Here is a 72,089-nt window from a genome sequence, read left to right as displayed (position 1 = left end):
TTTTGAAAATCAAATTAATAGTAAGCTTGCTTGGATTGAGATGTATGAGAATACTGCCCTAAGAATTTAGATTGGCAATTTATAACCCAACCCATCAAGTCAACCTGCGAACGATCTACTTTAAGCAGGTTTGGATTTGACATAAACAAGTTTGGATCATAAATAGGCCAACCCATCTAGATAATAGGTTGGGTTCAAGTTTAACCTATTTTGACCCATTTAACCTATTTTGACCTGTTTAATAATTGGATCGGGCCATAATCCAATTTGTTTAACTCATTTAAAACCTGTTTAACTTATTTGAGACCTGTTTAACTCATTTCTAACCTGTTTGACCTGACCCACTTAACATGTTTAACCTATTGAAATCTGTTTAACCCGTTAAAAATCCGTATAACCGGTTTAACTCATTTAACTTGACTTGACCTATTTAATAAATGGGTTATATGGGTTGAGTCAGCTTACCTGTTTAATAAATAAGAAGGATTCAACTTTAAAATTTTAACTTGTTTAATAAATAAGTTAGATTTGGATTAATGAATTTTTAACCCAACCCATTTCCAACCCGACCTGTATATAATCTAATCCAGCCCAATTGCCACCCCTATTAAGAATGTGATTTGCCCCTTATATGTAAATCTATGGCAATCTCGTACACAAAGTATAATAACCCGGCTTAGTCTAATCTTTTTCTAGGTGAGCACGACCGCTGGGAGACAAGACTTGATCGACTTATTTAGTTGCCTAGAATGAAAGACTGTGAAAAAAAGGAAAACAATAATTGGAGAAAAGAGAGAGGAAATCTATCTCAAAGTAGAAAAATTTTCCAACATGAAAACTACATACTCTGATACTATGTAGAGTATATTATTTAGGGCCCGTTTGGTTCGCGGAAAAAGAAGGGAGAAAGTGTGGTCAACGGAAAAATAATGAGATGCCTCTTATTTGGTTGGAGTTTTCAAAGGAGAGAGACGGAAAAGTTGTATTTTCATAGGAATATGATTTCCACATTTCATGGGCAAGTCTTTTCTATGAAAAACATGGTAAAGTTACTTTTCCATGAGGCAGGAATTACTTTATTTTTACTTTTTTCCAAAAAGACCCTTCAGCATTAAAGAAGCATTAAAAAGGCATTAAAGACCTAATTTTTATTAAGGGCATAATAGGAATTATACATAACTTTTTCAGGAAAGTAGATGGCCAACCAAACATAAGCACTTTAGAAATTTGTTACTTTTCCATGGTCAATCAAACATGCCAAAAGTACTTTCCTAGGCATCCTCTTTCTGGGAATTTGTTTCCCAGGAATCATATTCCTAGGAAGAAAAATGCTTCTCACGAATCAAACAAGCCCTTAGTTCTTCAACCATGTCAAGCCGTTGATGCATAGACCAGTAATCTCAAAGCCTATAACTCTAATATAATACAGAATGACATGATCCTCGATGCAGATAAAATTTGCAATCCAAAAGCAAGACACAAGCACCAAAATAGCACATGAAACAATGAGCGAGAGAAATTAGAGAGAGAATAAGTTATATTATAAAAATTATAAATTTAAAAAAGGTTCTCGACTACTCTTATAAGGACATCTCAAAGCTGAGAACTCTCTATCCAAAAGGCTCGCCCGTATATAAAACAAAACTTTTTTTTAAACATAAAACAAAACTTTTTTTAAAACATAAAACAAAACTTCTCAAACCTACAATAATTTCACTGTCCAAACCAGCTCCCTTATGTCACTCCAAGATAAATTCTGACACTAGTTATTATAACAAGGTGTGAAAGAGCATGGCCCTGCAAGCAAACTCAAAACCAAACACTCATAAAGAGACAAAACCCTGTTCTACTAGAGATAATATTGGGATAAACAAGTAGGACAGCCCTAAAATGATAACTGAAAATAAAATCCTAATATAACAGGAGCAATGATTTCCAATACACTTATGCCTCCCACAGGCTGGGTAATTTGAATGTCAATCTCAACACTATCATTGTTCAGACCAGCAGATCAAGTATGGTTCTGAATTGAGATCCATGCTTCAACTATTTTGAGTGTAGATCTTGTAAAATTTGATTTGGCATGTCCAACGGTCAAGTGTATGGTCATCTCCTGTTTGACTTTATAGATACAAGGTTAGTTCAGCTTGACTATAAGTTAGGGTGAGATTGTCCCAAGTTGATCCGGATCCAATCCGAACCCAAACCTTCTAAGATATCATGAGTAGGATGTCAATCCCAAACATGTAATGTTGTTGGATTTAGATCTCCTAAAGTTGGACTTGACTTGGTCAAATCATCCAAACCAAATAAATCTTATTTAATTGACTGTAAAACTCTAGGTTTGTCCTTACAAACTTGCATCTATTGTGACCCATTTGCAGCCTTATACGATGAAAATAGAAATAAACTGGATATCAACTGAGTCACCATGACTTTTTTCTTAGGAACAATTCCTATCATCGCATAGCTTTACATGCTGCTTTAGCGAGATAAAGGCATATATGTGAGACATAATGGTGCAGTAGCGGCATCGAAGCATTTCTCCGAAAATAGAGCAGAAATCATGATGGAAGACTTGTAATGAACATCATGAGCATTGGTGGCATTATATGCTCCATCCGAGATCTCAGTGATAGTTTGGTAGCAGTGGATGCACCTACATTTACCCAAACGGGGCTGGTTTCCAGCATGAACGAAAAAGAGTAGATGGTAAATAAGCTGAAATTATAATCTAATTCTTGGTTCAAGCAAACGACGAAGGATTTATTTGATCATGCTTAAATAGGTCAGGAAGGCTTCTCAGCGATAGTTCGTGTTACATTTGTTTCTTTTTCTTCTTTTTTGATGAGATGTGTTTTTGTTTCTTCACACAAACTAGTAAGACACATGTTATAATCAACATAATAATCTTGAACCGGGTCATAAGAGCAGATTCTCTTGATCATGAAGTTACTAAAATTTGGATGAGTCGCCTGGGCTTCTCACTTTCACATGATTAAATGTCACAATAGATTTTAGTGGACCCTGTATTTTTTTTCGAAAAGACAAAGCCACTAAGACTAGCAGTCATCATAATGGCCTAATCCATGGCATCTATTTGTAAAAGGAGTTCAATCTAAAGCTTATACAAATATGAGCAATTTTCCACAGGTAGACCTTAACCATTCCACTACGTAAACCGCATGCAACTCAACTGAAACTATTAGATAGCATGAAAACAAGCTAGTTAAACGCCTAAACCGGCAGGTATCATGCCACATGACCCAAGCCTAACCCTCTCTCTCACTATTCAACACTATTTAAGCAACCAAACCCATTATGCAACATCTATTCTATTATTGAATCTAACCTCAAAAGTGCAACTCCAGCCATGCATCTCAGGAGTCGTTTGTCTCCATTTCCATGCAAATTGCACTCCCTTCCCCTTTCTTTCTTTTTTCCCCTCCTTTCAAGCCTTCAACCTCTCTTTCATTGAACTATGGACCATGGATCACAACCACCAGCGACGACGTGGTCATTCGATATTATTTGAGTAAATTGAGGGCCCCTGATAGTTTGAACCTTACATAACTGGAGCGATACATACGTACTTGTGATGCATCTTTTGTACCTAATTGGAGAGCCTGCATTGCCTGGATTGAAGCTGCAAAATAATGATGGTTCATGCAAATTGATAGTTAAGTTACATATCATCATGAAATATGTAACGACGTAGGATCTTATCCTAAAAAGCGAATTGATATGAGACTAAACACATGCCCATATAGTCTTCACATCCTCCTATTTAAGCCTCAGCGTCCTCTTTAGACTAAAGATGTAGATGCATTTAAATCCAATCTTAAATACCATAGATCCAATCATAACTACCACGATTAGCCTGTGGTCATGGGTCATGAGTCAGATTCGCTCTGGCACCACTTATAATAATATATCTAAAAAGACTAACCGAAAGGTACTATTTAAATTCCTTAGCCCTGTATAAGTATTTCAAATCTGCCTAATGCATAGATTATATACAGTTAAATACACATGTGCATGAATCCTCATAAAATATATTTCCCTTTTTCTTTTCTTTTTTTTCTGTAGGCAGTGTTTTATGGAGGGATATAGAAGTATTCAATAAGAATAGAATTATGAGATCCGGTTTAAGTTTCATCGAGAAAAAAAAACAAAAATTGAATCTCATCATTGAGTTGTCACTATCATTGCCATCCATTAGCTTTATTCTTCTTTCTGAATGAGCCACATAACACAGCTGCATAAGCAAAATAAGTGGCGTTTTAAATGCGTAGAGGAACCCTAAAGCACCTACGTGGATTGGACCATAGCCTTGTTGGTCGATTGGATTATGCCCTTCTTTATTCCGTTAATGAATCTGGTTCCTAAGCATTTATTTGACAATGGTAAATCTCGAAATAGTACCTTCATTTTTTTAGAGAAAATATTTGAACTGGTTGATTATGTTACGCCCCAGATCTGGAGCATAACACGACCTTACTAGTGAGGGATACAACCCACAATAACGCAAAGTCAACATTACATTTAGCTTTCAAATCCATCTTAAATAAAATATAATAAAAGTATGTCCAATTTCATCATTCATTAAATGAAACCAATACTGGTTCAGAGTATCTAAATCCAAACATAAATACTAACCCATAATTCTTGATATTCAAAAAATCATTAACTGCAAATTTATAGTCAATTTAAAACACTAAAAATTTTTTACAAAATCGACCAACTTGTTAGCACGAACACCAAGCCTGGATCATCCTTTATTCCTATCGACTCTATTCATCTAGAGAGAGAAAAATAAAAATAAAGATATGTGAGCGACACAGCCGAGTAAGTAAATCTTTCACTTCCTTACCAGATCAAGCATAAGTTTTTTTTGCATGAATCGACGCATCATAAAGTAAAAATAATAATTATTGCAAGATAGAACATTTTGTAGCATCATATAATAAAATAAGTCATAAAGTCAATCGTCCATGCAATATCATCAATATGTAGAAAACATTGGTTTCAGGTGTATAGCATAAAATCATAAATCATTTACCATTAAACTATATCATTGATCAACTTACTAGTCTCAGACTAAATGCTAAGGTTATTATTATATCCGTGACAAGGCCATAACCGACAAAATATATTGGTAGGGTCGTACGCTAACTACTATTATCTACTGATAGGGTCGTATGTCAACTACTATTATCTGCTGGTAGGATCGTATGTATGCCAACTACTATTATCCACTGGCAGGATCGTACGCCAACTACTATTATCCGCTGGTAGAATCATATGGAACTAGATGTTGATCTACTTTACTTTCCGAGGCCATACATAGCTATGTGAGAGCTTTTTTGTCATAGTTCTTAAAATAATTTTTTTCTTAAGTCACATTTTCTTAAATCATATGCAAATAAAACACTAAATGGATTTATAGAGTTCGTAGTCTATATAAATAAGCTTTTAACAGTAGATTAATAATGAAATTATTCTTTTTATAATAAAAATACAAATTTTGTAAATATATGGAGTTCATATTTCATAAACAAGTAATTAATCTTAAAAATATGAAGGGAACCATTATTTTGCAATAAATCATGTGTTTCATAATATCGTATACTTGATTCTTAATTTTAAAAAATCATGATATCATCAACATTTAATACTATTTTCGTATTTATAATACGAGAAAATAAGTAGAAATTTGAAAACTAATAAGGAGTGTTAGGGTTACCTCTTCCGTCTTAGCCTTTCAAACTTTACTGGGCGAACCTGCCAAACTTATTTAAAAATATTACGAGTAAAATTAATTCCCATTCGATAATTTTAATAGTATTGAAATAACAAGACAGAAAATGGTTGATTGGATGACGGAGGCCCGGTTAGGTCAAGTCTAAACAACTCGATCAATGAATCATGGGGCACGGACTAGATTAGGGCCAAAGCCATTTGATAGGGTTTATCAATACAGGGTTTTATAGACACTTAACAGGGTTGGGGTGATCGGTCTGGCAGGCTACTCAGGCATCAGGATATATCAAGGCCCTTTATAGGGTTCAACTCAAGTCCATAGGATAGGGAGATAAGACTCTGTTCATGGATCCATGGGTCTTCTTAGAGACAGAAATAGAGAGATGAAAGAGAAGGAAGAGATAGAAAATAAGAGAAAGAAACAAGAGAGGGATGGCTCTCTCTCTCTCCTCCTCTTCTTCTTCTCTTCTTTCTTTCTTCTTCTTTCTTTATTCTTCTTTCTTTATTTTTCTTCTTGGAAGCAAGTGGGTGGTTCAAGGTGGCTATCGTGGTCGAGGTTCGGCGGGTGGTAGCCAGCAGTGGAGACATGAGGCAGAGGACAGCCTGCAGTGGTGGTCGGCCATTCAAAATCAACAAAAATCGGGGTTCTAACCCCTTAAACTATGCAACCAATGCATCACAGTGACCGGAATCAGTCCATAATTTGGGACCGGAGGTAGACCCCGGTGACGAGCACTGACAGCGGGAACAACCGAAATCAAACAAAAACAAGGCTCAGCCAGTCAAAACATGGGAAACAAATCTCCTTCATGGCCAAAATCCAGGAATCACCGGCCGGCATTGGAGCTCCTAACGACTCTGCAAGGAAGAGGGGAGGAGTAGCTCGAGGGGGTGGGTCCTTACCTAGTTTTCCGACGAGGAATGATTGCGGCAATGGTGCAGGCGGCGATCGATGCTTGGAGAGAAAAATCAAGGAAAACGCCGGCGGTGATCTTCGATCGAGCTGTTTCTCCAGTGGGGTGGAAGAGAGAATGGGAAGAGCTCTAAATAGTGTTCGTCTGTGACCGAATTCTGACCTGAAGTCGGATTCTGTCTGGAGAGATCAGGAGTCCTCTTCTCTTCAGGCACGTAAGCGGCATGTGTCGATTTTTCTTTCTTTTGTCTTTTTGTTTTGGGCCCAAATTCAATTGGATCGGTCAAATGGACCAAGCCCAATTCACTTAAAAGGCCGAGTAGCACATTCTTCCCTCCTTTAAAAAAAAATCATCCTTGAAAATTACATATTTAAGCTTTTAAACATCTTAATCTACTACTCCACCATGCTTTCACTGCGCAACTCTAATAGAAATTAACTCTTCTATAACTCAAAACTTTAGACTGGTTTGTATTAATCCTAGCCTCCTCATCTGAGTGATGCATTTTTTTTTAAAACACAACATCAGCAAGAACAAATTCTTTAGAAGGAGTGGCAACATAGTGGTTCATTCAATTCTTTAAATATGCAATCCAAAGAGATAGCAAGTCGGAATATGCAAAGGGGTTAGAGGATTCACAATCAAATAGCACATGAACATTATGGAGTTGTCTAGAATAATACTTGCCACTACTTGATCACTTGCGCGAGCATTGTGTTTGGTCAAAGCGAATACCTGTGCATTCTCTTTCTATTTTTGATTAGTAGGTTTGGTAGGCTTAGAGTCATTCTTTTTGTTAAGACAATCCAGTACCAGATGTCCCTTCTTGCCGCACTCAAAGCATGCTCCAAATTTCTTGAAACAAGGCCCACCATGATTCCTACTGCAATATCCACAAGTCTGAGCTCTGGTCTTTTTGTCATAGTTATTCTCTGTATTTTCTCTCTCGTCATTCTGAGTTCTCACCGATCTAGGCCTCTCTTATCTCTTTCCTGTTCATATCTCTTTATATCTGTTTAAACTTTCAAAGCCCGTTCTAGCATATCTATATAGTTATTAAAAAGATGAGAAGACAAACGAGTTCGAATCCCATATCTTAAACCTTGTTCAAATTTGTTTGCCTTGTTTCTTTCGAACTCCATGAGCTGGGGCAGAATCGGCCTAACTCGCTAAATTTGTTTGCATACTTCAATACTGTCATGTCATCCTACTGCCTCAAGGCTAAAAATTCTTTCTTCTTTGCTAATTTTATTGGCTCGAGAAAGTATTGATTATAAAATATTTTCTTAAACTCCTCCCACGTCAATTGGTCATCCTCATTTCCATTAGTAGCTTGTATGGCAATCCACCAAAACTCAGCATTTTCCCTCAACATCGTATGGCCATCCTAACCTTTACGTCCTCGAAATACTGTAGTACATCAAACATCTTCTCCATCTCTATAATCTAGATCTCTGTAGTCAGAGGATCAACTTCACCCTCAAACATCGGCGGGTTGAGCTTTCTTAAACTCTCGTAATAGGACTCCAGAGATAGTGCAGGTCAAGGAATGGCCTGCATCTGCCGTTGCTACTGAAGGAGCTGAGCTACCATTTGGCATATTCCAGCAATGTTTGCTCGAGTGACTAACACATTTGGAGCTTGCTCAACTGGCTGGTTGGCATCTCCTCCTGTAGTCACTCTTGCTCCTATCCTCCTGGAGGCAAAATTTACCAAGATTTCATCCTCTCTATTACTCATTGTCACCTATCAAAATACTAATATTGATCAATTTCCATGGCTAAGCGACAGTAAAGTTTAAAAAATCTATCTACTCTTATTCAACTAAATAGAACCTAACTAAATGAGACCTAACTACCCATTGCTAGACTTTAGGTATTTCCCATGATCAAACCTATTACTCCAATAAAATAAAATGTCAGAGCCCAATTCACTTAAAGGGTCGGATATCACAAATTATATGTAGTATCTATTAGAATTGTGAATAATTACCATCCTATGGAGAACATGTGTCTATACTTTCCACTGCAGGATTGGTATAACACAGTAGGATTATCAAAATGATTATGATGTCTTACTCCATCATTATATTATGTTCGTCATGAAGAAAAGATATTAAGCATGTCCAAAAAACTAAGAATATATCCAAAGACTGTTACTATGATTTCCATATGAATGGGGGAGGAGAGTGTTGGACTAAGACATTAAACATAGCCAAAATCCATAATTAAGAGGTCATGCACTTAGGTACCAACACCTATCACACTTGGATAACCACGTCATGGGACCACTAGTACACAACCCATTAGCCTCTTGGACAGGGTTTGTTATCTTTCGTGCGAATCACCATTGGATTGCACAATGGCTGCTTCAAGATCGATGCAAACAGATGAATGAAACATTCGGTGTGCTTTGAGATCTGTGTAGGGTGCGATCTAATGATCGACGTCGTGAAAGAAGGTCAATTATTCTTTCGTGCAAAAAATACAACCCGAACCCTTAGCCTCTGGACCATGTCCGGCACACACCAACCATCCCAGTGGCTCAGTACCAGTTAGTTGGTGAATCCAAAAGAAACTGCCACCCTTAACCCTAAGAGCAAGTAATCTTCTGGCAAGCATCCTCTGGCTACCACCATGACCATGGCTATTACGAACGGTCATATAAGGGAAATGGTGGTTGGAATTTGGTGATTCACAAGCACTGCCCCATATTTGCAGTCCATGTGGATCAAAGATCTGAGGTACAAAGGTGGTGGGCCTGGTCTCCATCATCACCTTACTCTGAGCCCCTAGAGGGACCCAAGGACTTCTGATGCCCAATAAAAACACCTTCCTTCCCATCTCAGCTTTGGGACAAAGAACAAAGTCAGGGAGTTGGGAACAAACAGCCCATGTTGCCCACCAACTGACCTTAATTGGCATCTGAACTTTTTATGATGATGCTCACATGGTCTTAACACCATCATTAGCCCTTCTTTTGACAGACCATGGTGCTCTCAGCGGGTCCCATCGATGCTGCAATCATAAAGAGAACAAGTATGATTAGTTTTGAAGGTTAAGCTGCAGCGGGACCATCACAATCCAAAATCATGCTCCCAAACCATCCACTGGGATCCATGTGGGGATACCGTCCCGCGGTGTATCACCATAATTTTGATTGCTGGATTGTAGGAATGAGATTGTTTCTCTGTATTAAAAATGGAGTAGGGTGAAGGATTAGTCTGATATTTATAGGTTAAAGATGTCGCACATTGGGGAATAGTTTGAAGACATTTTGAGGGATAATTAACCATTGACAAACTACTTTCATTTGATGGAAACTATATGAAACAAAGAACTCAACAACAATGGTGAAGTTTACACGAATAAAACAAAGAACTCCTTTATTTTATATGTTAAAATACAAAATATGCTGAAGAAACCGATAAAACATCCAATGCCCCTATATGAATTATTCAAAATGTTCACACAAGTATAATGTAGCCCAAAGCTTCGCATATGCTTCCCAATTCTTCGAGAAATCTCATTGTTACTTTAGCATATATGTGCCCCCTCGTTTCCCAACATGCTACAAGAAGATGCACATCTAACATCTATAAGGGAAAGAAAGTCATATTACCGAACCAAGATGTGATCTATCTCATTCTGACGGTTGGTCTGCTCAAGGCCTCTTTTTTTTTTTTTAATTTCAAATGGGTTGGCTTGAGGCCTCCCTTTGTAAAAACCTTTGTACCGCACTTCATTTCTTCTAGCCGGTGGCTGATAATTGAATCAATGTTTCCCATTATTTTACCATCCATAATAGCATGAAAAAAAAGCAAGCAACATTGATCACAATTTGACATTTTGAAGTTGACTTAATGCTTACAGAGCTATTTTTAGGTTGGTTTATACCCTCTGTTGAAGGGTAAATATTCCATATCCTTGCTAACCAGCTCACTCTTCACCTTCTAGGTTCTAGCTTTATAACACAAATCTAAACCCCTCTTCTTATTGGCCCCTTTTTTGCTGCACATGATCTGGCTATCTCAAATAGCTCCCCATCACTTCAATATGTGTTGATACCCACACCAGTGCTTTCTCTGATGTTATCATTTCATGTTTGCTTCTTTAGTAATACCACACATCCACCTTGACACATGCCGGAATCATGGTTTATCGAATCTAACCTAATCTATCAGAAACAATGGCATCAATTACATTACTAGTAGTTTCTTTCAAAAATAGGCCTAACCAATGCATGACATGTTTCTAATTCCTTACCTTCACAAAAGTCTTCCCAAGTCCCTTCATAGCCCATCTTCACAGCACCTGAATCTTTTCCATGATTAAAAAAAGCTATAAACACCAGGAAACAAACAGATCCTCGAGCATCTTGGTTTTTTTGAGGCACGCAACATGCCAACTTTAAGAAAAAACTGTTTTATGTAGTTTGACATAAAGCTGATGTAAATTTGATGAACACAAACTCATTGTATTACTACATCCATGGTTCAATAGACTTTCAATTAATCTACTACACCATAAATGAGTAGTTAAACCAAAAGCAAGATTGCTTGTTGTATTTGGTTAGTTGATGCCTTTAAGCTGCTGGAAGAAAATGGCAACTCATCATGTCCAGCAGAGTCTTCGCCTTCCACTACCATGCAGTCCATCCTTGGTCCCTGAACAGTAAAATCAAAAATCAAAATCTCTATACAAGCACAGATTCATGCACATACATCCTGGAAGAGGCAGCTCAAGATTAACAGATTCTGCCTCTTTGCACAGGGGAACCTACCAAGCAGGGTTCGTTCAGACTGTATCAGCTCCAGAGACCACCTGAAGCTAGAGCTTACCAAGTGAACATTACACTTGCTCCAGCAAGATTGCAAAAATGGAGACTGTAACCTGAGAACCATATTGATTGAATTTAATTAGCAGGCTGAATCAAACCTGGCATGTTTCCACATCAATGTTTTATATCATGCTGCCTTGCGGGACATGATGAAACAAATAAGAGATCAATAGTTTTAATTAATGTGCATGTAAAAGAGAATAAAGGAAAAGGAAACCATATGCTGGTCCAAGCAAGCAATTCAGATTATCACCTTCTGTTAGAGAGTTTTCTGGGTAAGAGTTATAATTCAAGATTATTGTAGGAAAAAAAGAATATGTAGGAAAGAAAATATTGTGAAGAACTTTTTCTACATACCTCGTGAGGTAATCATCATGTACATTTATAGTTGAGAATGTACAAGAGATTACAACTAGGATGATATAAAGATAGAAAGAAATAATAAATGGAACTCTAGAATCAATCCTAAATTTATACCATTTTGAAATTCAAAATTCATAATTCCTAGAATCATACCAATATCCCCCCGCAAGTTAAGGTGGGTACCACTGAGAACTTGGAATGCAACTATTGAAAGCGTTGGGAGGCAAGTCCTTTGGTGAATATATCAGCGAGTTGGTCGTTGGAGAAGATGATTTGGACATGAAACTGACGAGCCACTCGCTCTCGAACAAAATGAAAATCAATTTCAATATGCTTGGCCTGAGCATGAAACACAGGATTTGCAATAAGATATATGGCAGATAAACTATCACACCAAAGTATAGGAGCTTGAGAAAGTGAAATATCCAATTTCTGTAGTAGAGATTGAATCCAAATTAATTCAGCAGTAGTATTGGCAAGCCCTTTGTATTCGGATTTAGTACTTGAACGTACCATAATGCATTGCTTTTTAGCATTCCAGGATATAAGATTACGACCAAAAAAATATTGAATCCACTTACAGAATGCTGGTCATCGGGATCACCGGCCCAATCGGTGTCGAAAAAGACATGAAGAGAAGAAGATGGGCCTTTGGTTAAATAAATACCATAGTCGATAGTATGCTTTAAGTAGCGAAGAATACGCTTGACTACAAGTCAGTGCATAGAAGTGGGCATATTCATAAACTAACATACTTGGTTGACAGCAAAGGCAATGTCAGGGTGTGTAAGAGTAAGGTACTGAAGCGCACCCATTGGATCAAAAAGTGGCAAACCATCAGAATGATAAAGTTGGGACCCAATAGATATAGGTGTCGAGACAAGCGTAGAACTATCCATGTTAGTTTTGAGAAGAAGATCAGAAATCTACTTTGATTGAGTCAGATGAAGTCCAGAACTAGTAGTCTTACCCTTAATGCCCAAAAAGTAGTGAAGAGGGTCTAGATCCTTCATGGTGAATTCAGTTTGTAAAGAAGCAATAAGGTTATCCAATGGAGCAGTAAGAGTGCGAGTAAGAATAATATCAATATAAACTAGAAGAACTGCCACATAATATTTGGTGCGCTTGATGAAAAGTGAGACATCAGCCTTAGACCCATAAAAGCCAAGAGTATGTAAGTGAGAGCTCAACATCTAAAACCAAGCACGTGGCTCCTGTTTAAGACTATAAAATGAATGTTGTAGCTTGCAAACATAACTAGGATGGTCCGGATCAGTGAAACTAGGAGGTTGTTTCATATAAACATCCTCGATGAGATGTCCATTGAGGAATGCATTTTTGACATTCAATTGCTGAATAGGCCTACGTTCGAAAACTGCATGAGAGAACGGTGCTAATTGTGATAGGCTTAATAACTGGGCTGAACATCTCATCATAATCAACACCTTCTTATTGATTGAAGCATTTAGTAACCAGGCGGGCTTTATAGCACTCGATAGAGCCATTAGATCGCATTTTGATTTTGAACACTCATTTATAACCAATAACATGTTGTGAAGGAGAGGGTAGAACTAAAAGCCAGGTACCATTAAAGAGCAAGGCATTGTACTCATTTGCCATCACTTCACGCTATTGAGGATCACGTTGAGCTGGAGTGAAGCTAGTGGGCTCGGCAGGGATAGTGGAAGCCACAAATGCCAAGGGATATTTTGTGCTAAAGCAACTGGCTTGAGAGTGTCATCCTTTGAGCATGTGACCATATGATGACCACCAATGTGAGAAGATGAAGTCATCGGTTCAGGAGCAACAAGTTCAGCAGTGGCTATAGAATGTTGGTCACATATCATAGTTGGATCATTGTTATGTGTTTGTAAAGAACTGAGCGGAGTTTGAGGACTTGGGACTGAAGATACGAGTGGAGCAATGTGAGTTAATGTTAATGGATCATTAGGCTCAGATATAAGCCATGGTAAAGAAGAGGCAATAGGAGGGCTACTGGTTGATTTGGGAGTGTTACTAAAAGAGTTCTGTGCATAAGAAAACTGTCTCATCAAATATAACATCACGAGATATGAAAATGCACCCAAAAGAAGGATGATAGCACTGGTGGAGGTCTTAAGTCAGCCCTTTTGGTAGTAAGATCCTTGTCGAGAAAAAATAGATGCTCCATCATTAGAGAAATTACGCATTGGCTGCTAGGGTCATTGTGGTGGACCTCATTGGCTGCCTTTTTGCACATAATTTGCAATAGGTGGAATCCCCATGGAAGTTTGGAGTCTCAGTCGAAAATCATGTTGGAGAAGAATGCCATGTAGTTCTTCAAAAGTAGCGGCAATCCTCATGGTACAGGGTGTAGAGACAAGGTGTTTGTAATCTAGACTAAGGCCAAGCATATTAATCTAGTCTATTAACGGCAGCCAAGTTGTCACATATCCTCTTTACCTCTTGCAGATAATCCTCTATAGAGACCAAGCCCTTGTTAAGAAACATGAAAATCCATCATAAGAGTACTATAACATGCTTCACTCCAAATGGCATAAAGCCATTCAAGAGCAAGCCAAACATCTTGCGCACGTGGTAATCCGACAACATGAACCATCATCACATCGGATATGTTGTTGAGGAGCCATACTAAAGCGATTTAATCACGGAGAAGCCATGACTCAGGCCAAATTAGAGATTGGCTTCTCTATTCTTTCATCATCTGAAGTTATGACAATCGTTAGAGATCGAGGCGAGGTCGTGCCATCTAGAAGATCCCATAGTCAGTTGGCTGTTAAGAGAGGTTAGATACGTGCCTTCCAAGTAATAAAATTATCTCCCTTAAGTTGAACAGCAAATGAAGGCAGAGTAGTAGGTGTAGGCATGGAGTTAGAGGAGGATGTCATGGAGATAGCAAAGGTTGAAGGCCTTGATACCGTGTAGCAAAATAAGAATATATAAGAAAGAAAATATTTTGAAGAACTTTTTCTACCTAACTCATGAGGCAGTCATCATATATATTTATAATTGAGAATGTACAAGAGATTACAACTAGGATGATACAAAGATAGAAAGAAATAATAAATGGATCCCTAGGATCAATCCCAAATTTATGCTATTTGAAATTCAAAATGCAGAATTCAGAATTCAAAATTCAGAATTCAAAATTCCTAGAATCATGGATCCTTGATATGTGGCTTAATATGAGGCTAAGATGAAGATACTGCCAGTAATTATCATAACATATTGTTAACATGTTGGCAAAACATAAAAGAGAAAATCAACCAGTGAAACCCTTTTTCCATCAAAATCTAGTCAGCAGTAATGCCAAACTACCGATGTCCTAGATAAATCTCCAATCAACTATAACCTGAAGTTGGCATTTTTCAAAATAGTACTAAATTTTTAATAACTTTATGAAAAAGCCTAGAAGGCTCACCGACAGCTAACTATACCTATCATGGTGATAATATGCACTAAGCTCATGGAACTAAAGTGTAAGCCTCCATGGTTTTCCAAAACTTTGAAAGAACCAAGAACAAAAAAAAGACCAATATAAGGCAACGCTTAATATGGAGAACCACATTCACCATTGAGATACAAAATCCAAGTTGCCAAAGTGAAACTCAGTCCTATGCTAGCAAAAGCAAATGTGGCAAAATCAGGTGAGTATTGGGTTTCCTTTGGTCTTATATACTTATGTTAAAAAATAATAATAATAAAAAAACTAAAACACAAGATCTCTCTATTTCTTGCATTGTTTGCTTACTAATGTAGTTCATTTTAACAAGTTGGCTCCACATGAAAGTTGGAAGGTATGTATTGGCCATATCTTACTGAAGTTTGTACACCTTTCTTCCTTCTTCTTGAGTATATTTAATTTACTTTCATAAACAGCGTCAGCTCATATATATATATATATATTAAAACACATCACATACAAGTAAAGATTAAATAAAAAGGAACATTAAATAAACTATGATAAAAAACTGCAAGATAAATATTTTAATTTGTAGATCAAATGGAAGTAAACTCATGGCATCCATAGATAATGAATGCATGTGTTTTATGTTTGTTTGTCGCATGTTAGGTGGCAAGCTATTGGCTTTTGAATATTTGGCAGCACCCATGTTCTGGGAAAAGAAGAAAGTCTTAAGAACATAGAACAAAACAATGCTAAGAGAAAGAGAGCAAGAGCTATCTCCTGAAAGTCTATATAATACAAAGTTTCTGGACTGGGCATTATCTGGTCTGACCAGAAAAACTAGATATCTTATTTAGAAAACGAAAATGTAATCAGCCACGTGCTAGAATGCAAGCCAAAAAAGGAGTAACTTATGCATCGTTAATTAGAACTTGGAAATGCAAACATAATCCAGGTGGGCATTCATATGAATCTCATAGAACACAAAATGTAACATCCAAATTCCAAACAGTGCCTGAAAGGAAGAAACCCAAGATTTATCATAAGTGAACAATTGGACATGACTAGCAATGAAACTTTCAACATTATAGACTTAATAGAACCGAGATGCTGGCTGAAATTGGTTTAAATAAGGAAAAACTGAACTTGCAGTGAAAGATTTCATGTTACAGCTTTCAAAGATAGACTGGATGTGCTATAGCTTCGAATAGCCACTTAATCAATCAGCAAGAAATTAGTTTCAAGCCTAAAACCTGTGATTAAGATCTGTTTATTTACAATTAATTTAAGCACATTCAAGCCTAAAATCAAGCTAAACACTTCATCTGTGAACAGAGCTTGAATCAGTTGATAGCCCTAAAATTAGAACATTCCAATTGTTGGTTATATCTTACCTACAAAGTTTCTACTCTTGCATCATGTGATTAACCGTAAGATCTGATCTATATGCCTCTTCCATCTAACTGCACCTCGGCAGTATAGACCACTTTCTTTCGATCCAAGATGAAAATGTCACGCAATATCTAGGTTGATCATGATTAGAACTTCAAACTAATTCATAATCCACACTGCTGACCAAAATTATAACTTTAGTCCATCAAACAATCCTGGCATGACAATTTTCAGAACAGTAATTTAGACTTCTCAACAGAAGCAAATTTGCCATTTATGATCTAGATAGTGCAAATTGGCAGAAATGGAAAATGTTTTATAGCAACCAGCATATAAACTACTGCATGTTGCTAACATCTTGACAACTAATGGTAGGTTCAACAATCATACATCCTTCTCCTCCAATGACATATCATTGTAGTTATCCTTTACATTTGCTTGTTCATCATCCATCCATATCAAGGATTAAATCCTCTACTGAAGACAGCTTTTCAGTTTTTCCAAATCCCTCATTGATGCTTTGATCCAGGTATTTACAGAAAAGCAAATTTTTTGTGCAGAAAAGCAAACACATATATATCAGAGCAACAAAACACAGCACAATTAAAAAGAAGAAACCTAGAACATGCTGTTCATTTAACTCTAACATCACTTCAAGCTATAGCCTGTGCCTCTTGATCATAGGTAGTTAGGTATCTGCGATGGCAACAGGATCTAACTTCCACTGATATTTTTCAGGCCATTGTACACTGAGGAATGAAAATGGACATAATCACCATGCAACTAGGGACACTGGAGACCCCCAGTAAAGAAGTTGAACATCACTTTTTTAAGCAATAACAGCTTGAAAGACCTAGAATATATTCTGGCTATTTTAATAATTTCAACTAACCCTGTGCAAACCAAAGGTGCGTCCAAGTGTTGCAATATGGCTTGACATATAGAATCGTCTGGAATGTGAACACTGACATGCTCCCTCAGTGCATATTTAGCTACATCCCAGGATTTATGCATTGTTTTGGCAGTTCTTTCTTGCAGTTAGAATAAAAGTATACTGTGTAAGTGAAAAACTCTCATCAACGTTCATGCTGTCTATATGGAAGGTCCATATTTATGTTCGCCAAGTAAAAACAATCCATCCTTACAGGCCCAGGTAAACAAGACTTTACAGCTCGAAAGATACTTGTTTTACCTCGAGCATTACCACAAGCGAAGCCCATTGTACGAGTATCTATATCTTGAAACAAGTGGCATAAAATGCTGAGGGGTTGCATATATACGTCTTGATCAACTAGTACAAGTTCAACAGCATAGATAAATAGCACTACCTTATGAGGGTCCATATCATCAACATATATAAAGACAAAATTATAAACTAATATCCTGTTTGAGAGTAGTTTACTCTCATAAAATGCTCCTATGCGCTAAAATATTAAATCGAAAGCAGTAACCTCTCTTGCTTTTGAGTCCTCTTCTTCGATACTGCAAATAGAAAACCATAAAAGATCAGTTAAAAAAGCTTCCATGACATTTTAGTAGAAGAGTTACCAAGAATCAATATTCAACAATGAACAGAAAGATATAGGTTCAAATATTTGGTGTAAGAAAAGAAAGCTGTACCTGCGACGGCATTCAATGGGGGAATGACTTTTCAGATCACAAGTAATAGTATACCTACAGTCAAAACATACATCTGATTAATACTCAAGGTTTTAATACAATATTGTTAAGTCAAGTTGAAATTCAAGCCTAACAAAGCATGGTGAAAGTAAATGACAAGAAAAATACATATATGAGAACCCTAAGGGCATTGAGAAGATCTGCTCTTATATATCAGCAACCAGTATTTTATGAATTCATTAGAATGCTTGCTTAGAAGAAAATTTGACTTTCCATGGTTCATGACTAGTTAAAAAGTAACAGCACTTCCTTTCCATGAACTAATTTTTGCCACAGATTCCAGTAAGGAAATGGAGCTCTGCATTCCCGTGGAAAGTATGATTATTTTGGTTTATCTAATGAAAATATATAGTAGTAAAGGTCACCATCTTAGTGTTGTCAGAATCCTCCATGGATAATTGGAAGTAAAAAAAGATGAATTTGCATAAGTGGAGATATATACCTGTAGAAAGATGTCGATTAATTTGTTCACCATTCACCACCTTACGAGCTCTTGGTGAAGAGCAATTAAAATATAGAGTTCTTCAATATAGCAACTCTAAATTACATTTGTCAGCCCATATAGAAACTGTTTCCTGATTGCTAATTTATTGAATCTTACAGGTAGCAAATCTGAAAAGGATCATTATACTCTTTTTATCGTATGGTTCATTTTTAAAGCCCAGGTGTTTCCTACAACCTAGGCCCAAACATGGATGATGAGGACGAAATTCACAACCATCCATTGCATATTTTCACCCATGTGTCTTACTAGTTAGCACATAAATTTTTCATCATATGTTTCATCAAGAAGTCAGAATGACCTTCAATTCTGAAACACCGCCTAAAAAATGGGCAGACCTGTTTGGTGAAGGGGCAGCGAGATAGAAGCTGATTGACAGTTTCCTCTGAGTCTTGACAGAAGGGGTATCGCGCACTAATTGACCAGACTTTTTCCCAAATTATTTCCCCAGTGTGTGCTTTTTTTTCAGAGCTAGCGCCATAAAGATTTTGATCTTCTCCAAAGCTGCAGTTTCCCAAAGAGTTGAGTAAAAGGGACAGATAACTCAAGCTCATTCGATGAAATGATAGAAAAACTTAAGAGGAAAGGTGACTTAAGAATCCCAGAGCAAATATAGGTTTATCACTATCCAACGATGGAGGAGAGAGCAGATAACTTCCAGCATAGATGATAACTCCTGATTTTATTCTAGTTCTAAGGGTCCACTTCCTAAACTTCCATTTTTTTCTAATTTAGTTTTACTAAATCAATTAAACAGGATGGTATAATGATAGGACCAAAGGAGAGGCCAAAAGAAATCCCAAAATTGTGAGCAAAGGCTTGAGGAAGCTTGGCTTACAAGGACATGCCACATAACAGGAATAGATGGTGAGAAGGTTTTCCAATCCCAAGTTTATTTAATTAAACTTGTATATGATGATAAAGAAATTCCTGACCATTGCAACAGACCATCCAACAAAATATGGATCAAAATGGGTCCATGAGAATTTCTTTACAACTTTCTAGCAACACACAAATGTCTATATGACTGCATAGTAGGATACATGTAATAATCTTGACACACAAATTCTCACACTTGAACTTGACCTTAACCATGAAGGCTCATCCCAAGTATGATTTCTCAAGGTTTGAGAACTTTGTATGCTAGGCTGCCAACATAATATCAACCATCTGCAAATTGGTGCTCTTTTCTTGTCCAAGGCAAAAATGGAAAGACAGTCTAGGAAGGGCTTCCCAAATCCTGGAAAAACAGTAAACAAGAACCAAAACCTAGTTGTGAGCTCATTCACCAGGAGTTTTTAAAGTAAGTTCTCACTAGTAACAGATAAGCTGCACCGTATGTATACAACTTGACAATTAACTGATTAGAGAAGTGTCAAAGCCTTTATAAAGGCCTTAGTTTATATTTTACTGATTAGAATTCTTGGACCACTAGAAATTCTGCAAACCTGATGCTAACAGTGAAGCCCTTAGCTTGCGAACATAAATAGCATGAAGACTGCATGAGCACACACACTCACTGACAAATAAGGCTGGCATTTTTCTAGCCATTTAAGTCATAAGTCATTAGTTTAGCTAACGATTCAAGTTTCGTTATGGTTTCTATATATTCCAGTTATCATCGCTTACATAATTAAAGATAAAGCCATATGCAAGAGATCAGTAATGATTTAGCAAAATGTCAGACAACTCTTGGGTTTCCCTCTTTTTTCATGTATGGCAAAATGCATATCAGTTTACCTTTTTTCTTGGTCTTTTTCTGAAGATATAATCTGAAATCTTTTCAAAACTATAAAGAAATGAACCTTTCAAAGCCCTGCCCTTGATTCTTATCCATAATGATGAATTTTGGTTTTGGCGGGAACCTTGAACGTTTCTCCATTCCATCTAGGTGCTTGTCTGGGACAGGTACAGTTGGAAGGGTTTTACACGCCTGACCAAACCTAGAAACCTAATCATCAGCCAATTGCATGCATTGTTTATGCATGAACTCAATAGAAAGAGCTTCTCATAAGAGCCTAACGATGGTGCAAACTTCGAGTTATGCTGCACTCCTTGTGATCTATCGGATGAAGGTCCATTCCCTTCATCACAAGCTTCATCCATCGACCACCCAGATTTCAACACAAAACTATTTGTAGATCATCCATCGCAATGATCCTTGTAAGTATTACACACATTCTCTTATGAAGTACATGGAAATGCAATGCAGATGTGTTGTTAAACATGGTACTGATTTCATAGCCTCTTGAGAGCAAACATAAAGCATGAAACTAACATCCAAGTAAAGATCTTCCTTCAGTTCACACACTCATAACAACTTCTTACAATTCCCCCCAGATACTTATTTGCACAAATAAATTATCTCTAGTGGTGCCTGACATATATATTCTCCTAACAAGAGAAAATCTAAGAATTATTAATCACTACTCAGTCCAGACTGGTAATATAAAAGGTTTTTTCATATTTTTCAAGGAAAAAAGAAAGGAGAAGATGAGGAGTGTTTGGACAGAGAGGATACACTGTATCGGTAGGGATTGCACCGAGGCCGCCTCCTTCGACAAGCTTGATGACGGGTTCCAGCTTGCAACTATCGGCTCCCGAAGGGTCCATCTCCACGTATACCATCCTCACCCCATTATGATCGGCGGTGGCGGAGCGGCGGCGCCGGGAGGCGGAGACTCACAAGGGGGCGGCGGAAGGAGAGGGATGGGGGCGGCCAGCACTGCCGAGGCGGCGCAACCGCCTGCGATCGCGTCGGACGGCACAACTATCGACTTCAGACGGCACTCTGGTTTGCTTTGTTGTTGCGCCTCGCGATTCGTGGAACCGCCGTGAATCAATTGGTCGTGCTGGGACAGGCTAGGCCGTCTCGAGTTTTGATGGAATCCGATTTCAGCCGACGAATCCTGTTAAGCCGGGTCGGACCGGGCCGATTAGATCAAACCGAGTTGCTTACACCAGTGAGGGTGTTAATGAGACGAGGGCTTGATCAAGCTTTGGACTAAAATTAATTTTGAGCTTAAAAATTGAAATTAAGCTTTATCTGTTTACTGCTATTTCAAGCTCAATTCGAATTTAATTTCAACCGAGCCACACTCATGTTTAATTGATTAGCTTGAGAATCCTAAAAAAAAACTCTCATAGTCAAAGGAGCTGCAGAGGCCAACCCTAATGCATCCAATAAAAGAAGATTAGCTATCTCAATCAAAACTCTTTGATCACGAGCAAAGAAAGAATATTGCACCAAAGATCAAAATATTATTTGGAACCCGTAGTGTATCATGACCTAATCTGCCAACATAATTTGTAACTAACCTACTTTATGCAGATTTATGTTTGGCATTAATAGATCCAGATCATAAAGAATCAACCTATCCGGATCTTTTTATTAAATGGTATGGGTTCAATCTACAAACTCTGACTCATCTAACCTATTTTGACCTATTTAGTAGTTGGGTCGAAACCCACTTAACCCATTCAAAACCTATTTAACTCATTTAACACCTATTTTAATCCATTCAAGACTCGTTTAACTCATGTTAAACCTATTTAACCTATTAAGACCAGCTTAACTATTTAACCTAATTCCATATATTTATCAAATAGATTATGCAAGTTGGGTCGTGTTACTTGATAGTAAAAAAATTGGTCAGGTTAAGATTTTTGACATATTTAATAAAAAGGCTCGGTTGGGTTTGAGATATTTTTGATCCGAACCAAATCCAAACCGATCTGTGTCCGGTGATACTTGATTGGCACCGGTAGGTGTATGGCTATCACCTGGTCAATCTAGGTAACGATGTGAGCAAGGCAGCTAATAATGACCTGTGAAGCATTGGAAGCCCCTGGTGAAGTTGGTAATTAGGATCCTACAAAGCTCTAGGCATAAAGCTTCAAAGCCTCCTTCAGGGATCTGAATGATTGGCTCTGGCCAGTTGCTGTCAAAACTATGCTATGATTTCCGAAGCATTGTGCAATGCCATAGCCTACAGGCTGGCCCGATCAATACCTTTAGATCATTTCTTCCTTTTCATTAGCTCAACCAAACTGGGATGACTCTCGCCCCTTTTCTTGAAGGAAGAAAAAATACCGCTAAATCAAGCTTTAGCTTGGGATGGAGCCTATTCTTCTCTAGCCAAGTCCAAGCAAAGCTCGAGCTGTTCAAGTCGTTTGACCCCCCTACACCCAATAATTAGCTCACACAAGACTGCTTATTACTCTGAAACAAACATGCATGCAAGAACATACATTTGAAATTTGAATTTCCAATTTATAAGGTCAATTTGAAACAAAATCTTTTTCACTTGCATGTAGTATGAAGTTCAAGAGAAAGATCCAGATGTTTTGGGCACCTGAATTTTAGATTCCTTAGAAGTCCATAACTGCTATTCTAGATTCTTAATCTCCCCCCTTTTGCCTATGTTAGCGAAAATCTAATGTTATTTGTTTCTAAAATTATGATATACCTTGTTGACCTCAAAAATACAACTAGCAGCCATGTGCCAAGGTGCTGCATGAACTGGTCAAATTGCCAGGTTCACCCCATTTATGTGGGCTTTGTGAACTAAGTTCAAGAACTATCTATAATTATCTTCCAGCATACCATCAGATCATTGCAAAGACTGTGTCGATGTTCCAGTTAAAGTAATTTTAGGTGAGAGACATCGAACGTAGAGCCTGAATTGTCAAAGAGAATTCTTTGGTAAGACAACTAAGTAGCAGAGAGCCAAATTAGATCACGGTCCCCCAAAATTCTTTAAGAACTTTAGTAGAGATCTTAACCAGACACTTCCTTGCAAGCCCTCAGTTGTCCGGTGATAAGCACCTCAAGTATGCAACCAAATACTCTCATCAACAAGGTAGTGCTATGAAGGGAATACTTTTAAAGTTAAATTCCCGATAGATTTTGCTGGACTATTTATTCGGCAGTCTGGCATTCAGAGGATTTACACTAAAAAAAAACAACACCGATAGAATCTAAATGCCTTGCAACAGTTGGTTTACCTTAATTATGCACACAAATCACATTTATTAAATCCCTAAACACAAAAAGTAATCTGGAAAATGAATTAGTAGTTAAAAAAAAAGCTGGTGAAAGACTATAAGCATGCATTTCCTTTTAGGATCATCGTGGTTTCTTGAAACAAAACATTTATAAAGGCTGCATTAGATCATAAAGAGATCTTTTATCATATTTGAAAAATCTATTCTGAAAGAAGAAAGATGACTAAGGCCATTTACAATCTAAGCTATCTCTTTGGACTATCCACAGCTCCTTTTGACGTTTATCCACCTTCTCCTATGCTTGTAATTTCTGGAGCTTCAGATACTGAAGAATAGGCTCCCTCACCTGCCAAGGCAAACTAAATGAGTCCTGAAGTATTGCATTCCAAAGATACCTACTAGTTTCTAGTTTCTAGTCGTTCACAGTTATAGTGATGAAGAGCATACTGTGCTGGCCTTCCTCAGCCGTTTGTCTTGGGTAGATTGGCAGCCATCACCACCACCTGAGGTCCTACGTTTGCCTCTCTCACCATTCACTCCGCTCTCTAGAGAAGCAATTGGCTAGAACAAAATGGTTTCATTCATCAGTGCTCATTTGTAATTAAAAGTTTATAACCAATATTATGACGACGAGAATGCTGAAGAATCCGTCTCATAAAGTGGTAGCAGAAGGATAAGCACCTGAGCATTGCTTGTGGGAGTGTTCCCTAGCTCCTGACCCTTCCTGTGAGCAGCCTGCCCACTCTGCATAGATCCACTCTGATATGGTTCAGATCGCCCTCGTGTGCGTGTGAGATCAGATCCAATGGAGTGGAGGCCACCATATGTCGACCCATCTTTCATAGTGTGCTCTAGTAAACAAAGAACTTGGATGATATTGCCGTTTAAATGCCCAAATCCATTATAGTAATGATTTCTAGAAACTAGATCTGCTGAGCCTACTTAATAACATAAAAATAGCCATGAAATGTTATGGCTTCTTATAGATGATCCGTCACAATAAAATTAGTGAATCATCAGAAATACCAGGAGGGAGTTCTGCAGCATTGAATTCAAAAGGTTGCCCATTGATTTCGATCTCCTGCTCAAAGTGAAGGAAAGTTATGAGTTGTTAAGGAGATAAACAGTAATAGGATACTGAATGCATCTCTGATTCTTCCATGAAGCATTTTTCGGTGATGTAAGAATGATACATTACCATGGGTGTGCTCTCCAATATTTTCTTGACCTCAAGTAGTTTCTTGTTGCTGGACTCTGAGTGAATGACTTGTTTTCCTGCAAATAATTTAGTTTCCATGATTGTCATGATACATTTAGCATCTTGGATGACAAGTTAGATACCCTATAGAACAACATAAAATTTAAAATCAATTAAAAAGCCTTGCAGGTACTTTTCTAGACCTTCATTTACCTAAGTATAATTTTAGGCATTGGATCAAGTCAGTTGTCCGGATCAAAGTGATCAAGTAAGAATCCTAATATTCTATTATTCTATAGCTTGTTTTGTGTAATAAAAACACAGTTATCTACGGCAATAAAAACATTGTCTACCTTGATTGACCTTTTTCTTGTCAATTTAAGGTTATCCAGAGAAACAGTGTATTGCTGTCACAATCCTCATGCTTGTTTCACTTAAATGCACATGAAGAATCTAAATCTAAAAGCAAATTCATAATCTCGTTCAGGGACAGGTGATTCTTCTAAGAACCACCCTCGTTACACGTTTCACATTTGAAAGCATTTTGACTACTTACCCAACCTTCTGTTGCCGGATTTTTTGATATACCCATCCCGTGCCATCTTGTCAATAAGTTTCCGGACAGTGCTCTGGTTGACTTTCCCATCTAGCTTGCTCTGAAGTTTTGCTACTGTCACAAAATCCATGGGAAGAGCATAATATAGAGCCTGCAACCAAGTTGGAGATATGCGAAAAAATATTTTAGGCAAGGGCGCTCACAACCTGGTGCACTGAATGTATAAAAATGTCACAAATGAGTAGGTTACCTTCATGTACATGTAATCCTCATCAACTTTCTTGGGAGTTATCTCGGTGTGTGGGATGTCATTCATGTCAACCTCTTCTTTCACAGCACAAGTGGAGTTGATTTCCTGATATCAGAGTATTCATTTTTTATGTACTCTCTCTCTCTCTCTCTCTCTCTCTCTCTCTCTCTCTCTCTCTCTGTGTGTGTGTGTGTGTGTGTGTGTGTGTGGGCAGGCGTGGGGTTGGGGTGGAAGGGAAGAAGGGGATATTAGACTTCACCAATAATGTTTACCTTGTTGATAGTGTAACTATCCTTTCCAGCTTTGGAAATTAGACCTTCTTTCACCAATCTCCCCACAATATCTGGAAGTGTTCAGTACATTAAGCATGTATGGTGGTCAATGAAGAAGTATGAGAAACTTCAGCATTTCAGCTTAGAATTGTCGCAATTTATGAAGTGCTCCTTCCATTACCTTCAGTTAGCGCCTGCAAATTATTCCCAAGAAAAAGAGAATTAAATCATTGCACATTGCAAATCTTAGTAATAAGTACTCTATAATTTAATGGTGTAATTTAACCACAACTGTTTAACATGTGCAAAAGCATTAGAGAAAGCATGACTACAACAAATAGCCTGCTTAAATTACAGTGGTTGAACAGTTAGAAGTTCCTTTGACTTAAATGACTTAAAATTAATTCATAAAGCAAAAATATGGTGATGGGCATTAATCCTATCATAATCTGCAGAATGACAACTGAATTGAATTCAAGCATAAGAGAATTGATAATCACCACCGATATGTCTGGAAAATTCGAAAGAATGTCTGCAAGATCAACATTATTGACGTGTCTAGAATTTATCCATTCCCTCACTCGAGCTGTCTGTTCCTCTTCATGAGCAACATCTTGAGTTTCATCTGCAATAACGAAGAATTTGAGTGTAGAACAAAACCATATGGAGAACAAACAAATGGATACTTACATTCATACAATATAACAGAATGGAGCAAATAACAGAATAAAAGGCAACAAGATTCTGTACCCAGATAATATCCTTGTCGAAACAATAAGAGGTTATGAATATGACACTAAAAGCAAGCATGTAATATCAATCCCTCGCAAACAAATTGCAACTTAAAAGTGAACTTTTTTATGAGTTAATATTTTAATCTTTGAGAACTAAGTTACACTGACCGTCAGAAACCATGGCATTATCTTCACACGGACATCTTTCACCTGTTGAGCGGACTAAGTGAGCTCAACAACAAGAAAGCTTAAAGGTGCAACCAAAGAATTAAGAAGAATTACCAATGGGAGCTACAATGTACTGGTCTGCATGAGATGGATGGACCTGAGATAAATTCCATGGCACCTTCTCAAATTACAATAATACAAGGTTTGAACAATTTTAGATACAGGCAACAGGTTTTCTATGATTGAAGCTTTTCATTTCAGTAACAGCAGTTTTGATCTTGAGTGCAAAGAAAATTATGGGTACTTATTCTAATTTTTATTGCATGATAAGATCTTCATAAACCATCTAGGTGCTCACCATCAATTTGATTAAGTCTTTCTTCTTTCAAAATTTAAGACCACTGTAAACATTGAGCTAAAAGCCCAATCTCAGCCCCATGGAACAGCACCTAAGTTCTCTTCTACTTATATTTGCCTATAGATAATATAATCAATCATCATTTCCTTTAACTTAAGGACAAATGGATTAGCTTACCTCACTGTCAGAAGAGGAAGAGTCGTCCTCTTGTACAGAATCATCTCCCAAGCTCACTTCCTCATCTTCAGGAAAATTACCATTTTCATCCTCGCATGGGTCAAGAACACTCTTGACCTACAGAAGTAGGTATCACACCATAAACATTATATCTGTAATGATAATTCTGGTTATTTAGTCCATTTCTCTTCCTCTCCCATACCTTCAGTGCTAATACGAAGTGTTTGCTGTTGACATTGCCCACTTCCATTTTCAGTGGACTTTTAGTCCAGCTATTAGCACCTTCATTTTCAGAGCAGCTTCTGAAAAATGGAGGCTCATAGTCTTCAGGCTGCGATATAAACAAGGAACTTAGTTTTCCTTATTAATACTAGGAATGAGCAGTGCAAGTTTAGCATCTTAGAAAGTGTTCTTGAAGCTAGTTACTGTAGCTGTGAGGTTTTCCCATCTTCTTGAAATATTTTTTATAAAGAATTGCAGATTGGCGTGAAGTAGATGTTGAATATATTTATGCCTAAAGAAGGTACTAACTATAGCAACCAAAATTGAAGGCCCAAGCAGAAATGAAACAAAATAAGATTTAAAAGTGGTCAAGTAGCACATAGAGTACTTTAGTAGTTGATTGAATGCGAAGTGACATGAACAAAGATTTACTCAAGCAACCAAGCAAAAACCAGCTGATCATGATTGGCTAACTAAGCTCAAATAACTAAGAAAAGGCAAGGTGTATAGATTCTGGAATGCAATATAAGGCATACCGTGACATCATCATAATAAAGTAGCTTCATCAAAATGGTACGCTGAAACACATAATGACAGTTTCATTTAGCTCACTGCTCCACGCAGATTGATACTTCAACTGAAATATGTTAACACTAAGCTGGACAATCTGGCCATGGTTACCTCTTCTGGCATTTGGTCAAGAGTCCTCATGAGCGAAACCAGGGTCCGAACCATCTTACATGCAGAACTCCTATAACACAGAACACCACATATATATGAATTTACCAAACTAGGCGGACAAGATAGGATTCTAATCAAATACAAGCAGAGGAATAAAGCAGGAACAATAGCATCAGCTTCTACAAAAGAGTCTCTCCATAAGTTTACCTCATTTGATCAGGGGTGACTTCAGATGGGTTATTTTTGAAGGTCGTACTGTTCTTTTTGCTTCCATTGCGACTCACATTCATGGATACTTCCCTATCATTCGAACTGGCATAGCTAAAGGAAACTGCAGGCATTTATCCATCCAAATAATTGAGTATGGAATTCAGAGAGAGAGAGAGAGAGAGAGAGAGAGAGTAGGAAGAACAATTTGGCGCCAGAATTTAAAATAAACAGGTCCAGGTTTTGGAACCTTCTAAACACGGTATACCAACTAAATATAAATTCAATTGCATCCATTCGATCTAGAATCAAATGGCTGGTCACAACCCAGAACGAGAAACTAGAGACTCACAAACGTATTCCTCGATCATCGGACCCTCTACGTGTTCGCAGATACAGAAGAGAAGCGTCTTCAGGTACTTCTTCTGCAACGCGTCGTAGACCCCTGAATTCAAATCAATTAGAAGAAAGAAAATGAAATGAAAACAAATAGCGTCAAAATTAGAGGAAATAACGAAATCAAATAAAATTAGAACGAAATCCAATTACTAATGAAGCAGATTTAAGGTGTGATGCATCGATCGATGTTACCTTTCTCCATCCAGTCGATCAACCTCCGAGACTCCGCATCCATGGGCATCAACTTCTTAATCTTCATCTCTGTGGCACGATCACGACAAAGAACTCAGATATCTTTGTTTTCTTAACGATTTTAGAGAAAAATTTTGGCTTTTGGTTGGAGAAGCCGACCTAGGGCCGGAACCGATTTATCGTTGAAGTATTTCTCTGGGAAGAGGCCTCGGATGTAGCTGATGTTGAAGATGGCGATGCGAAGCAGATTTCTCGTCTGTTTGATTGAATAATCATCAGAAAACGTAAAATTTAGCTAAAAGTTTTCGAAATTAATCAAAAAATTAGCTGATCCGAGGATATCTCTCAGTCGGAGAGCCAGATCTGAAGGAATAACAGAGGGATCGAGGGTTTCATCATCTGATTCCAGGTCTGAATCAAACTAGCACCTAGAGTTATGGATCGAGATCAGACCCCAAGAAGGAGCCATTTCTCGTCAGTAGAACTCTACGATCTAGCAGAAAACTATCTCTAATTCCAATCCTTCAAAGAAATTCCTAATCTAGCATCTCTTTCACGTAAAACAAAGTAGTAGAAACCACCGATCTAGAAGAAAACTTCGACTAGGATCCAATGCTTCGATCTCGATACTAATCAAGCATTTTATTCGAATTCAAACGATCCCAAAGTTAATTAGATTCCAGATAGGTATAAAATTTGAGTAAATTCGTCAAAATGATAAATAATAGCAGAGAATCCTTCATGAGGTTCGATCTAAAAGCTAATCATGCATTTCATTCCAAACCAAACAATCTGAAAGCCGATTAAACCTAGAGCTCTCAGTGAACTAAGAAATCCGAATAGAAATCGCTGAGAACGTTACCAGGAGCAAAGAATCCTGCTCTGTGATCTCGGCTTCCTTCACTCTCTGAGCTACAACCTGGGAACCAGAGATCTACGAATCAGAGCGCACACACACACACACACACACACACAGAGAGAGAGTCTTCGGACCTCACCATCTTGGCGGAATTTGGAAGGAATAGAGAGCTCGAACTGGAAGAATGAGAGCTCGGAGTTTTGAAAGGTGGAGAGAGCGGCGCGGTGGCTGGGGCTATTTATAGTCGAGGAGGAAGCAAGCAACCTTAGAGAAGTTTTAAAATTTGAAACGGTGATTAAGCCAAGTCTGTTACGTTGTTGGCGGTCTTTTTTCTCGTGAGGGGACGCAAGGGATGCATAATATTGAATTTCAGTACGGAACATCCGCACTTGAACTTTCTATGCGAGCGTCAACCTGCAATCGTGATTTAATTGAGGTTAGAAGCCTCACCTTCCTCTTCTTCTTTCCTTTCTTCTTCTTTTTTGGTTTTTTTCTCTCTTTTAAGACATAAAATGGGAGCCTATCTTAACAAAGAGTAGGGGTCTATCAAGGGTAAGAACATGAGAACCCAATTTTTTGGCTTAAAGTAATTCTCAAAAAATCAGATATCTTGAGAAATAGCACTACTCTAGGCTCAACCCTTCACATACAATTGTATATTGATACGGAAAGTGTAAACCTACTAATTGATGGGTTAGATATCAATATTACTCAACCGAGATGATCAAATTTATTTTTTGATTTAGATTTTTGGATTAGAATTGAAATTCTATGTGTTTAATTAAGCCGATTTTGACTTAAGCCAACATAACTTGACCGACCCGATTCAACATGACCAAATTTGTTTTCGAAGTTAACATTTGAATGCTTTGTTGGTTAGGCTGGACTTGGTCTTAAACCAAGCTCAGCTTGCACTTGTGACGGTTATAGACCAATATATAGAGGCACGGCGCTCTCCGATTCGAAGCCAGGGGGGATCCGACCCTTTGCCGTTTCCGTCTGTTGGGAGTTCGGATTGCCCGACGATTACAGTTGTTGCCCTAGGGGTTTCATGGGGGTTCACGCGAAAGAAGAGACTGCCGTCGTCGCTTCCGCCATGGAAGGCCGAGAGGCAGGACGAGTGGAAGAAGATGAGCTAGAAGAAGGAGAGGAAGAGGAAGAAGAGGAGTCGTGGTCGTCGGATTCGGAGGTGGGAGAGGCTTTGGACTGGCTGGACTCGAGGGAGGGCCCGGAAGGCGATGGCACCTCGGCCGCCTTCTCACTCGCCAACTCCCGGCGTCCCAACGCCCACGGTGGCGTCCTCTCTCGCCCTCTCCAGCCCCTCTCCAACCGCAACCAGAAGTACACCTCCCACATCCGCGCCCGCCCTCTAGAGGTCGCTTTCTCTCCGTCTCTATGGGGGGTTTTAGCAATTTTTCTGATAAAAAATGTAGTTTTTATTGGTAAAACGGGTAAAAAGTTGACATTTTAAGTCAATTTATCGATCTTTTAGGGTTTGGTTGTAGATTGCATTTTGTGTTTAGAGAAAAAGAGCAAATTTTGTGGTCTGGTTCTTCTGTATTTTTTCTTGTTTGGTCATACAATATAGTTCAATTAGAGAGGAGTTTAAAATTCGAAGGCGAACAAACTGTATGTTTTGATTTCTGTGATGCATTTCTTCTTTTATATATATATATATATATATATATATATAATTTTTTGTTGTTATGCTCTGCATTTCTACTCTTTTTATAATTATTGAGATGCATGTTACTAATGTAGGAGTGGGAAGGGAGGATGAATGTGGGCATGTCAAACACAGTAACGACTGCAATTAGGGACAGTGTTCGTGAGATGGCCATTGGGAGAACCAAGAATACAGAGAAAGCAGATCGAGCCACCGTCGAGCAGGTAGAATTTTTTTATGCATTACATTCAAGAAAAAATTAGAATTAGGAAACAATTTGTGCAGGTTTTCGTTCTAAATGTGAATATTATGGTTTACCTGCTTTATTCTATATTGCTGTTTTTATGAATGTATTAAGAAACTCATCCATGGTCTAGGTATCCCATTCCATGAAAACATTATGTAGCAAAAGTAAACAGTTTTTATGTTTTGTTTGGTTACTGTGAATTTCTTTGTGTACCTGCATGTTTTGACGTATAGTTTTACTTAACAATGTGAGAAATTTATCTTTGTTAACTGGGTCTTTTGTTTTAAATTAGCTCTCCATGATTATTCTATGTAGGCAATAGAAGTGCCAGGTTTGTTGCCTTAGGTTTTCTGAAGATTGTGTCCATTCAACTATGTTTCTATACCTTTGACGTGGGACAGCAGCCTCATGATTGCTAAAGATGTTTGCAACTTGAGCTCACAAACTTGCCCTTCAAAAGAAAAATTAGGAAGCTAAAAGTGCAATAGTTCACAAAAATCACACAAATGCAAAAAATATGTCATTTTACAGGTTTTATCCAGTTATAGTGCCATGTGCTCGTAGCATTCTGCTTCATACCATGCTCCACAAGTGTCCACTTGGTGTAGTGGTCCATTCGTTACCCCATGGAGCATTATTTTTTTTTTCAAAATGAAGTTATTTCCACTCTAATGTTTGACTATGTATTTCAAATTTTCCAATTGCATTTTCTAGTCTATGTTAGAACTGCATAGCAATTTTGTTTGGAATTAACATGTATGCTAGCTTTTACTTAATCCAAGGAGCATCTGTTAATATGGTTGTAAATGTTAGAAATAGGTATATGTGGTGCTTCATTATAGTTCTGCGCCTTCTCATTTTTTATTTTATTTAAATGTTTTCTTGATGGATTTGCTTGGACATATCCTTAATGTTAGGGTGGAAGTGATCTTGTTGATCATTTAAATTTTTGATGCCTATATTTTCTGGCCTTCTCTGCATTCAGTTATTTTATCCAAAGTGCTTTCTAAATCATGTTCAAATTTTTCCCGCAATTTTGTTGGGAGCAATTCACCTTTGTGGACTATGTAACTTTGTATAGTTCTTAAAATAGTTTCTTTTTTGCAGGCTATTGACCCAAGAACTCGCATGGTTTTGTTCAAAATGCTGAATCGTGGAGTCTTTCATGATATCAATGGCTGCATCTCTACTGGGAAAGAAGTATGCCCTTTGTTACTGATAACCTGAAGTTCCATCTTCTTATCTTTTAATTGCCCTATATTTTCAATAAATGTGTCATGTCAGTTGATAAACGAAATAGAGAATAAACAGAAAGCAAGTAAAACATGTACATATATTTATATATACATATTTTCAATGTATATATATATTGCTACACATAAATCAATAGATTAGTTCAACCCTGAGATTCTTAATGATAACACTGTTTATTTATTTTTTTTGGACAGGCAAATGTTTATCATGCGACTAAAGCTGATGGTCAGGAATTGGCAATCAAAGTGTATAAAACTTCTGTTCTTGTTTTTAAGTAAGTTATTGGGCCCTCATTAGAAATTCATTTTCCTTCCAATATTTTTATTTGGTTTAGAGGTAGCAGGTATGTATGTTATAGTTTATGACTGCAAATTGTTGCAGAAAAGATATAACATTTAACTAATCTTTTAGGTTCTACAGTAAATGGCTTGCAGTTGTTTTTTATTTGTGTCCAAGAATGATGGTTAAGTGATTTTTTTTTACAATTATGTATAGGTTCTATTGAAAAAGTTAATTAATTCTGCTCCTTTTGGTACCTTTTAAAGCCCATGTTGTCGGCTGCTTTGCCACATTAGCATGAATATTTGTTGGAGGTAACTTATTGACACTTGGGCATATATTAAATGGAGAGTGTGCTATGGGAGGAAATTTCCCTGCACCTGCTTCTTTGACCTACTTTGGACCATCTGGTGCGGTCAACTTTCAGAAGATCATCTCCTTTAGCAGATGACTCCAGGCATTAAGGTGTTGTCGTAGGCGTAGGACAATAAGTATGTTAATCAAGACAAGTAGATGTTTTAGAGCATTATCTCATATGCACTTTGGTGGGAGATGTTGAAAGCAAGGATTGAAAGAATCTTAATCTCACCTAAGTTTTTTTTAAAAAAATAAAATTGTTGCAGCAGATGGTCTGTGGTATCTAAGTTTCACTTTTATAGTTCTCTTTCTGGAAAGATTGATCTTGTAATTTGTTTTTTCTCTATCCTGTCTGCATTTTTCTCCCTTCTTCCTATTCTTTTATAGGCTCCTTGTCTTGTTCCCTCATAGACCCTCTTTTATCTTTTTTGATTTCGATACAATGTTATTGTTGCACAGAGTATATAATTTGCCTTATAGGTTTAAATTACAATGGATGATGGAAGTCTGTATGCTCCATATTGATTATAAGTAAAACATAGCTTAAATGGCATTATAGTTATTGTTGGAATCAAATTGATCAAACCTTTTCTTTTTTATTAGTAGTGTGATTACTGAAAATTTGTCAGATATTTTTGAGCAATTGTATGTAATGATTTGTTTAAGCTGCTTATGTCTTTTCCTGATTTTACATTACAGTTCAGGATTCAAGTTACAGACTGGTACATAATATGATTTATTATTTTAGAGAGCTGCACCCTGGAAGCATCATAAGTAAACTCTCCTTATGGGAGCCGTAAGCTGTTTACATCAAAGTGATTGCCAAGTTTTACTGGTTCAGATATAATATGAGATAGAAAATATTATTTTAACTGCTAACAATTGTTTAGGGTAGATAGATGAAACAATAATACATGAACATGTTATGGTTTAACAAAAAGGAAGAGGAAATAATACCAAATGGTTGAAGAACAGGGTAAGTATTTACATCATTCTAATATTATTTGCACCTGCTGATTGAAACAATTTCTTGTTGCACATTTTGTCAAGTGATGAAATGATATTCTGAATTCTGATTATGTAATTTTGCTGAGCGCTTTAAATCACCCAACCTTTTTCATTTTTTTTTTATCATCCATACTTTCTAATTAGTAGTTATCCTTTAACCATGTTTTTTGTACTTATTAGACTTGTCTCTATATTTAGTTATTAGTTCAAAATGCTCACCAAAACAGGCCTTTTCTTTGATGCTTTTCATTAATAATTTATCTTGTTTGGTAAGAAGTATGCATGTGTAAGAACTGGTTTAAGAATTATCTGTTTGTACCTCTACTATACTTTCCGTTCAGCTTTATATTTTGTTCTGGATGGTGTGGTAGCATTTTGAACTGGTGCATACACATGGGCTTGATTAGTACAAGCATTTATGACTTTGTGTTTTATTTTATTTTATTCTTGCATCACTGCAGAGACAGAGATCGTTATGTACAAGGGGACTACCGTTTCAGACATGGTTACTGCAAGCACAACCCTAGGAAGATGGTGAAGACTTGGGCAGAGAAAGAAATGAGAAATCTTTTGCGGTAACTGCATGTTTTCGATAAAGTATTTTTTCTTTGGGACAGTCTATGTTTGTATTTTTGAAATTTGATATCATACTATTCTTTGTCCCATTCTATGAGTAATAAAAGGAATCAAAGAAAATCCATATCATTTGCCATGTGTATGGTGATGCAAGTAATGTTAGATTTAAAAAAATGTGAAGAAAATCTTTCTGGTATATGAGAGGAAGGAGTATTATAAGAAAGAGTTAGAAAATGAGCAAAGATAGTTTGATTTTCTTGAAGCATGTTTTACCCAGCATTAGTATATTTACATAAATTTGCAATCTAATTGTAAAAAACAAAGGATTCTCTTCTAATAGTTAGATTGATTCTCATATCTGTCTTGATTTATGTTTTAGAATTTTCTTTATTGTCTAAAGAACAGCATCTGGTTTGACGGATCTCCTACTTAGTTACTAGAAGTGGGTGCAGGTGCAAGAGCATAGGTACGGGGAAGTGGTTTTTTTGTAGAAATTTTAAAAAATAATGAGTAACATTTAGGAAACAGGTGTGCTACGAATTTCTGAGGAGATTCTGGAGCAGATGCACTATTATAAATGGAAGATTCCTGCTACTTAGATCTCCTATTGTTTTTTTTTAATCACGGAAGTGGGTTTGTGTTGTTCACTTTTTCCAATTGCTCCTTTTATAATGCAGTGTTAATGTTTTGCTTGCAAGTCTTTCTTGCTTTAGAGATAAAATAAACTTAATCGTGAAGAAATTCTTTATGAGCTCGTTGGGTACTGATTCTTCTTGGCTGGATGATATTGTTAGAAACTTTATGCTTCAGATCACAAGCTGTACTGTTCCTTTCTCTTGTTCATTCCCATATTATTTTGCATCTAGTTTATATTTATGGTGTAAATATGGATTTCAAACATCGTCATTTTGCTTGTAGGGTAAAAGCAGCAGGAATCAGGTGTCCAACACCGCTACTCTTAAGGCTTCATGTTTTGGTCATGGAATTCATTGGTATGTGTCTTTTAATAACTTCACATGCCCTGGTTGGTCAAACTACTTAAGCTTTGTTGCTTGTTTTTAATAGAATGTCAAAATTGTTCTGCTGTAATACTTTTCTGTGTCTAGGATATTAGATGGGCTTATGAACATTTACTATGATTTTTAATATGTTGTCTCATGCAGGAAAGTCAGGTTGGGCTGCACCACGACTGAAGGATGCTGCTTTGTCTGAAGACAAGTTGCGCGAAGGTTATGTGGAGGTATGCTCAAAATTTCATGTTATTGATGCTTCATAGTAGTCACAAATTGTTTAAAAATGAAAGCAACATTTTTAATTGGACTAGTTATAATACAGCGCAAACACGATGCTAAAGATTTTGGATACATGCAATTTAACTAAATTCTAAATTTAAAAAAGGTTTAAAATTAATTAACTAACTATTTTGTAAAAAAGGGTTCTTGCGAGCGAAGAGTTGTGGCTTATGAGACCATTAAAAGCTGAAGAGCTTTCAGAATTAAGAATCTGGGTTGGGGAGGAGAGAGCGAGAGAACGATCTCCGAGTAGGAAGTTCAACAAATTAATCCTAGCAATAACAGCCTTAGGAGTTGGAATATTGGGTTGAGATTAAGAGAGCATACACCATTTAACATAGATATCTAATTAGGATATCATGGGAATTGACAAGCTGGGAAATATTCCCGTAATGTTAGGATTTTCATAAATTTATATCGACATAGCCCTTCATAGATTTGCAACTCAGGCAGGTTAGGTTGGTTTGAGGGCTAACCTAACCCAACCTTTATCTCTCCCAACCCAACCTAGCCTTAGTTGGGCTTTCTCTAACTCAATCCAACCCAACCTCATCTTAAGTAAACTTAGGTTGGATCAAGATAGTGTCGAATGAGGTCAGGTTGACGTGGGCAATGTTGATTGGATTAGATCAGGTTAAATAGATACTTTAAGGTCGGGATAAGGTTTGAGACATTTTGTTGGATTGGTATTTGTTCTGTTGAGACCTCAACCATCCATCAGTTGTGATTGTACACTTGCAGAAGTTTACAGTTTATAAAAACTAAAGACATAATTATATGAAGAATATGAGTAATTTTTTATGAACCAAAAATATGAATTATTTAGCCGAAGCCTAGCCTAAATTTATATAACATGGACCAGCCTACTCAATGAGTGGGATTGTTAGGTCGTGTTCTGGTTGAGCCAAAAGCAAGTTGCAGCCCTATCCTTCAATCATTGCAAACCAGAATAAACTTAGGCATTAGATAAGGAAGCAATAAATTTAGCTTCTTATAGATCATTTTGATGTGGTCATATGAAAAATGTCCCATTGATAACATTTATGTGCTAGAAGGTCCTTCTATAACAATTGTTTATTATTTTTATACTGTATAAAAGGGTGTCCTAGTGCACAATGCTCCCACCATTTTAGTGTCTAAGGAGGGTCAAACATACTCAGCCTTACCCTTGTACACAGAGAGGCTGTTTTTTTTGTGTTTCAAACTCGTGACACCGGGGTCACAATAGAACAACCTTATTGTTGCGCTAAAAATTGCCCTCTAAAACAATAAGCTAATCTCTGCCACACTTTTCTATAAGATGTGGACATGGTAGTGTTTCAATTTTTAAATGGTGTATGCTTATTCATCTACTAAATGGTTGCAGTATCTGAAATTTGTAATCATTGATGTTATCCTCCTTTTTTCAGATTATTACAATAATGCGGACACTGTACCAAAAGTGTAAATTGGTACATGGAGACCTCAGTGAATACAACATACTCTATTTTGAGGTGAGCTATGTATTGCTGTTTTGATAAATATCTGTGCTATATTATCATACTTCCTGGTTCATAACTAGATGTCTTACACGCCTTCTTTTTGGTTCTATCTATTTTGCAGGGTCACTTGTACATTATTGATGTTTCGCAAGCAGTAGACCTTGATCATCCTTGTGCACTAGACTTTTTAAAGGAAGACTGTGTTCATGTTTCGGTAAGTTGATTTGCTTGTCTAGATTGTTAATTTTATCTTGTCTATTTTAAGCCTTCAATGTTGGCTTGCAGGATTTCTTTAAAAAGCATGGAGTTGCTGTAATGACAGTTAAGGAGCTATTTGATTTTGTGATCAATCAATCCATTGCTGATGAAGACGTGGATGACTATCTGGAGAAGGTATTTCCGTGCATTATATATTCTGTTTCCTTTTCTGAATCATTTTGACCAGACCCTGTCTATACAAGGCTTGTTTGTTTTCTTTTTATTTCATTTTTTTCCCCCTTCCCTGGAAGAGAAATCACAGCCCTGATTTTGAAAGTACTTCAGGTTCAGCAAAAAGTTATGGAAAGAGGGGAGACAGTTGCTCAGGATGATGAAATTGCACCTACCATGTTTGTCCAGGTACCCTTGTGAAACAGAAACTGTCGTTGAAGTTGTCATGTTCCTTGTTATGTTAGACTTGCTCTGGTATCATTAATCATATTATCCATCACAAGGAACCTGCATGCAATATTTGTAATTCGCATCAGTATTTTCTGTCTTGTCATTGGTGGGCCCATCTCATCACTCTCAAATCTTGGATCTCTCGAGTCAAGACATCAAAATAGAGAGATGCTATTTAAGCTGTAGCTTCCGATTCTAATTCGCCAATAGTTCACAAAACCAGGATTCACGATGTAGCTGAATATTTGCATGCTTGGTAAACAAATGTGTTTGACAATCTATTGTGAATTTTAGATCCGTCCCATGATATTTTTAGCCATGAAAGTTTTTTTTCTTCTTTTTGATGGTTGTATCATTTAATTATGCTGACCTGATAAGACTTTGTTGAGATTGCTTCTTCCACTGGAGATGGTTCTTGCATGAATTATCTGCTGACTGGCTGTTGCCTGTGCTGCACATGATTCACATTCTCAAGAGATTGGATTATGTAAAGAAGTGCGAGGAGGATCTTGTTCAGATGGCAATGCTCTCACGTCCATCATTTGCTTTTGAGCCAACAGCAGAAAAGATTTATGACCAACCCCTACTAGGATTTGTACAGACTAGAAGTGAAAGTGCCCGACAGCAACAGCAGGACGCAACAAAAACTGAGACCCCCTTGAAATCTTTGGAGGATTTGCAGACAAAGTGTTCTTTGGAGGACAAAGCTACTGAAATAGACACCGATGAGGATAGTTCTGGTACTAACTCTGATGAAGATGGATCTGCATCTGAGCCTGAGATGAAGATGGGTCCTGCAGAGAAGAGAGCTGCTAGGAAAGAACATAAGAAGAAAGTGAAAGAAGAGAAAAGGGAGGCTCGCAAGACGAAGATTCCCAAGGCTGAGAAGAAGAGGAGGAAGAAATTGGCCAAAGCTAAGTGCAGCAGGTAGCATTTTCTCCCTGATTTATCCAGGCGTATAGATGATTTTGTTCCATGCCATTAATTGTAACTATGTTGAGGGTTTTTTTTCCTTTTCCCTGATATTTATATCTTGCCCTTGTAGAGGGGACAAAACTTGTCTGTCAAAGATAGGAAATTGTTCTATCATGTTTACTTGATGGGTGGAATTTGTAGAGCCAATGATGGCAAAAAATTGTTTCACTGATATTGTCTGTTCTGCACATCGCGACTCTGCCAACCTGCAAATGAGTTCCAAGAACCCCTTTTGACCTCAAAACGAGCTGAAAGAAGGGACCACCTTCTTAACCTTTTGGGAGGTACCTTCTTAAACCTTATGAGCATCTCTATTTCCCGACATTATGCTCAAAGCATACAAGGATAAAATGGTTTACACTAGTGATATTTCTCAGCCCGGTCGATCGGTGGCAAGCATATTGTTATTTTCATCCAGCTGGTACATGGACTTCTTTGAAAATTTGTGATATGTTGCCGAACACAACCAATGCTTGGTTTACAATTCTACTTAATCCTGCCTAATTGTGCAGCCACGGTTGAAGTTTTGTTTAATGAATACAGAAATAAATATAGATATTAGTCGAATGTAAATATTTATATCTATATTTATTTTAAATGGATATAAATATAATTTGGATATCAAAAATATGGATATAAATCAAATATTAAAATTTATGATCACATAATCAAGAATATTATTAAGTGGATGATACATTAAGTTCATAGTATGTTAATATAGTTATTTATTTTTTAAAAAATTTATTAATATTATATAAAATTAAATAGGGCTATAAATGGTATCAGATTGATTAAAAAGTTGTCTATCTCTATTTATAGTTATTTTTTTAATGGATATATATATCTTTAAATTTCTATTCATATCTAGATAAATTTGGATATAAAAACAGATTCAGACGGATATTATTTAATCTACAATGCTATCTTTTGGATGTGCTTCTGAAACTACCTGGTCTTCAATTAGCAAGCACAGTTGCTAAACATACTATAGAACTATGGTTCTAGTGTGACGAACATTGGGCAGGGAAGGAAAAAAATCCCAAGACAACTATTAGCATTTCAATAACCAGACCTGATAACAGGAGCAGTCCCCACCAAATTTGTATGACTGCCAGAAGAACGATGTCTTTGAAGCAAAAGATGAAAAGTTTGCTTGATTTGCATCAGACCAAAACCTAGAACTGTAATTTTTCATTATAGCTATAACCTTCTGCAATTCTAAATTCTAGAAGCATGATTAGAATCACAATAACCAGGCGTGCAAGTACTTACATTTTCCAAGCGAACCATACTGCCATACACTTGGTTCCATAGTTGTGAGAAAGCAGAATTACACCCCCAGTAAGAAGCAACACCGATGCATATACAGAAACAGCTCAAAAAAAAAAAAAAAAAAAAAAAAAAAAAAAAAAAACAACTTTTTCCAACATAAGTAATTAGAGTTTATTAATCACCAATTGCAAAATTTGACAGCACTTTCCTATTGGATAAATTTAGTTTGTTGTTTACAGAGCATTACCCCTTCCACACAACACAAATTACAACAGCACAAATGGTACAGGGAGAGGTAAAATAAGAGTCTAAAGGGGAGTAGACAAATTCGGAGACGTATCAGAAGGCCTTTAGCCTCCTAGACACTTAAAACTGTTTTGAGGTACTCGATCCTTACATACTTTCTTCTGAAGAATGTGATCCCTCAGCTTCTGAATTCAAGGGACAGACAGGCTGCAGAAGCTACCTTCTCACGAAGATTGAACTTCTTGGCTATCAGCGGACGGACATCTTCAACCCCAACCAAACTCTCCAAGAATGGGAGTAACAAAAGCAGTTCTCGATCATTACGGTCATCAAACCAGCTTTCAATAGGAATACCATTGTCAATTTGAAATCCAAATGCCTGGCAAGATTAAAAAAAGATGACATCAAAATCCCCTTTTACACACAACAAAGTACATTACTACATTGTATTGTAGAACACAGCATTGACAGGTAAATAATCACATAGGCCCTCCATATGGGGATTCTTTGTTCTCAATGACCACAATGAGGTATATGGCTAAACTTGACTTTCCAAAATAATAGTGAATATGTCCTTACCGCAATAAGTAGGATCACTTGCTTCATATACTTAAGAATGTCATCAATTAAGTCAGCATTAGGAAACAAATGTTGAGTTATACGTAAAGTAGAAATATGAACCATGAAGTGCTGAGGGGAAACAAACAGCATTTACAATTCTTACATATGAATATTTGAGATGTAAATATTTGACTAGTTAACTTTAATCAATCCAGAGGGTTCTCAATGACACAAAAGTTGGAGCAATTGCTAGTCAAGAGCCTTGATCATTTTTTTCTACTTTATACTACAATTTTACCCTGCAATTACCCACAACAGACAAAAAGAACTACCTGAGGTGAATTGTCAATGATGACGACATGCGCCAAATCACGGCCAAGAACTGACAGATCCTTTAAATAATTACCCTCCACAAAAACGCAGGACTCACGATAAACACGGTGGCGGAATAATTTCCTTTTTGGATCAAGTACATTGAGGAGCTGTTCAGCATATATACTTTGACTGGCTGTGAATATAATCGTCTCGAATAGGCTAGCAACCCTGTCCAAGAAGTCCTTAAGATAAGGACGACACCGTACATAAATTGTATGCTCTTTATAATTGAAATTAACTGGAAATGTAAAATCCGCAGCTTCACATGGTTCCAGGCTGGAATGCACTAAAGTCTCTGCCAAGTAAACATAGTACAGTAATAAGCATATAACAATGCAAATCAAACAGCAAAAGACAAACATCCTACACATGATGAAAACAAGCAGATAAAACTAAATCACAAGATACTGAAGACGAAAATTTTCTTAGAACTCAAGTATAGGTCTGAAAGACACTGCAAATGCTTGCACACTACAATCACAGGTTGTGTTGAGGACCATATAGAGTATTGATCATTATGAGGTGATGCTAAGAAGTTTATGAAAAGTTGGCACGGCATCATGTTTGGTAGAGAAATTGTGTTATCTTTTCTCTAAATCAAACATGACTTACATTGATTGTGCAAACAAAAATATTTAATCATGCACCCAGTTCTAGCCGATTAAATGGAACTTACCAAGTATGATATCGAGTTGCACTCTGGGTAACATGCCAATGAGATTTAACTCAACTCAATTAAGCCTTAATCCCAAACAAGTTGGGGTCAGCTACATGAATTCTTTTCCTCCCTTCTGCTCGGTTAGAAATGTGCCAATGAGATTAACAAGCAACAATGACTCAGATCATAAGATTTCAACAATGCATAGAAGCATAATGATTGTAACCTGTCTGCAAAATCTACCTCAATTTTTGCACACAGTGAAAATTGATAAGCAAAATATTTGTTAAATTATACATGAGCATCAGCTTGACTCTACAAACATACAAGTGGCCTTACAATGAACAAAATTAGTCAACATTACATAAAGCTAACTGTTAAGAGAATAAAAATAATTATGATGTCTAATTATAAATAGGGTGCTAACTCCCAGTCGGCATCTTTATCTTGTTTAAGCAAATAGAAGAGGTAGGATGCACTATTGGAGCATCTAAGTTATCATAAACAGCAGCTGTGCATAAACAACTTATATACATAGGATAATAGCAGGCTAGCAAGACAGTAATGTTCAAATGAGTTATATTAACCCAAGAAACATACATTTGAGAATGTTTTAGAAAAGGTAAAAATTTTAGACAATAAAGCATATTAAGCATCAGATATGATTCAAAAATCAATATTAGACCAGAAAAAGCCATATACTTATCAAAGTAACAATCAGAGGAAGTTAATGTGCAGTACCATCCAAATCCAGTACAAGGGTAGTTGAAGGGCAACTCCTCGTTTGCTTTGGCAAAAGCATGGGCCGAAATCTTGGAACTACAGCTGATAAATCAGGCAGATCCTTGATGAATAAGTATGGATCAAAATCATCGAACTCATCACCCTCATCAGGTTCCACACAACCTTCTGATGACATTGAATTATGACTTTGTTCATCAATACACTCCAACTTAGAGTTCTGCATTGCAAGATATATGGCTGAAACTTCCGAAGAGAGGTTCCCCAGAACATTATATTCATCATCGCATGACGAGTTTGCACGATTTGATTTCATATGAAGAGTATGCAAATGATTTGTCAAATCAGCTTTATCATCACATGCACATGCTGACATAACTTCTGTTCTCTTCTCAACATGTTTCTGCTGATTTTCTAGTGGACAGCAGTAAGTGCCAGCCTTTGATTCTTCAACCTCAACATCATGAGGGTTTGCTTCGTCTTTGCTCTTGAACAAGTCCACAACATCATCTGCAAAAAGAGAATAGACTTATTAGAAAGCCCCGGCCACAATACCTAGTACGAGATAAAAGTCAGGCTTGTGGTCGAAGGAAAAATCAGCTAGAAGCTAAAGAAAACATATTGTAAATAATCTAAGATTATTGTATCACAAAAAATACACAGAAAAGAAAAGACTTGAATGCAAAAAATTCAAACGTACGGTCATACCAAAAACCACATGAAATGGCTTTGTTATATACATTACTGACATAATAAAGTTCCAATACTACTGACCAACTTCCTTTCTCATTTCCACATTTTGATTGTTAAAAGCACCAAAGACAAATTTTGGACAAAGCATGGACTGATTTTGACATGGAGAGATCCAAGACCAACCCAAATTTTCAGTTTCAGTCAGTTTTGGCAATTACGGCAAAAACTGACCAATGTTAACTATTTTGAAACAGGCTTATATTGCTATTTTGTGGCTGATAGGAGACTTTTTTAATTGGAATCTCAGAAGACATGAGGGACAGTTGATGTCACCTCAAAGATTCCTATTTGTTTCCTTTGAATGTTCACTGCTGGGAGATGGGATGAACACCGTTCATCCCTCTCCCACAGCAATCTCCTTCAACTCTTCTCCCTGCAGGCAATCAAAAGGTGGAATTGGCCAAAAATTCCTCCTTATTTAAAGATTTCAAGAGGTAATGAAATTTACACTCTTATTTTTTAAAGAAATTGTTATATAAATATATAAAAGCAAGAAAGATCTATTAGATTACAGGAAGATCTTTTCTGGTGTGATTTTTGATGTATAAACCTTCAAATATCTTTAGTAATTAGGTTACATGATCATCAATAGATTGGTAAAATCCTGTTAGTACAGATTAGTTTCGGCCCAGAACTACCAAGACAACACAAATTATAACCTAAATAACTCGTAATACAATAAAATGATTTAAAAAAACTTATCCTTATTTTTCTCACTCACAAATTTTCTTCGTTTTTAATTTTATTCTGATTTTTTTGACCAATACTTAAGAGCAAAACCACCAAAATCAATACTCTAACCAGGGGGCTGAAACCAAGACTGAACCATGAAAAATGCCATGCTGTTCAATAACTGTTAAGTGCTCTGGTTATTTCACAATGAACAAAAATTTAAAAATTTCCAGAAATGATTGATCAGCCCCTAGTTTTGCTTTCAATGTCCAACTAAAAAGGAGTAAAATAAAAAGTTATAACAAGAGATCAATTGAAGTAAACATATCAAATGAAAATCTTGAGCACCTCCATGCAAAAAAGTCTAATAGCAAGCAAATGAAGAAGGCACTTGTATGATCTCAGTGACTAATATGTCATAAACTTAAGTTGACCGCAACCTCCAACATTAAGAATACTTTCAAATATGTTAGCATAAATCATGGTCTGCCGAACCAGACCGTACCGGCCGGTTCGGCCCGGCATGGACCGGTCCGGCCTGGAACCGGTTCCAGCTATTTTCGGGACGGTACTGATGGATACGCGTGCGTACAGGTCTCATACCGGCCCGTACCGGCCAATTCGCACCAGTACCCGTTTTTTTTAAATCACAGCACGCGCGCTGTGGTGTAGCGCGTGGCCCGCGTGAGCCAACTCATCCGCGCAGGGCAGCGCGCGGGCACGCTGCCCCGCGCGCGCTGCCCCATGCGGGGCATAAATGCCACAGAGTAGCATTTAATGCCACTATGTAGCCACCTTTTATCCGCACGTCCGCGTGCGGACGGGAACCGAAAAAAAAGCAGGAGACCGGTTCGTACCGACCCGTTCAAGTACGAACCGTCTCGAACCGGTCCGGTAGACAACCAGTACGCCTACCGATACCGGTTCGGCGTACCTTGGCATAAATACTAGTATATCCATGCAGCACCATTATTGACATATGCATGACATAAAGATGTAGTGAACAAAGGTGAAAATTCTTCAAGATATTGAGATATTACAGAAAGAAATATAATTTCCAACAGATGGGAAGAAAATACTAGGAGAGGTAAAATCTATGGTGAAGAAATTAAAACTTGCACAAATGAACAGGAAGACAAAACAAAAGAGGAACTTGTGCAATATTGAGAAGATAGTAGGATATTTTATACAAGAGGGTAACTAAGGAGCTTGTACAAACTATTAGCATTACACTACGATCCTGACAAGCTTTTATTTGCATGAACAATTGAAAAGGTACCAAAATGACTATGATATAATCAATATATTCACTAACATCACTGCAAACCAATCTCAAGATAAAGCCATAGGTATTTTATCTTCTAAGAACTATAACACGAATCTACTAACTAACAATATTAAACAAGTAATAATTTTTCTGATCAACATGACTATTATTCATGTTAAACTACCTTAGAGAACATATCCAAGCAATTATACCACGATACAACTCAATGGCGAAAAAGCACTCATAATGCCATGGCTAACTAAATAGATATATACAAGTCTTGTTGGTTAAATTTAAGGTTTTAAAAGGCAGTTTCATGTTGTGCCAGTTACAATTGGCACACTGTTTGCTGTTCCCTACTAAAGGAAAGAAAATTGTTAACAAAGAAGTATCAAGAAATTTGATGTAATAGGCATATTGCAGAGGATAAAGAAAAGATTTCAGAATATACTCTCAATCTTGGATAAAGAAAAGACTTTAAATCAGATATCAAAAAGAGAGATAGAGGATTATCATCTCACATTCAGACCTCTAAATGAGTAAGAAGAACAACATGGTTTTGAAGAGTCAAAATTTTAAAGAAGCATTTCACAAATTATGCTCCTTCAAGGAATATAAAACTAGAGAAGAGAAAAGGACACTCGATTATTTTATTACTTACTATTAGCAAAGCCTGTCTAGATATCTCATCCAAGCAAATGATTAGTTAATACACATTAGGTCATTTTGTAATTTTTAACTGAATTCAGATTTGAAATTTTTTCTGTGAACCTGATTAGGAATTGGTCTACATAAACAGCACTATGCTATAAAATAGTGCACGATCCAACTTGTGTCATGGATTTAAGTATCATGTAAACACAAAGGTAGCATTCAAGTCTATTGACATCAAAACTACCAGCAGCCAACAAAATTTGGATGAGTCTAAATATATCCATATTTCAAAGTATAAGTTGCTAAACGAAGGGACATGAAACAGGTATTTTATTAAATTATGTCATCACCGAATTGCTAGTACAAAAATTGAATTAAATTGGAAAAAAACATTTACGCAAATGAACCCCAACCCCCTCCCAAAAAGGAAAAAAAAGAAAAAAAAAAGGAAAAGGAATGCTATCATCAATTGGGAAGAACTTCAATATTTTAATCCACTGAAATTACAAACTACATACCTTTATCAGTTATGCCACCGCAGATGTCTTTATGATGATGGAAGGAAGGGGAGAATAAGGTATCCACTGCACATTCTGCAGTATTATCTTCAGATTGCTGCTACAGCATTAAATTCGATTGTCAGGCTTAACTGCTAAAGCAAATATCAAGCATAGCACTGTTTAAAAATGAAAATCAGTGATGAACCTAGTATTAAAATGGACAGAAAAAAGTAACGAAGATAAATGAACCCACTAATCTACAAGCATAAACGAAATAAAATAATAACCAAAAGTTATCAAGATAAATGAATCCATTAATATACAATTATAAACCAAATTAAACAACTGCAAGAAAATGATTGTCCAGTATCAACTTCTTTGCATTTTGCATATCTCTAATAATGTTTTTCTTATTTAATCATATAATTAAAATCTCAGAAATTACGCCTATGACCAAAAAAAAGCAGAGCACACTGGGACAATTATGATGATGCTTTGCTAGGTTTAAATTACAATAGCAAAACATAAAAAAATTGTGTGGATATAGGACAAAAACTATATGTCACTATAAAAGCAACTACTTAAATTGCATGATTGACATCATCGATTACCATAGTGTAGACAGGCAAATTTAAGGTTCATTCCAAAAATGCTATGCAAAGGTAGACAGAAACTCCAAATAAATCTTGCATAAGGCAATAGCAAATTGTGAGTAACCAGGTAGCGGGTGAACAAAGAGAAGATATTTTGATCCACTAGCATAATTTCATACATCACTTCCATCTTTGATGATTTCTTACAAACACCCAAGAACTCCAATTAATATGTGGTTAGAAGAAGAATATCCAAATAATAGATAAACATGCCAACATGAACAATGATCAACTAATTAAATGGCTTGAACTACATTTAAGGTTAAAGGAGTAATTATAGCAAGAACCATCTAGAAAAACATCATATCGCTTAACTAAATATAAAAAGTTTAGGAGTTTTGCATATGAATACAAGAATATTTAATTAAAAAATATGAAGAAACCTGCATTACAAACTACAACACCTGTAAAAAGCGGCTTATCAAACGAGAAACAAACAGTCTCCTCTTCACTAAAGTTACTTATTATAATGCAAAAATTTAAAGCAAAGAAATTGCAATATAAAATACGATGTTTTTTATACATCAAGAGTACTGGTGCAAAACATCACAACAAAAATGAATACCACTACCTTATGGCAAAGGGAAGTCGCATCTGCGGCAGAGATGTCCTGATTCTCATCTTGTGCCACATCACGAACAGAATGCAACTTCTTTCCTGCCTGTGCATATCTATTTTTCCTTGACAGAATTCCATCTGGAGAAAAAACACAAGTAGATTAACATCACCATTATGAACCAAAAAATTGCAATTGAACTCCAATAAAAATTTCAAGTAAACAAAGATTATAGATGTCAGATTTGGTAAACTACTTCAGAAGAAAAGAAGATTGCAGGACTGTAGCCAGTACAATAATACAATTGACCTTCCAGGAAAAAAGGTGTATAATCTAGCAAACTAAACAATGAACACTAAGGAAAATATGTATCTTGAAATATTAAATCTATCCCTTGCCTTAGTGTGTGTATGATAAATTGGAAGCTCGCATAGAAAGAAGAGGAAAGGTCAACAAGTTTTGAAGAGATAGTTTAACCACAGATATACTAAACCTGGTTTTATTTACTATTTTTAACAACATTATACCAAAAAGTATAACAGGAGACAGATGGAAAAAGTTACCTGATTTTTGTTTTTTTGCAGATGATGTGATAAGCTCTGTAACTTTCTTTTTACTGATCACTGTCACCTTTTTTGGTTGTCTACAAGATCCAGAATTAGCATGATTTCTGGAAGCATTTCTCGCAAGAACTTTTTTTCTTGTTTGCATTGTTCGATCAACAAAAATAACTGAGTCTACAAGCTTAAAATCTGTCCTGCCTTAGCAGATGGAAGATGATGGTGAAAGATGCCACATCTTACCACAAACATCTTCGCTTACAAAATGTGCAAAATTCCTCACCTGAAGCTGATACTCCATCTGTGGACAAAAAGAGATGTCATCAAGCTGATGAGAGAAAAATGCTGACAACCAATTATAGTTCAGACTTGTTGAATTCCTACTTAATATGCAAGAGTTCATTGCAGCTTTCATATTACATGCCTTGCTCAAATATATCAAAAAGAATAAAGATAAAATAAATGTGCCATAAATTATTTCCAGCAAACAACACAAGCACATTTCTGAACTTGCCATGTAGATGTACATTGACAGAACATGAAGACCATTATTAACAGAAATAATAATCTATTGTGATTGAAATGTTCTTTCATGTGAGGAAGAGAGCAGAAATAATAATCTATTGCAGACTGAAATTTTCTTTCATGTGTGAGAGAGTACATTAGATGCCTTCTGTACTACAATTAAACTTGCAAAGCAATAGTGATATATTCTTGAAAAACCAAAACCTTAAAAACAACCCATCAAGTAACATGTAACAGGACTCTAAAGATTAAGCACATCTGGAACCACTAGGTTTAAGTCCAGATCTGGTGACATGACAAGATAGAGGCACCAGGATGTGTAAAAATCCACCTGCCAAGTATAACTATTTAAAACAAGTTGCAGACTAGGTTTATCTGGAGGTCTTAACAGTACTGAAAGATTGGAAGTTTACATTTGGCAATGACTAACTAACCAACCTCCACCAGAACTAAGTTATATCCCGAGGAAAAGCTACCAAAAGAACTACATTTTGTTCTTGAAATTGACTTTGCTTTATTCTCTCTCTCTTATTTCCTTTTATTGTTTGGCTATATCTAATTTAGTCAACAGAGAAATAATTAAAGATGACCTCAGCAAAACCCTTGCATGAGTTACTATATATGCACACTGATACACATAAGTGGACAGCAAAAATTATTGTTTCCACGGAGTTCAAAGGCATTAAACATTTATAATCAGAAACTACAAGAACAAAATATTATTTTTGGGGAATTAAACAGAATCAAATTCCAAGATCTTGCAAGATCCCTCTAAACCATGAACGTGAATCCACATTCTCCTTTAGCTTTGTGGGCAGTGCTTGCTCACATGCCACCAAACTTGGAGGAGCCAGTGCTAGATAATAGAATACGTTTGAATATATAATTAGGAACACTACTGATTGAGAATACCGATAACGCAATTTGCAACTTAACACTTATTATAGCCACATAATTATCATAACAGGATGCCAAAATATTCTGATATCTCAAATATTGTGTAAACATATATGTGTGAGCCTTACTGCACCTATATCACATATTTCTTATCAGTTCTATGCTAACTCCCAATAGTGATAGCACAACAAGCAAAAGCCTTTGATATCCTTCTTTGCAACTTCCACTCATGTAGTCCCAAATTTTTTCCCTCATCATTTACTACACATGCAAAAAATTAGGATCTCTTTTTGAAGTTTTCTTGTGGCCTTCATGGCACAGCACCAACATCCCCACTTGACTTACAGCCATTATATTTTCAACCAGCACAACTTTTAACTTACTTGACTTATGTGCTCATAATACAAATTTACATTCTACCAACTTATATATTACTCATTTCAGCAACATGGATCTTGGATATGATTTATTCATTGATAAACAGACCCCTGAAACATTTCCATCATTGAAGTTGTCTCATAAAAATATTAACCTTATTGTTGTCACAAGATAATTTGTTCGAAATGGTATTCCAGTAACATAGTTTATTATAGAGCTCCTGACATACAGGTAGAAATGCCAATGTGGATACTCAACTTTCATTGCTGTTGTTGCCCTTGTCTTCACTAATTCTGGTAGTGCACTTTCTATTAGGATTGTAACACGACCAATCTCTTCGACAAATAAGCATTCCCAATCTCAAACTTCAATGGTCCTCCCACTTTGTCCAAAATTTTACCAAGAATCAGGCTTGTTAAAGCATCTTTCCCTACAAGAACGAGCATAAACTACATAATCAATTGAGTTGTTCTACCTACCTTCTCTCCAGCACAATTTCTAGATACCTGACATATACAGATAAAAGATGGTTCTAAACTGTTCTCAAACTTTGGTAGGTTACACCATGTCCACAAAAACAAGCCCAATTTAATGGGAAGACAGTTAGTTAAAGTTAAGATTCAGATGAACATTCTACATATCTCCTAGAATCAGAGGAAATATAGCACTATCTGGAACAAGGATACAAAGGGTGATGGCCAAATGATGATAATGCTTAATGTAATAATAATGCAAGTAAAATTGATATCATTAGGAAAAGAAAATTCCACAAAAAACCCTTTATCATTAAGATATAAATCATGAAACGCACAAGCAAAATAAAAATTGGTTAAAAATTATTTGAAACAGGTGGGAATCACTACACATAAAAATCACCCAAATTAAATAGAAAGAATATTAGACTCAAAACTCTGAGCTATGCTTCAGCGGTTTTATACATATGAAGTGATCTAGAGAAAAGTGTAAACAAATGGGAAACTTGATTTTGGATTCACCAAGCCTGGCCCTTTCAAGGGTTTAAAAAACCAGTGCCATGCAATATAACAGTTATGACCTATAGCAAACAACACAACGGCTAGCGCATTGTAAATCAGATTTAAGAAGACCAAAAAAGTATAAATAAAAAAGACTAAACACATCCATGTATTTTATTAGGCAATATAATGACATGACTTAACAAAGCTCCAGAATGTTCTATGACCTAGTGACGACCTATAAAAACTGCAAAGTGGTCCTAACCGCGTCGGTCATGTCAAGTTTAGGTATAAAGCAGTCTTATGATATGGAAACCATGTAATTGATTTGATGAATCAACGAGGGTTTATAACATTATATTTCCATGAGCACCCATAGAGCGTGAACGAGGGAAGGAAATGCAGGAGTTTTAGGGGTTCGGGCAGAGAAGGAGAGAAAGTTAGGGAGGGTGGTAGAAAATAATATTAAGGACAGTTTTACATTCGATGGTCGTAATTTGTTCTATCTCCTTAACATTATTTGATCTTGACATATCTGAAAATAGATAATGAACTACTATTTTGTGATTCATGCCTGAAGCTGATTTGGGGAGAACTTGTTCGGGAAACTTCATCTAGCCACCAGCTGGCACAGCATAGCTCAGCTTGTTATGTCTTGGCATCTCATAGTCAGGATGTTGGACTATTTTGCATCTCCACCCAGGTGTTTCCAAGTTCTTCAAGGACATCAATATAAATAACTTCCCCTCCTACAGGGGACTAGTTATCTTCATCAACAAATCTACTCTTGTACATTGTCTAATCTCTCTCACCTACATACTTACACATGCATACATCAGCTAGTCCATCTTTCCTCCATCGATCTTATACATCTTGTTATTGGCGAGATACTAACCTGCACCACATTGTCAGCCTTCCTGTAAGCCTTACCTCTGTCTTTTGAAAGTGCATTCCTACTCTTCTAACTGATGCTACAACTTGCTCAAGCTTTACAAGAAGCAACACTTTTGACCGATAAGTGTCTGTTTGAGCTTTGTAAGATGATAGTGTTTCGATGTTTCTGTGTCGAATAACAGAAAAGATTGGTATTAACCATCAATCGCTAACCTTCAAACCCCATCCCATCTCGCTGTTCCTATTCCCTGATATTTGCAGATAATGGATTTCATCCATGAACCTACCTTTGAGAAGCTGGGACAGTGCTTGCTGATTCACATTAGTATTATCAATAAACTTTGTACAGCGCTCCTAAAATCACACGACAATTTGTAAGGGAAAAATCAATGAAAAAAAATATGAATATAAAACAATTTACCCTACTTCAATCACACTAACATATAATAAATTCCAAGTAAAACTGTAGAACTTTACAAATTCGGATCACTATTAAAGAATATTCCAAAATACTGTTTGAAAAACCAAAGTCACTAGTGGAAACCCTAGAAACAGGGAACGAAATCACAACCAGAACTTATTAAATCATTCCCGAAATGCAAGCAGAAATCATGATAGAAAAACCATCCAAGCACCCAAATCAGACGCTCGGAAGATCAAAACCAACACCATCACCTGCTACTTCAATCCGTCAAAGAACTAGAGGCATCAGCAGAGACGAAGACGGAGAAAGAGACTTTGTACCCTAACCCTTCGGAAACAAGGGGGAAAACGGTTTTCTCCTCCCGTGGATAGAGGTTTACGAGAGAGGAGATGACGAGCAGCCAAGATTCCTGGGGAAAGCTTTAGTGAGGGGGAGAGAGACTGAAAAAAAAGAATCAGATAAAAAAAAATCTTTCCCCATGGTAGGTTAAAAAGGGTCCGCTCGGCCATCAAGTTGGAGTACTATGATATGGATGCTGCCGCGTGAGTTTCATGATTCGTGCGGGAGTCCTTTACCGTGGATTCTTTTCGGACCCGAGAAGTTCGCTTGGGGGCACGCATTTTGAGTGGCAGGTGGGATGCATCCGTGGACTGGTCTTGAGAAAAATAGGAAGGTGTTCGGGTTTGGAGGAAAATTTGAAATCGAGGGGACTAAATTGGGAAATAAATGAAAAACTATCAAACGAATTTGAATTTGGAGCTTGGGGTACGGGGTGGGCTGACGCACGGATGGGCACGGAGAATGGCGGCGCTTTTGTTTTGGAGCCCAGGTAATTGCCCGCGGGACCCAAAAATGTGACCATAAACGGTGACCTTCCCACAGTGGCCCTTCTCTGCCTTGGCTCCCCTCTTGCCAAGATTTTTCTTTTTTTTTCTTATAAAGACGGACACGACCGTAATATACGAGCAGCCACTCGAATCAAAATACGTCAAATCATGCAACTGGAGGTACCACTAAAGGAGGACTTTCATATCATTAAGGCAGTATTGATCGCGACGTAAGAAGCTATCTAAACGGCAGGTCTCCGTAAATAAATAAGAATTGCTTTAAAATATCTCAATTTGGGGATCAAATGCTTCAAACCCTTTAAAATGGGATAGACATCATCATGAGCAATCGACAGTTCTGAAATCCAAATAATGATTGTTTTGGAATACCCTCTCTAAAATAATGTTAGGGGCTCTAAGAGCTAAAGTAGCATGCACCAATACTTTTCAAGCTTTGCATATGGTAATACACAATTATAAAGATGACAACTGTTGAGGTCGGGGTTCCCCGACGTCAGACCTTAGCCCTCACCGAATTGAAACAGAAAAAAAATACTGCGTCCTCACAAAAGGTATTGTCCGCTTTGGAACAGTGCATACATATCGCGCGACGCGTATCGTGGGCAGCTTACTCCTCTCACGATTTTGCCCTTTAAAAAGTACCTCCTGAGGAAAGGGTAATCGAGCCCTCCATTTAAGGCACAGACCTTTTTGCTATTCAGTCGATGTGGAACTAAGTTCGAGACCCTTTATTTCCACAACAATAACCACCTGCAACTTTTAGTGTTGACGGCTGATTCTAGATAACAAATTCAGCACCACCATGTGTACCCTCTCTAAAATACTGCTAGTAAAATTGATATTGAGAAAATTAGATGATGAAGGTCGCAAGTGAAATGGACCACCCTAAAAGATGCAGTAGTTATTATAGGATTGGCTCGGTTTTTTATTGTTGTTAAAGACTGCCGAACGGCGTTTGCTTGCATGAATTTGTTGGCATGAGAGTGAGCTTTCGTGATGGTGGTAAGAGGAGCCTGAGGAGGTGTGACAGCCGAATGGTGATGACCTCTATCTCACCACAAGGAGCAAGCAGTCATTTGCAAATAAGAGGTGAGATAAAGGAGGCGTTGACTAGGCTGATATGCCTCTAGTGATCAGCCTTGTCCGCCTCATGAAGTATCCGAGAAAGCATCTACATAGACGAGGAATAGACATGAAGACAGTGAGCAACCTTGGCATATCCCGATTAGAGTGCCATTCACCAGCAATGTATAGAAGAGCTCCACAATACAACCTTGAACCCAATTGATCTACCCATCATAAAAGCCAAATTGTCACAAGGAGTGAAAAACAAAAATCCCATCTGACTTGGTTATATGCTTGTTTCATGTCAATCCTGATAATCATGATAGTCATGCGGGAGGGGGCTCTGATAAGATCATGCATGAACCCCTAAGCTATAATGATGTTGTTTGTGATGTTTGACAAAAGCCTCTTGCTCCGAGCTAATCAGGAGTTCACCATTGACTGCATTCTTATCACCATGATTTTTGTAACTAATTTATATAGTGTGGTACATAAGCTAATTGGTCTAAAATGCAAGGACTCCATGAGGTTTGGTCTCTTCGAGAGTAGATTGTGGTCTTAGCTTTCTCCCCTCTAGCCGCTCCAACTTTCCTCCCCCATCAAGCCTCGGTGATGGCCTAAACTTTCCGGCTGATGACCCTGAGAGCTTGGATTCCAAGACTTTTTTATAAAAAAAATAGTGCCTCATACATAAATTTCAATAATAACATCATTTTATTATAGCAATCTCAATCCAAATTGTTATTCACATTATAACAATTATGATAACCATTATTTATCTCAAAAAATATAGTTTTATTTCTTTTGGTATTAAAACAATCATCATTACAATGATGGTTATAATGGTGTTGTGAAAGGAAATAAAGGGTGTCAATGAAAAATATCTGCTCTTTTAACTACTGTGTGTTTAATTAAATTTTTTTCACTTGTACCATCTTTTTTAGAAAGAAAATTAATAAAAAAATTGAATATTTCATGAAATAGTATTTTATTTAAAGAAATAGTATAATTGAAATAATATTTGTTATTTATTTTATCATGGATTATTGCAATGCTAAATGTGATTTAATAGCCTTTTTTTTCATTATTATTACATATAGTATGATAAAAAGGTATCCCAAACTATATTATAAAGTCCGCTATTCTGAACCTCTTGGTACATGCTGCATGCAGCAAATTGAACCTCCATTAGCAAGCGTTAAGAGACTCGCATATGGCATTTATATTGGGTCAGGTACTCTAAAAGTTAGATTTTATATGATTTATCTATGTTGTTTGAGAATACCTGGATATCTACTTTTACCCGCAGCTCACAAATAGCAAATCTTGTCGGCTGATGACTAGGCGAATTCCACTAAAACTAATAAAACCTAATTAAAATGGATGGCATGGCAAGGAGAAGCATTTTTACAATCACGAAAGATACGAGAGCTTTGCATCAAAATAAACTTTATGCCTCACAATCAGGGATTGATGTCATAAGTTTTCATATACAAATTAGCAATATATAACCATTTAGCTATTAGATTTGATGTTCATGATCTAAGTATCACCATCCCTAAACAACAAAATCCATCCCATGAATCGAAGACAAACAACAGCTCCCAGAATCATTAACATCTCTCCCACCCCAAAAAAAGAACTTAAAAAAGCAAGATAAAAAAAAAAACTCCAGTAAGTCACTTTCTGCTATAGCCTCTTGCGCAAGCCTACTTGGATCAAGGTATATAGAAAAGTAAAGATCATTATTGAAGATAAAACAGCCTTGTCAAAGATGCCATGGCCAAAGGCTTCTTTGGATCAAAACAAAAAATTAGGAGACACCTGGAATTTTTAAAACGTTCAGACTTTCCGAGATTTTATAAAGGAGAAGCCATAATAGTAGCCGTAACCCATGCATCTTTCAACATGAAAAAATAAAAAGAATTAAAAAAAATTCGAAACTGCAATCCGAACAAGGACCCTGCACACTCTCATTTCTCAAATGAAAAATTGCAGAGTATACATGTTTGGCACAAGAAAAACAAAAGAGAAAAATAAAGGATCCCTTTCGATGGGAACTCCCACTCCAGTGGAGAAACCGTGAGTGCACTAGCAATCAGATGGAATCGTGATTTCATGTTCCATGGGAAAAAAACAGGCGTCCTGGTTCCCCAGCTAGCAACAGAAGAGACCTACCAGCCGAAGATTATGGGGCCTTTCGCATGGTACAATTCAAAATCTTGGCAGAGATGCGAATCTTGGCAGATGCACAACTCAAAATAAACCAATCTGAAAACCAAAAAAGTCATTAGCAAATCACTGGCTCATGCAACACTTGATCCATCCATTCACTTTGATGCACTAGATGGAGAAACCAAGCTGATTTTGATGTCAAAATCAAGACTCCAGTAATTCGCTTCCTGCTATGATTCTATAGCCTCTTGCACATGACTATCTTAGATTAAGGTAAATAAAAAAGCAAAGATCATTATTGCAAACAAAACAGCCTTGCTAAACATACCAAGGCGAAAGGCTTCATTGCATCAAAACAAAATTAGAAGGAGACAGTTGGAAAATTTAAAACATGCAGACTTTAACAAGGTATATGGCGACTGGCTCAAGAAAAAATAGAACTCAGCATGCAAGCTAAGCAGCTATAGGTATAGGCTATTTCTCCACCTTGGCCTCAACAGCTTCTCAAGTTACTCGGGGCATAGGAACCTCAGAGTCCAAGTACTATGAAGCAGTAGACTTCCTTCAGAGGACTGAACTAAAGAACTGGCCTTTCACCTGGGAGGAGGGGGAGGAACATGAGACTTGGCCATCCCTACCCAGGCTACAATGCCAACTGCCAGGATTACCCACCCAAGTATGTCATACTTCAGGTCACTGCTTTTTTGTTTCTTTTTCTTGGACACCTGAAACAGAAAAATAAGACTCAGTTGTTGAAGACAGCCTGCACAGACCACATACCAGAAATAGACTACGATACAAGGGCATCATCAAAGACCTAACACACATTAGAATACCAACATGATGTAAGTACCATAAAGTAAAATATTAAATAACTTTTTAAGTGATGAGGCACTGTTCAGACAAGGATGCCAATTTAAGGAAATCATTCATCTTTGGAAATTACAATAGGAAAAAAGCAAAAAGCCCCTTTTTTCCTCTTGACGAGGTTTGTTACAGCAATATCAACCTAAAAAATGCTGAATGTCCATCACAATGACAGCGCAGGCAAGGTAATGTCAAAATTAGAGCCTATTAAAATGTGGCGAGAATAAACAGTATTAAGGACTTTATAACATAGAAAAAAGGAAAATAAAAGGATGCAAACAAGAAGGTAAATTAGACAAGTGTGCAACTTACGACAATCCAAATGTACGAAGTTGAAAATAGACAATCAGTTAAGAATTTGAGTAAATGCAGGACTTGCTAACCTCTATACTGAAATACTTTAACGGAATACCAATCTGCTTGGGTTGCATAGATCTAGATGAGCCACTATGGCACCCATTGGGCAATAAATCTGCATATGTGCGTAAGGTTTTTGGGCTCTAATGCTGCCACCTCTTAACAGTAAGTACAATGAGCGTGCAAAAGGCACAAGTATATCTCAATAAGTATCTCTTCAGATCATAGTTGTCAAATAGCCTAGGCAGCCCTGGGCGAAGGACCTTCCTATAGCCTAGCCATAGCCTAGGCAATTAGATGATTGCCCAGGTGCAAAAAAATTGTAAAAAGTTAATAAAATAATTTATTTCATATATTTGATTTATTTCCAGCATTGTTCTCAATAGACTATCGATATCACGACACAAATAAAATTGGTAATAATTAACACATGAGTTCTATTAAGAATACATTACTTCCAAGTCTATAACAATTATTGTTTGATCTAAACTCATCGAATACAAATATATAACACCATTCACGTCATAGATCAAATGGTGGAGCACACATTCTCTATTCGAAGTGGATGTGGATTCAATTATACATGATGTACTACTTAGTACTTATTATTATGATAATAGTAAAATCACCGGTATGACTACAATATTGAAAAAATAAAAACTGAGCATAATACAAGAGAAATACAGTAGAAAAAAAAAACGATCGACTTCTCGTTTTCCTGATTTTCCTAATACAAAGAACAGAACAACACAACAAAAGAATAAAAGTCATAATAACATTCAAAAACCCAACCACCAGGAAGGACCCTGCAATTTGGAAGCAAAGATTTATTAATTTCAGAAAAGAGTGTGAATGAAACAAGGAATAGCAGAAGTCTGAGCAAATACTAACTTCCACGTGAAAGAAACAAAAACATCAAAACAGCAACAATGTCAAACAGGCCGTGCTGGCCAGCCATGGAAGCCTTGCCACTTGCTAGCAAGCTGGCGATGGAGAAAGAGGAGACAGAAAAGGAAGGGGAAAAAAGAAGAAACAAAGAAGGGGAAAAAAGAATACAAGGGAGAAGGAGAAAGAATGAAGGGAGATCACTCACTCAGAGCCCCAACGGTCAACTGCATCCTAGAAGCCTCACCGGCCAGCCGCCAACCACCAAGATGCGAATGAGTAGGTGGCGATGAGAAGTATCCATTCATGCCATAGTGAAGGGATGGGAGAGTGAAGAAACACAAGTCCGGGCTCTTCGCTCTTTTCCTTTTTTTCCATTACATGATTTGACCCCAGCCATGGTCCAAACACATTTCAATTATATTTAACTTGGCCTAATTCAACTGGGCTGAGCCAGGCAAGCACCCATCTGAAATAGGTAGAGTGGGCGATGCTGCCTAGGCAATGCCAAATTGGCTGGGTGAGCAGCCACAAATCATGCCGTTCAAGAGGTGGTCGCCTTGGCACCCAGGGGGTTTGCCTAGGTGCCTAGGTGACTGGAGAACATATGTAATCTTTGTGTTACCTATGATGCCAAGCAATCACAGAATAATAGAAAAAGTAACCTTTAAGTAGCTAAAAGTTGAACCTAGCAGGAGACCTGATTCATAAGATTACTTGATCTAAACAAATTACATGACTCTTATGACAAATATGGTTGATTTTCAGTTTCCTTGCAGTAAATTTACTTTCAAGCAATATCCAAGAAAATAACTAAAATGAACTGCTTCTAGTTCATGTTAAATAAAGAGAGTATATTGCATTTGTTTTACTCATTTGAAACAGAGATCAACTCCGGCTCCAAAGAAACTTGCAATTCAATAGACTTATTCATCTTTTTGGTAGTAAGACAATAATCTTCATCCCAGGAAAAACTATACTACTTCAACAAATGCCGAAGCATGAATCTAAATTTAGTTTAACCAACCTAAAGTACAGATATATTCCACCGAAGTTGAAACTCAAATAAATTTCACACTATAAAGTATAAACCAGTCTAGCTGACCATGCAGCAAGTTAACCTAGCCTCTCCATCCAATTGTTGTTGGCCTCCACCTCAGCTTCTCAAGCCTATGACACTACAAGCCTAAAACAATTAGCTACCTTAACGAACCATGCTGAAGATACATCTAAAACATGTCAACACCATAATTCTGATAAATAAAGTCAAAATGACATATTACTGAAAAACCTTAATTACATGTCAGGCCCTTCAATTATGTCCTACCATCCCCATCCTAACGTTCAACAGCCTCCAGGCCCCTGGCTCTGCCAATCTTTTACAAAGCGGTGGTCATTCTCTCCACTAAGAAAAGTCTTCCTGCAGAATCTGCATCCCTTTCATTTTACAATGGCCTCAAAGTATCTTATACATGCAAATGCATGTGTTTTACAGCAGAATGATATTGGAGCCCATGATAGCTATTAGGATTGAGGATTCTCTATATAAATGGAAAAATTCAATTATGTGTTCCAGCTGAGACTATGTTTATCATTAGACCATGATATTTTAAACTGTTAACATTTGTAAATGAAGTGATTCTAGTTAAAAATGTGAACTATTATAATGCAAACTCCTACGACCTTGATGATGGACTGCATGCCCCCAGTCCGCACGTCTATAAATAAGCCCATATTTAATTAATAATCCCTGTTAGTTGGTCCTTTAAGGTAAGGAAGCAAGAGAAATGGCCTGTCAAAAGTAGGTGTTTACTTATTAAGCTAAGTAAATAAATAAAGAAAATTAATTAAAAGGATTACAGCATCCATCTTCCTCTCACAAGCATCTTGTGCTCCCAGCACTAGTTTAGGCTAATGCCAACAAGGCTACCTATCTGAGACATAACGTTACCCAACCAAATAAATAAAAAGAGAAATTACAGTTTCACCCCTCAAGTTTGGGTGATTCTCACACACACACCCTCATCTTTAAAATTTTTCAATGTATCCGTTCAAATTTCCTAAGTGTTCCAAAGTGGTCCTTCGACTCGCCAACTAGCCAATGCCGTTAGCCTGTCATTTCAAAAGTCCAAAATGCCCTCACCCTCTTCAAACATCTTCAAATGTCTTTTCTGCTTCCTCCCCAATGTCAACCATTATGTTCCGACCCTCCGCTCCCATCCTCCCTCCTCAGCAATTATCTGGCGAAATGCTGCCTCCTCTCCAGTCCTCCTCTCTTCCACATTTGTTAAGAGAGTAGAAGAAGAAGACAAAGTGGACGAAGAAAAAAAGAAGAAACAAGAAGAACATGATAGTGAATTTAATCTGGGAGAAGACAAAGCAAAATCCAAGTATTTTTACTCATGGTAATGGTGGAATGACTCCGTCGAGCGAGCTCCCGAGATCCCAACCTAAGAAAGCTAGGATTTTTCTGGTACTGCTTCAATGTTTTTTCAAATTCTCAGATAAAGATTCCTCCTTTCCTTTTTTACTATCTTCATTTTTGCGTTCATGTGGTGTCTTGAATGAAAAGTTGGGCTCTGTTGGCAAGTAGAAAATAGGACCTTTAATGTATTGCTCTGCATTTCACTGAACCGGAACCGAGGTAGGAGGATTCCCCTTCAAAAAGCTGCCTTTCCCCTCATTTGCTGTGGAACGAGGTAGATGGGGGCATGGCCAACAAAACCCATCTCTCCATACCCCCTTTTCTCTTATCTCTCCACCACCTGGTTAGCCTCTCAACATCTCAGTCAACTCAATCTATCAACTCCACCCCATTTTTTTAATCTCAAAAATATAATCTCGTCACCACGCACATGAACTCAGTCCTATAGCCTCTCATTCATCAACTTCTCCCACCCTCAAAATAACACAAATCCCACACCCCCGACATTGTCATAGTTTCTCACCATTACCCTCCCATCAACACAACCTGTATACCCAATCCCTCACCCATACTGAGACACACAATAATATTCGTCCAAAGAGCTAGCTAAGAACTAAGAGCTCTCTACACCCATCACTCTCCATCTCCTGCTCTATTCATGTGACCTTGTTAACGCTAAGTAAAAGAACCAACTTCTTGTTCACCATACTTCCCATCTCCACTCTTTTTATACTACCACTAATAGTTGCCATAGGACAAGAACTCTCAGCCAATGGCTGCCACCAGCACCATTTCCACATCCACACCCACCTTTAAGTCGTTGCTCAATATTGCAATGGCACCATCTGCCCTGACCCGTACGTCTCGACACTCACCGGCATCCCCAATCTCACCTCCAAGCTCCTCCCTGATGTGATTGCTGCCATTGTCAACTGCACTGCAGCCAACTTTTTGGATATTGGTGAAATGTCACTTGACAAAGCAAGATTGAGTGTTGGATTCTGCCCACCAAGAGTATGAGAACTATGTCCCATGTTACTACAATATTTGTAGAGGTTGAATTTGGGAGATCATGACACCCCAATTGAATATGAGCATCTATTTGCTCGAGAGTTTGCAAGGGATAGAGGCTGTTTGATTCCGGCACCAAAAAAAATATAAAATTCCTCTTAGGTGGTCAAGTGGGAGAGACTTCAATTGAAAGGAGAATGTGAAGATCACCATGCAAGAATTATCCACGATCCAAGAATAGTAAGCCTTTTCTCTCACACCCTCATGGTCTCTCTCTCCCTCTCCCTCCCCCTTTCACTTGGAGTTTCTCTGGATGCAGCAGAGCAGTCCCTATTATTTAGATACAAATCACATGACCTCACATGATTCATAGTATCCTTGATGCCAAGACACCAACCCAAACAGATACCAAGGGCATTTTTGTCCCAAAACAATATTATGCTATCATGTGATGGTCAGATGCCACCAGTCTGTTAACGGAGATGAACAATAAGACCACTTTGGAACATTTTGCAAACTTGAAGGGCCACTTTGAAAATTTTTAAAAATTAGGAGATTGTGTGTGGGAATCACCCAAACTTGAGGGGCTGAAACTATAATTTTCCCTAAATAAAATCCAGTCTCGAAGTGTGCCGTTGTATATTTTTTCCTTGTACTAGAACCATAGCATTGCACATTGTAGTCTAGAAGTTTTACTTTAAGGAATAAATATACTTTAGTTATTTCACCAATGAAGCTAAATACAAAGAGATTGACAAACTATTAAGTTTAAGCATATATTCACAAAACACAGAGTCTACATTTATCAAAAAAGAAGTGCGACTTAGAAGCTTAGAAATAAAAAAAAGGAAAATTTACAATCTTATTTGTACTTTAAGTTATTAGCACCGACGAAAAGAAACCAAAAAATAATACACATAACATACTAAGATTCAACATGTATCGGTAACATTACTCTTAACTTTACAAGAAAAAGAGATTTGGGTAGTCAATAATTTTGGAAACAAGAGGACTAAGCTCATAGGCAATTTGTCATAGACATTCTTTTTTCCATTAGGATTGGCAAAGAAATTCCCTAAACAGTGAATTAATGTTAAAAAACACAGTTTGGAAGTACTAGACGATCATTAGTCGACCAACCATGGGAAATAGTAAGGTTATCAATGAGCAGAAGACAAAGAGTTTACTTTCACATGTTTATTTAAGGCGCAAAGGAAATGTTAAAGCTCATAGATTGCAAGTTATTCTAGCTACCTTTGAGAACAAGAGTACAAATATATTACCTTCACGTTTGAAGTTGAAGATGCTCCTGCTGAAGTCTGTTGACTTGCCAACTGCCTCTGAATCTCCAAGTGCAACTCAGGTGCCTGAGGCAAATATGTATGTTACACATTTGAAATTACAATTGACAGAGGCCTGTGGCAGAAATAAGGCATGTTAACAATAAACTACTAAACTCCCAAATTTTCGGAGTAGCTAGGTGGGCAAGACAGAAGGCATCATTAGTTAAATTACAGTATATGTAATGCAGCATGTTGGAAACTCTCAAAACCATACAGAGTTAGATTCACATACAAAATCAAGAGAAAACATCAACTACTGCATTGCCAGTCAAAGACAAGAATGAAATAAAATGGAAATGATCAGAAGCACTTTGTGCTTCTACACAGAAAACACATAAAATTGCAGAGTAGAACCTTGGCATTTGCCAAGCCGGACTAGGGCAATGCCAGGTTACAACCCAGCATTAAGAAAAATAGATCTGGCCAGAGCCAGATCTTGGTCCCTAAATCTGAAACCTGAGAGCCAGCGATAAGGCCTGGACCTGAACCAACAAACCCTACCACATGCCCATGCTCCTCTCTTCCATCTCTTGTTCTTTCCTCTCATCTCCTCCTCTTCTTCTACTTCCATCTGTCCATGACCAAACCCTGATCCCATGCCAAATCATAAGCCGAGCCCTCAAATTGTCTTTTTGGCAGCATTGCGCACCACAATGAATAGCATGCTGGAGAATCCTCGAAACTTAATCCTAGCTCCATCTTGGACCACATAGAATTACTAGAATAGAAGTAAGAGAGACAGCTAAGAAGGTATCATGGAGTAGAGAAGAAGAGGGTTCGGTCAGACTTGACTAGCAATCAAAAGGTCAAAGCCTTGGCAGGTCAGTGCTTGTGCTGGATAGAATAAGGGCCTGTTCAGATAGAGCAGAATCTAGGCCAATCCTAAAGGATTAAAATCCCAGGGTAAAAAATGAGCACAAGTTAGGAATAGGTGTTTGGGTGACTAATCCTAGGGATAGCTGATCTGCAGGAATAAGTGTATCCTATAGGATAAAAATAAAGTGGTCAGGAGGATGTTATTTTTATCATATGGTCATCGGGCTCTGCTTCTTCACCACCTATTCTCTCGTGGTACCCATTGGCCAGCACCTACAACCACAACCTCTCACTGCCACCTCCAACCTCCACTTGCCATCTTTGGTTACCTCCTCTGTCCTCCAACTGCAGAGTCCGACCTCCGATCTTGTCATCCAAAAAGTAAGACCCCTTTCTCTTCGCCACCCCCATCTCACCTCCCTCTCTCTATCTCACGGCTAGGTTGCTAATCAATCCCTTCTCTACCCCCCTCACAACGCCTCGCCCTCCTCAGTTGGATGCATGCCAAGGCCCCTACTCTACCTCTTCCTTTTCTCCACTTGATCTCGAACTTTGCTAGCATTGGTAAGAGTACGAGTCAGTAAGCAACATGAATGGTTCAATCTGATAGGGTCGTCCTCTTCATGGTGTTTCTGCTGGTACTATGGTTTTGTTGAGGCGTTCTTGCATTTGCTTGATCAAAATGGCTCAATGGTTGAGTGGTTGACATTTTGCTTGGTTGCTTCCATTGGAGTTGCCATTGCTTCGATGCTACTAACAAGTGCTTAGATTGGTCTTCTGCTTGATCCTTAGTAGTTTTGTTGAGGTGTTCTAAAGCTGTTGGAAGAAGTGCAGTTGAATGGTTGAGTGTCTGCACTTCGATTGGCTACTCCCCTTGTGGTTGCCATTGCTCCCATGCTCCTTCAATAAATGGTTGAGTGTTTTGATTGATTTTGTGCTTGATCATTTGTATGCTCCTTGTTCTTGTGATTTTTGTTGCATGTTTGTTGGTTGATTTTGATGACCCGGTGAGGATTGTTCCAAGGGCTTGGTTGGGGCTTTTGTCCTATGTTTGTGACTAAACGTGCTTGGACTGGTTCGTTTGTTAACTTTGGCAACCCTATGATGATTGTTGGGGATGAAAGACAAATAAAGGGATCAGGAGGCTTTATGATTAGAGAAAAGGAAGGTGCATGGTTGATGTGTCACTAGGTCAGAATGGGGGATGACTCGCCAAATTCACATCAGAAATTGCCAACATGAACACAAAAAAAAAATCGTCGAATTTCGTATAGAAACAAAACAAACCACATCTATTCTTGGAGCTAAGGTATATAAAGAATTGCTTGTGTCCCTTTCGTCCATTGGTTAGAACATTGTCATTTCATGTTGAAGACACAGGTTCGATTTCTATAAGGGGTAGGTACTTATTCCCAACTGACGGTATCATTGCTGAGTGACCGCTCGCTATCTAGCTTGAAAAGGTGGTCCGGATGCTTCCTCTCTCCTAGCAAGCAAGACAAGATGAGATCACCACCTTAACTAATGGACTTCCTTGCATTCTTTCTTAGCCTTATGTCCTTCCTATCATAGATTCTTGAACCTCCAATAGAAAGAATTTCAATGCATGCACTCTCTCTCCTCCCCCCGGCCACATATCTCTTTCGTTCGCCCCCTCCTCTTTTTTTCTATCACCATCTCCTCAATGAGCGTAGAGTGACGGAGATAGCTTTTGTACCGATCGGTAGCTTTTTCTATCCCCTCGACCACATATCCTATTCTTTTGGCATTGTTTTCTTGGTCCAAGATTGACAGGTGATCCATCCTTTCTCCTCTACAGCAGTTCATGCATTCTTCCGAATTATTTTGTTGCATTAATTTGAATCATTGCTTAACATCAATGATTGTTAGCTTAACTCAAATGTAATCCTAGAAGGGGGAAAGAGGGGGGTTGCTAGTTTTGCCCTCTATCCAAACATAGGATAGGATCAATGATGCAAAAAAATTTGCCTTCAACAAGATTTCATGAATGCTATTGGATCAAAACCCAAATCCCATCATGAATTTTATCATAAGATTATAAATTCTAGGTATCCAAACAAGCCCTAGAGGTGGTGGCGGAAAAGGGAGAGGAAAGTGAAAAAGCCATAGAGAACTTCTAATTTAGGAGCAGGAGTGGAACAAAAATTGGGGATTAAAACCATAACAACAAAAATGTAGTTTAGAATTACTGTATGATAACAATGTGAGGTTGTGTTAGGTTAGGCCAAGCTTACTTTGATCAAACCTAAGCTTGCCTAAATGCCAACCAAACCCAAAAAGCTGGATCCAGCTTGACCTTTCCAACCTGAAATGTCTACCCAGGATAGCACAAAACTGGGCTGGTCAAGCCAGGCCAAAAATGTCCGATTCCAAAAGAGAGAGATACATCAAGAAAAGTTGGACCTAAAGACAATTCTCTGAGATGACTATGGACACCTCATCATCTAGGTTCCCACACTTCCATGGGTTTTAAACTGAATTATCCCACTTGATGCCTTGCCTGAACTTTCGCTTCAACCAATAAATATACAAGTCTTACACTTTCATTATAACTCGTCTTGGAAGCTGTATATACAAGTTGCAACCTATCACAAATCCACTTTGCAAAAAGTTGAACCTACAACACTAACATCCAGATTCTTTTTTTTTTGCTGATTTCAAGGTTACATAACTCAAAAGCGCTTTTAATACCTTTTAAGAGTTGAATGTGTATTGCTCAAACAAAAATGTTGACTGTGCATTAATTACCAGAGCAATTAGCCTAGATCCTTAATGATCCCTGTTACACCAGAAAATCATTGTCAACAGAAAAGCAAATAGTATCACAGTCAAAGCATGTAGTTATTTATTTCTCACTATGTCATAGTGAGAAATAAATAACTAAGTTTTGATCGCTCACTATGTCATAGTTATATAGTCAAAGCAAATAACTAAGTTTTGATCGCTCACTATGTCATAGTTATATAGTGTAAACTCATGCTTTTATGCTTTCAGCATGTAGTTATTTATTTCTCATGAACAGCACACAGTTACTAAATTTCTCTCCTAATGTATGAATGTCCAAGTCCAATATGCAGGCAAAAAAACCATACATACGTATATTGATATATTACTCTGATTGTACAATGACAAAAAGGTTATCCAAAAAGCCAGAATATCTTATTAAATCCTAACTTTACGGATTCATGAATTAGTTAATATATTACAAGAAATAGGCCTATGATGAGTAGATAATGTCAACTAGGTGCTTGACATGAATATCAGATCAAACAAGGTCAGATCGATTAATACAAGTAAATCACTCTCACGGCCAGTGAGTTGAAATAATGCCCACAACTTGCTGGTTTCTAAATAGGCCTTAATTAGTTAACACAGAAAGATTGCTGCGCCCAAAGCATAGCCTCATATACCCACATTGATGTCCTAACCGAAGTGGCAGAACAATGAAATTTCCTCAAGAACACAAAGGCCTTCTAGCATCCCAAGCAAATATGCAACAAGCACAAAATACATTTTAGCTAAGATAAAAAAGAGGTGGACACACAGATTTGGCAAGAAGGAAGACATTGTCTGTGGTGAGTGTCTTTGCCACCAAAACCAAGAGCCCATATGATGGCAGACCATTGCAGGAGAAGAGGAGAAAGAGGAATAAGAAGGAAGGAGAACGAAGAAGAGGTTATAGAGATGCAGGAAGAAGAGAAGAGGAGGAAGAAGAAGAATAACAAGGAGACTAGGATTTTTTTATTCGATCATCAATTGCCACATACATGAGAGGGGTGGTATTTATATAGACCTTACATCTTGACCAAATCAAGTAATCAATTGACCAAATCAATCAATTGACACTGACTAAATTTGGACCCTTACATCAATTAGTCCCTTACTAAAATTGGTCCACTAAATTGACCCAATTACATAAACCTAATTGACTAATCTAACAACAAAACAACTGACCAAATTGACTTGATTAAGATAAAAGCAAATAATGTAATAAAAGAAAATGAGTCGGACTCAAATAGACCCAATCCGGGTCTGACTCAATCTGGGGGCTCAGGATCATCTGAATGAAAGCTCTGATGTCCCCATCACCATATCTAAAAACCTAGGCAGGAAAAAACAAAAGAACCAAAAAGGGTTCTCCCAAGACTTTCTCAGTCAAATTGTTATTATTGTAATTTGCTTGTATCATTAGTGGATGATTGCATGAATTTTTTATATAATTTTCCACTTGTACGAAATTATAGGCACAATCTGACTTTAGCATGTCTCTTCCTTGCAATTTTCAGTTTACCTTAAATATTCATTCATTCAATTGCTGTATATCATGTTCCTACATAAACTGATTTAAAAGTGATCTAAGCCTGAATCTTTAACAAATACATTTAAAACTATTCCTTTTTGCTAACGCATAGGAATAAACATCCATGCCATTACCTACTGATAACAAACACAGAGATAGCATAATACAGTAATAAATGAAATAAGGTACCTGAGTAAACAACTTTCAGGCTCCAATAAACAACCATGACAACCAGACAGCACCTCCAAGAACTTAGATATCATTAAGTTCATTGTCTTTTCTTAGCAGTATAACCCATGCCGAAATAGGTTAACCAAAACTATTGCAAACAAAGAGTCCACTCATTCCAGAAACATCAGCATATCATTCCAATTACTTAAACCATCTCAGAACACATAAGTCCCCCAATACTAGTATACCCTCAAGATGATTTAAAAACCATAAAAAGACAAAATAAACAAGCTTTCAATAATAGTAAAACTTCCTGATGTGATATCCTAAACATGACCAACAAAAAAGAAACAGCAACGAGCAGGCAAAAAATGATCCTCCAAAACCAATCTACATTGTCATAGCTTTAAAAATTGAGCTGGATATACATAAATAATTGCAATATACCTTTGCTGATAAATCCAAAGACTTGAGATATAGCTCATTTCCAGGATCCTACAAGCAACCCAAACATCATTTCCTCCACTTGACAAATATAACAATGTAGAAAATGCGTAATAATCAATACAACTCAGATACCTCCTCCACTGCCTGCTGGAAACACTGAGTTGCCTTTGCAAAATAAACTGTTGCTTGCTCGTTATCAGGAGTGTAGAATGCATGAGATGTATGGGCATTTCCTAAGCACCATAGAGTATCATGCTTTCTAGGATTCACCTCCAAGGCTTCCTCCAGTCTCGATACAGCATCTGTGAAGCTCATAAAAACATTTAAAAAGAAAACTATAAAGAAAATAAATAGATTATGATACCTCCACATCAACAAGATGAAGCTTTGGCCCATCAAATAAATAAATACCCACATTCTAACAATAAAATTTCCACATAAAAGGAGATTTTTGAGGGCCTGTTTGGCATCGTTGTTTTTTTTTTTTTTTTTTTTTTGTAGGGTTGGGGGGGGGGGGGGGTCCTCCCCAATTTAGTGAAATAGCAAATATAGACTGATGTTGAATCCAACATTTGTGCAAAACATCTGCTGTTCGTCACTTTTGTTTCACTATTTTTTTGTAAGCAACAAATCTTTGCTTTCAAAAGCTCTAAAGATGTTACAAACAATTTAACAAACAATAGGGATTCATCATTCATATTGTGCAGTCTAGTTCATTTTCTTCTTGAAGTTTGGAGACAAAAACAGGAAAAGAAATACCAAATTAGACCTATGCAAATCAACAGTACCTTTAACCATTTTTATGCTGTCAGCTCCAGTTTGAAACTGTGATAGCTCGAGCAGCGCTCCTCCCCACCTTGTCAAATTCTTCAAAACGAAAAATATATTACATAGATCAGGTTTCAGCAATAAATACGTCCTAGATATACCATAACAAAAAGGAAAAGGAATAAGAAAAGCTAATTTGGTACAATTCATCCAGTGATTAGGGTTTCCAGTGCTCAAATCGCCGGTAGAACCCAAGATACTATTCCAGAAAAGAAAAACAAATTGGAACCATAGCTAGGAAGAACCTACGTCAGCATCGAGGGGGTTCTTGGCGTAGGCCGCCTCGGCGGCCTTGCGGGCGTGCTCGAAGAAGACGAGCCGATCCAGGTCGTTCGAAGGTATCTCCATGGCTTTAAGCGATCGAAGAGAAGGAGAAAACAGATCAAGAGAACCTCCTTTCCGCTCTCTCCCACACTCTCACTCTCGCTCGGGAGAGCTCTAGGGTTTTTCCAGGAGGGGAGGAGAGGAGAGAAGAGAAGAAAAAGAGAACGCGTGCCGTACGAGGGTGGCAAAGACCTTGGAGATTCGAATGGGTTCGAAAGGCCCCCCTTTTTGCTCTCCCACTTTGTTTCGCTGCCTTCATCGCCGTCTATTATGCGTCGGAGGGTTAAGATTGTTTTAATTCCACAGGGTGGTGATTTGACTGGCCGATATGTGTTATTCGGGACCGGATATTTTGCTGAGATAATATTGGCCGTTAGATTGGTCCCGCCTTTCTTTAATCATTATATGTATAATTGGAGTCATCATTTCTGCGAGGTCCTCAGCACGCTCAGGAACAGTAACAGAGATGCATGAGGGGAAAATACGATTGCCAACCATTTAGGCCCGTTTGGCAGAGATGGACAAAGCCCTCTCATCACCGTCCCCCTCTTCCATCACTCAATTGGTCTCTCATTCTCTCCTTCCAAAGTTCTCTCTTCATCTTCTTTTTTTCATCTTTCTCATCGTCCTCCATCACCAACTCTCTCCCTCTCTATCTCTCTCTCTCTCTCTCTCTCTCTCTCTCTCTCTCTCTCTCTCTCTCTCTCGTGCT

General features: G+C 37.4%; 4 protein-coding genes across 6 annotated transcripts; 1 reads left to right on the top strand and 3 right to left on the bottom strand.

Moving 5' to 3' along the window:
- Nucleotides 1–23,936: 23,936 nt before the first annotated feature.
- On the bottom strand, nt 23,937–30,365 carry LOC103716145 (meiosis-specific protein PAIR2). The gene is made up of 22 exons (XM_039119706.1): nt 30,279–30,365; nt 30,143–30,199; nt 29,440–29,536; nt 29,281–29,349; nt 29,042–29,134; nt 28,690–28,813; nt 28,483–28,552; nt 28,338–28,379; nt 27,782–27,910; nt 27,580–27,696; nt 27,159–27,201; nt 27,045–27,086; nt 26,643–26,767; nt 26,324–26,336; nt 26,143–26,213; nt 25,871–25,975; nt 25,621–25,771; nt 25,065–25,141; nt 24,893–24,947; nt 24,548–24,717; nt 24,314–24,427; nt 23,937–24,212 (listed from the first exon to the last, which is right to left on the bottom strand). The coding sequence occupies exons 1-22, from the start codon at nt 30,279–30,281 to the stop codon at nt 24,162–24,164; spliced, it is 1,818 nt and encodes a 605-aa protein (XP_038975634.1). The 5' UTR covers nt 30,282–30,365; the 3' UTR covers nt 23,937–24,161.
- A 730-nt stretch (nt 30,366–31,095) lies between these two features.
- On the top strand, nt 31,096–40,106 carry LOC103716154 (serine/threonine-protein kinase RIO1-like). Its single transcript, XM_039119705.1, has 12 exons — nt 31,096–31,514; nt 31,901–32,029; nt 33,160–33,252; nt 33,501–33,580; nt 35,412–35,525; nt 36,445–36,518; nt 36,690–36,766; nt 38,228–38,311; nt 38,421–38,513; nt 38,585–38,692; nt 38,843–38,917; nt 39,435–40,106. The coding sequence occupies exons 1-12, from the start codon at nt 31,191–31,193 to the stop codon at nt 39,888–39,890; spliced, it is 1,707 nt and encodes a 568-aa protein (XP_038975633.1). The 5' UTR covers nt 31,096–31,190; the 3' UTR covers nt 39,891–40,106.
- Nucleotides 40,107–41,352: 1,246 nt separating this feature from the next.
- LOC103715740 (CTD small phosphatase-like protein 2) lies at nt 41,353–53,958 on the bottom strand. Of its 3 annotated transcripts, XM_017844953.3 has the most exons (8): nt 53,746–53,958; nt 51,460–51,632; nt 49,406–49,703; nt 48,858–48,982; nt 47,652–47,751; nt 43,788–44,297; nt 42,346–42,683; nt 41,353–41,831 (listed from the first exon to the last, which is right to left on the bottom strand). In XM_017844953.3, exons 3-8 carry the CDS (start codon nt 49,551–49,553, stop codon nt 41,631–41,633), a joined length of 1,422 nt encoding a protein of 473 aa, XP_017700442.1. In that variant the 5' UTR covers nt 49,554–49,703; nt 51,460–51,632; nt 53,746–53,958; the 3' UTR covers nt 41,353–41,630. The 3 variants fall into 3 exon arrangements, with proteins under 3 accessions (XP_017700442.1, XP_008801703.1, XP_008801715.1); XM_008803481.4 differs by lacking the exon at nt 51,460–51,632; XM_008803493.4 differs by lacking the exon at nt 51,460–51,632 and having other exon boundaries at nt 47,652–47,748.
- A 3,855-nt stretch (nt 53,959–57,813) lies between these two features.
- On the bottom strand, nt 57,814–71,628 carry LOC103715758 (mitochondrial import receptor subunit TOM20-like). Its single transcript, XM_008803503.3, has 6 exons — nt 71,303–71,628; nt 71,014–71,092; nt 70,358–70,527; nt 70,226–70,273; nt 64,411–64,494; nt 57,814–58,307 (listed from the first exon to the last, which is right to left on the bottom strand). The coding sequence occupies exons 1-6, from the start codon at nt 71,399–71,401 to the stop codon at nt 58,176–58,178; spliced, it is 612 nt and encodes a 203-aa protein (XP_008801725.1). The 5' UTR covers nt 71,402–71,628; the 3' UTR covers nt 57,814–58,175.
- Between the last annotated feature and the right edge of the window lie 461 nt (nt 71,629–72,089).

Source organism: Phoenix dactylifera, unplaced genomic scaffold (genome assembly GCF_009389715.1).
Source record: "Phoenix dactylifera cultivar Barhee BC4 unplaced genomic scaffold, palm_55x_up_171113_PBpolish2nd_filt_p 000601F, whole genome shotgun sequence".
Lineage (NCBI taxonomy): Eukaryota > Viridiplantae > Streptophyta > Magnoliopsida > Arecales > Arecaceae > Phoenix > Phoenix dactylifera.
This window is presented reverse-complemented; position numbering and strand designations above follow the sequence as displayed.

Bases quoted from the DNA above. Each gene is read 5' to 3' on its own strand.
- LOC103716145 (XM_039119706.1), bottom strand. The intron at 28,814-29,041 runs GTGAGTCTCTAG...AAATGCCTGCAG, and splicing joins GATGATCGAGGAATACGTTT to TTTCCTTTAGCTATGCCAGT. The intron at 27,697-27,781 runs GTATGGGAGAGG...CTACTTCTGTAG, and splicing joins ACTTCGTATTAGCACTGAAG to GTCAAGAGTGTTCTTGACCC.
- LOC103716154 (XM_039119705.1), top strand. From the start codon at position 31,191: ATGGGGGTTCACGCGAAAGAAGAGACTGCCGTCGTCGCTTCCGCCATG. The intron at 36,767-38,227 runs GTATGCTCAAAA...TCCTTTTTTCAG, and splicing joins TGCGCGAAGGTTATGTGGAG to ATTATTACAATAATGCGGAC. The intron at 38,918-39,434 runs GTACCCTTGTGA...CACATTCTCAAG, and splicing joins CACCTACCATGTTTGTCCAG to AGATTGGATTATGTAAAGAA.
- LOC103715740 (XM_017844953.3), bottom strand. From the start codon at position 49,553: ATGCAAACAAGAAAAAAAGTTCTTGCGAGAAATGCTTCCAGAAATCAT. The intron at 44,298-47,651 runs GTATGTAGTTTG...CTCTTTTTGCAG, and splicing joins CGGTGGCATAACTGATAAAG to ATGATGTTGTGGACTTGTTC. The intron at 41,832-42,345 runs GTAGTTCTTTTT...TAATCTTGCCAG, and splicing joins TCATTGACAATTCACCTCAG to GCATTTGGATTTCAAATTGA.
- LOC103715758 (XM_008803503.3), bottom strand. From the start codon at position 71,401: ATGGAGATACCTTCGAACGACCTGGATCGGCTCGTCTTCTTCGAGCAC. The intron at 70,528-71,013 runs GTACTGTTGATT...TGAGCTTCACAG, and splicing joins CAGCATAAAAATGGTTAAAG to ATGCTGTATCGAGACTGGAG. The intron at 64,495-70,225 runs GTATATTGCAAT...TATTTGCCTCAG, and splicing joins CTTTGGATTTATCAGCAAAG to GCACCTGAGTTGCACTTGGA.